Source organism: Delphinus delphis, chromosome 3, assembly GCF_949987515.2.
Source record: "Delphinus delphis chromosome 3, mDelDel1.2, whole genome shotgun sequence".
Taxonomy (NCBI): domain Eukaryota; kingdom Metazoa; phylum Chordata; class Mammalia; order Artiodactyla; family Delphinidae; genus Delphinus; species Delphinus delphis.
In genome coordinates, this window is record NC_082685.1 from 103,573,924 (window position 1) to 103,635,061 (window position 61,138).

Below are 61,138 nucleotides of genomic sequence, written 5' to 3' on the forward strand. Positions count from 1 at the left end.
TTTAAATAGAACTGCTAGATTATTTGACATATGTGTGCTTTTGAAAAAATCCTGATAACTGTTTGAAAGATCTGTTGGAAAAAGTGGTTAGAAAATGATAGCTAGAAATAAGAAACAAACCAAAAGTGAAATGAAGTAATTATTACTGCCCCCTCCCACAAAAAAGAAGAAATATTCTACTAGAAATGAAACTTAATCATAGTAAACAAATTGGTGCAGTAATAAATAATATTTGCATACTCATGATGGAAACATTGACTATTGCTGGTAAAAATTATGACAAAAATTACATTGGGATAGGAGGTAGTGTGGAAGTCATGTAAAAACTAAATCCTCAACTATCATAATAGAAAGTTAATAACATCTAAAATTGGTAAATTTAAAAATATTGTAATTATATCACTTAGAAATATAGACCAGTTAAAAGGACTCAACGTGGTTCTTCCTGAGGAGGTGGGTTGAGAAGCAGAGTGGTACATGGCAAGAGAATACATTTTTGTTACAAGGCTGTCAACTTGATTTTTTAGCAATTTGTACATATTGATGAAACGTACTAATTTTAAAAAGGAAAACTGGAATCATTTAGGGTATTTGAATAACAAAAAGAACAAGCATGTCAAATATATACCTTTTTTTCAAGTGAAAGATTTTTTATTAAGATTTATAACAGTGGTTTATAACATTATATAAGTTTCATGTGTACAACATTATATTTTGAATTGTGTGCCCCACCCCATGCTCACTACCAAAAAGTTTAGTTTCCATCCATCACCATAAAGTTGACCCCTTTTACCCATTTTGCTCCCTTACCACCCTCCCTTCCAGCAACCACTACTCTGTTCTCTATATCTCTGCATTTGTTTTGGTTTCTTTATTTTGTTTCTTTGTTTGCTTGGTTGTTTTTTTAAATATTCCATATATGAGTGAAATCGTATGGTATTTGTTTTTCTCTGCCTGATTTATTTCACTTAGCATTATTAAGGCCCATTCATGTTGTAAGTCTAACATGGATCACATTTGACATCTTGGAAATCTGATGCATCTGATGCATTTTACAATCAATGACATGTCATTTTTATTGAAAATGAGTTTTCTTTCTTAGTAGAACATAAAATAATGATTTGTACAATCAGCGGCATCTTAGATTTGATGAAATAAATATTTTGAGTATTACTATTAAAATATACTTTTTAATAACACAGATAATTTATAAAAATTTACCAGATACTAAACCACAGATTCTGTCAGAGTTGTGGCTAAGGTGGACAATTAGAAGTGTCTGGTATTACAGGAGAAGTAGGTACAACAGGCTTAGTGATACAAAGGTATCACGGAATGAAGAAAGAAAAGAGCAACAATCAAGATGGAGTTGCAAGTGAGATGCTTATTTTCAGATGCATATAAATATATGATTGGAAATTGAGAGCCATCTGCAGATGCACTGAACAGAAAGAAAAAAATTGAAGGATGAGAAAACAACCTAGAAATAATTTTGGAAAATGACAAATACTTAAGACCAAATAAAATTAATCTAAAATCATTTATAACATTCTGGACATACAGGCAAATAATCTTTTTTCAGCAAGCTGATACTGGAGGGGTAAGTCTCTCTGATATACAAAGGGAAGAATCTAAATAGGCATCCCACTAAATTTGCCACAGGAAGACAAGATGGTGATTTCATAGAACTCATCAGGGCTTGTAAGATAGTGCAATGGCAGAAGCATTCTTCAATACAACCTATTCAACTTAGGTCTCATAATTTTTCCATATTCTACTGTATAAAGTACTCAACTCCCCTAATGGAGGCTGCAGCCTGACAAAGAGCCTTTGGATGATGCAATTGCAGAATTGGAAATAATGAGTAAAGGAAGTATAATGACTCTACAATCATCATGCAGTTGTTACATGAGTAACTCATATTATGGACTTCAGCCACCCAGGGTGATAATGAAGAACAGAATAAGTATTACAGGATGTGAAAGATGGAAACCAGTGAGTCATCAAAGCCAAAGGAACATTCACCTCTGACTAGCCCAATCCTGCTCATTCCCACCCCTCCAAAATCTCCATAGTCACTAAAAATAACCAACTCTTATTTTTATATTTGGGTGCAGCATATAGGTTCTGCCTTGAAGGCTTTTATCCTTTCATTTCTTTTTAAAAAATTTCCAGGTGTTTTGAAGGCAAGGAATAAACCTTGGTGAATTTCACTAGTCCTCATTTTAAGGTTATTCAAGACACTGAAGCACAGGCTTTCTCAAGGTTTCTATACTATCACTTCACCAATGGAAAATATTAGAAATAGACATTCTATTAAAAAAATTAAACCTCCTAGTAATATGAGTCTAGGAGAAAATTTTATTTCTGTAAGAAATACAAGGTAGCATATTTCCTTTTTTATATAATTTCTTACTGAGTTATATATTGGTATTTACAATTAACTGGTTGTTTAACTTGAAGGTGCAGGTAGATATGGCTTATTGTATTTATTGTAATAACTATGCTGTCAAAATTTTCTGAAGTGTGCTGAAATGTTGCAAAGAATATAGCACAGATTTTTGCCTCTTTTACCTTATTTCAAATCAGACTGGTATAGGAGCCTATACTGAAAAACCTGCATCAATCTTCAGTCCCTTATTGTTATTTTATTGTTTGTGTGTTTGTTTTTTCCCTTTCCCTCAGTAGCATAGCAGGCTACTGGTGGGAGTAAGTAGATCTCTAAAGTGTAGGAAATAAAGGGTATAGTGTCTGTAGAGAATTCAAAACAGTAATAAAACCTACTCAGAATGGGTTTGCTTTTAATTATTACCATGCTCCAGCAATTCTAAACAATATTAGTGATAAACAATGTTACTTCCCCCCCAGATATCTTGTATATGTTCTAAATAACAATTTCAGTTATGACTTTTTATATTTAAACTTCAAGTAAGCACAATTGTATTATCCTCTAAACAAATATGGTATTCTCCTTAGAAATTAATTCAGAGAACCTCAGTTCTAGTTGCTTCCCATATAGATGTGGATTCAGCTACATGCATTTGTTTGGAGAGTAATTTCCTAAGGCTACAGATCTTTGACTTGCTTCCAGCACTGTTGGTGTCTTCATCCCCTGAGATAACACATATTCCTGCCTTCAAAGAGTAGACTCAAAATAAACAATGATAGTGCAGTGATTGTAAAGACAAAGAAACGAACTTGAGTTAGCTCAATTCTGTCATTCTGTGACCACATGGAGTTTTTATTTGTGCTTAAAATGTTTAAAACCGAAACAGTGTGCAAATGAAGAGGTATAATATTTTTTTCGTAAAGGCAAATTTTATAGATGTGAAAAATATACATAAATATGCATGAAATATATTTAATTCATTTTATGGTTACTACTGAAAATAATTTTCTTAAATATAGGGGGAAAAGATATTTTTAAATGATATGCTCTGAGGTCAGTTAACTAGGTACACCAGTGCCCGCTGCTACCCTCCTTCTTTGCCAAGCCTCTTTCAATTGGTATGTGTAACATAATGCTGATTTTGATTAGTAGATATGCTGAGGAGACACATATTCAGAATCTGATTATTGTTACTGAAACAAAGCATCAAATTAACATTTAACTTAAGTAATACAAAACCAACTTTAGAATGCCCCCCCAAAGAATTATAATGAAATCATAAATAAAGTAGAAATAAACAAATAAACATGTCTACACATATGTAAAATACAGAGACCTATGTATATGTTTATGTGCATATTATTTTATATATCTTCTTGGAAAAAAATTTAAACAGCCTTCTAAATAGCTGTTAGATGAAAGAGGAAATTAAAACTGAAAATACATAACATTCAGAAGTGAGTAGCAATGAGAAGGGGTTACATACCAAATCTGTGAAATGTAGACAAGATGGAATGGAAAGGAAAATTCAGAAGTTTTAACGTCTTTATTAGAAAAAAAGCATAATAATAACAAATTAATTAAACTTTTAATTCTGGGAGCTAGTGGGAATAATAGTTGTAATGAATATAATAAACATACTAAGAATTAATAATAATTTTTACCTCCTATAAATTAATAAGGGAATGACAAATGAAATAATTATTTAAATTGGCTAAAAAAATGAAAAGGCAAGGAACATAGAAATATGGTTAAATTCATTTGCAAGCAAGGAATTGCAAACTAAAATAAGAAAATAAAACAATTTTCCCAACAGATAGGCAAAATTTATTACTGATAACATCAAGTGATAGAAAAGCTGTGAAAAAAAAATCAGATTTCTGATACGCTGTTGGTGGAGTTTAAAGTAGAGCAGCCTTTTTGAGAAGAAAATTTGTCAGTACTTATCAATATTATAAGTGATCGTACCCTTTTGATTTGACAATTCATTCTAGAGAAATTTATTTTACAGAAAGATTTGTTCACATGTTCACAAAGATATTTGTATAAGAATATTCATTACATCATTACGTATAATATCAAAAAAATAGGAAACAACCTAAAAGTCAATTAACATGGTATTTTTATCTTATGGACTGTTATGCTGTCATTAAATGTAATGATGCAGATCAGTATGTACTGAAATGAAAAACTCAATCTACCTAATTCCCAAGCACTTCATTAAGTGAAGAAAGCTAACTCATGGGAAAATATATACTATGATCCCCTTTTTGGAAATTATTTTTTAAATTTAAGAAGTGAATGTGTATACCCATCCTTATAAGTAAATGCATGGAAAGCAGTCTGGAAGAACACATGACAAACTGTTTCTTCTTGGGGTGGCATTGGAATTGGGATAGGGAGATAATAGAGAACTTTTCTTTTTCATTCCATATTTTTCTGTATTATCTGCAATTCTTACAAGAATGCATTCATGGAAAATTTTTAATTGTGATATATACAGATAGATAGATGATAGATAGATAGATATCCTTTAAAATATGTACAAAGGATAGCACAAAAGTAGTAAATGGAAAACAGCCCAGAAACTAAAAACAAAGACAGGATAGTTGTAGAGTAGTCTCTAGATCAAGCTTGAGTTTAAATCCTGCCATTGTGTGATCTTGGGAAGGTAATTAACCTCTTTGTCTCAGTTTCTTCATGTGTGAAATAAGGGTAGTTAATGGAACATTATCCAAGTGAATATGTATAAAATCCTTAGACTAGTGTCTAGCATATATAAAGCACTCCATGGATATATAAAAATAGTGTTACCTATTCTTATTAAAGTCAACAGAGGAGCATTTCCCAAGAAGAAATGTTTGATATTCTCAAATTGGGAATGGATAAGAAATGAAGGGAAACAACTGAGATGTTACTTTCACATTTGAAAGGACTAAATGAAGAGAATAGTTAAGTGTTGAGTCCCCAGGCTAATAAGCAGCAAAAAGCGGAGGCACCAAAAATGCTGATACCTTTATCTAATATACAAGAAAAGGAAGGAGGGAGGATCATGTAGATTAATTTGTGGGGACAGACTTAAAGGAAATGCTTTTAGAATAAAAGTGTTCACAGTATGTTTGTAGCCTTGCAGGACATTTGGTCCTGTCCATAAGACGTTTGGTTGATGAGACATTTTGGTTCAGGCCAAAAGATCCTTGAAATTTTGTCCTATCCAAAATGTCCATGAGCATATTGGGTCCATGCCGCGTGGTTTTGGATAGGACCAAATATCAAGCACCTTTTGGCATGACCAAGTGTCTTATGGACATTTTAGACAGGACCAAATGTCTGCTAACTGTTGATAGCAATGGAAAAATGGAATCAGTGGACAAAAGACTAAAGGGGTGTTGAGAGGGTGATTAGTGGAAAATGATCCCAAAGGGGACAGAAGGAGATAGAATCAATAGCACAGAATGAGGTGGTAGGGAATTATTTCCAAACAGGATTTGAAGCATGGATCCAACATTCTGAAAAAATAAAACTAACACTGAACTATATAACTCCAGAGTTTGGAATCTGCTTTGTACTGAGAATACTTACGTATTTGACATAGAGGAAAGGAGCAGTTGTCATGGTGGCTTAGGAGATGAGTATGGCTATCATACTGAATGACAAATTAGGGCATTAGAAGGACAGGAGGAAATCGCAGAGCCTGAGAACTAAAAGTTTAGTTTTAAAGAATTGTGGTGATATGAGGGAAGTTTGAAAGGACTAAATGAAGTTTCAAAGAATTGTGGAGATATGAGGGAAGCTTAAGAAAAAGTGTGCTAAATCAATCAGTTACAAGAAACTCTGAAGTTTTAGTGAGATTTTCAAACTTCTCCAGCACAGGAAATAATGGGATTGGTAAAATGAACTATCTACATAAATCTCTAAGGGATGTAGACATTATATTTTTGTTTCAATCATTTCTTTTAGTAGTTTGGTAGCATTTTGAATACTATGTATTTAATATATGTTAAAATGCATTCAATCGTAACACATTGCATCTGCTACTATGCTTTTTAATAAAGTAGGACATTTAACATATTTGTTGACCCCCAAATTTTAGTCTATGTTTGTTTTTAGAGTTAGAAAACAGACATGGAGAAGAACCACAAGCATAATTTTAGCAACCTCAGTTACATCTAACTCTACTCGTTTCTGTTATGTTCTAAACCCCTCACCAAAAGATGAAGTATAAGGAAAGGTGAGACCAGGGTAAAGAGTGAACATGGGGGACAAATGGAATGGGAGGGACCCATGACATTTATTCTTCCACATATTTGACATGTCTTTCCCATGCCTAAACTATTCTAATAGAACTTCTCTCTTCTTTGGCAGGTATTTTGGAAGAAAACAGTTGAAGAGTGGACAGACACATAGAGTAAGTAGAAAGAGACAATGTATGCCTTTGTGACAAGGAAACATACTTCTGGGCATAAGTACATGGATCCATGAAACTTGTAAGACTGTATCTCACTTTAAGTAAACTCATATGAAAGTAATATTTAATATGTGCAAAAAACAAATCAAGAGGTTATTATTTACTTTAGAAAAGACTATTTCCGGTCATGAATGTTTTATAATATGCGTTTGAATATCTATTTTCCTTTTCTGATCTTAGATCTCTGTAACACTTAGAGTGGAGACTTTGCCTGGCTTTATCCCTTTTTGATATCTAATTAAACCTGATTTAGTGGAGAATTTATCAGCACGCCTTTTCCGTCATATTTCATTTATGGATATGGACAGACACCCATTTTTACCATGCACTGTATGTTGAAAGATCAAATACATCAGCATAATTTAAATAAATCTGAGTCCTATAAATTCCCACTGGATACAAGACCACAAATGGAAACAAGAACAAGGGCATGTTCAGTGACATTAAAATGCAACTAATTTAAAACACAAAGGAAATATATTTCTATGGAGTGCCTAATAAATCTACAGCACTCATTTCCACAGAATTTTAGTGAGCCAAATACCTCAACAAATTTCAAGAAAGAATTACACATTCGTAGCACAGGAAAAAAAATATCTGTGGCTATGAGGTTCCATGAACTATCAATTTCCATGCTTTGTTTTTAAGTTGAAAGAGATTCTAGCCAACTCCCTAGATTAGTAAGAATTCCTTGATAATTAGGGAATGTGCTAAAGTAAAACTGTCTTTAGATTTGGAGGTCTTCCTTTACTTAATTCTTTTATTTGACTGATGCGTTTAGTTCAGATAGCACTGGGCTTACAGATATGGCCAGAATGTTTTCTTGGCTATCTTTGAATTGATTATACCAGTGGATCCTTAGCATAATTAAATCAGTCTCCTGCAAAGATTGGATGACATGCAGAAACAGTAATTTTTTATGGTAGGACAAATATATTTGTGTAAGAGTATTACTGGAAGAGAAGAACAGAGGAGCAAAATGATAAAAGAGGGAGTGAATAAGAGCTGGAAGGGAGAATGAAAGAAAAAGAAGAGATAGAGGTGATAGCATGGCTGGCGTCACAGAGTGATTCTGGACCAAAACAGAGATAACAAATCAAGTTTAGCTAATGAAATAGCAAAAGCCTTTATTTTCCCTCCTTATTACAAATATTTCTTAATGCATAGTCTTCCGTGTAATGTGAATCCCCATGTTTTCCTTTTTATTCCTCCTCCCATGCCAGCAGTTACCAAAGAGGAGAGGCACATGTAGGCTTCCCTTTATCCAGATACCTTCTTACAAGTATCTCTGAGGTTTAAGAAAGTCAAATGTCCCTTCCTAGGAGCCCAACCTTCTGAATGTCATTAGTGAACTCTCTACAATTCCAAAGCCATGATCCTTCCATTCCTTCAAATATTTTGTAATATTTTGCACTATAATAGGCTCTGGAGATATGTCAACAAAATAGACAAAATTTTCTGCTCTCATGGAGCTTATACTCCACTGGGAGAGTGGGGAAATGAGAGAGAAGGTAAATAATAAAATAAAAAATAAAATGTATAGGGACTTCCCTGGCGGTACAGTGGTTAAGAATCCACCTGCCAATGCACGGGTTCCATCCCTGGTCCGGGAAGATCCCACATGCCATGCAGCAGCTAAGCCCATGCACCACAAATACTGAGCCTGCGCTCTAGAGCCCACGAGCCACAACTACTGAGCCCACGTGCCTAACTACTGAAGCCCACACACCTAGAGCCCGTGCTCCGCAACAAGAGAAGCCACCACAATAAGTCTGCGCACCGCAACAAAGAGTAGCTCCCACTCGCCACAACCAGAGAAAGCCCGTGTGCAGCAACGAAGACCCAACACAGCCATAAATAAATAAATAAATTTAAAAATAAATAAATAAAATGTAGAGATGGTAATACATGCTAGGGAGAATAAAAGCCAGGAAATGTGAGGAGAGAGAGAGAGAGTGTGTGGGTGTGTGTGTGGAGGCTGGGGAAAAGGTATGGTTTTAAATAGAGTGGTCAGGAAAATTCTCACTGAGCAGTGTCAGTTGGACACTGTACAAAGTAAGGAGTGAGGGTGGCATAAGGATGTTTCAAAGCAGAAGGGAAAAGGGGAATGCAAATTCCCAGAGGCAGATAGTGATTCTGGATTTACTTTTGATAAAGATGGGGACTCTGGGGGATCTTGACAGAATTGTGTCATGATCTGACTTGCCTTTTAACAGGCTCATTCTTACTTTATATTGAGAGTAAATGACTCTGAAGTTCTGCATAGGTAGGGGCAGAGTGAACGATACAGAAATTAAAGTTTTTAGTAAGATGCAGAAGTTAAAACCATAAAGGTTGATGGGAACTTCCACAGAAACCATGTGAGAAGAACCGTCAAATAGGGGCAATGATGGTACCCTGATGGGTACTAATATGTAAGGGATGGAAAGAGATGAACTTACAGAATCCAAGAAAAAACCTGTCAGAGAAGTATGAAAGGAAACAATCATGAAAGGTAAAGACTATTGAGCTTCACTAAGGACAGGTAAGCTTAGACACCATGAATTTGAACTGACCTAAATGTGGACTGAAATATGGTTGTTTGATACATTTAGCAGTACTTCTATGTCAGTAATAGCATAGAAGACTAATTGCAGAATTGATTAAAAGTCGTGGTTTTACTGAGCAGGTGTGATAAACGATAAGAACAACAAATAACTGAGATTTTGATGAAAGAGAGTGGGGAAGATATTAAGCCACGTGGTTCCAGGTAGGGAAAAGTAAGTAAAACCCAAACAAGGATAAATAATGAGGAAGCAGGAATCAAGAAATGATGTGTCTAAGAACATGAGGGCAGATTTAGTGGGGATGAGGGTGAGACTGAGGACAGGAAAGAGCTGTGATAGAGTAGGATATGGGTGCTTAAGGTTTTTAATATGGAACATAATATAACAAAATACAATTATGTTGAACTTGATTAAAAGTTGATGTCTTTGCTTCATGTATCTTAGGCTATAGACAGTTTCATTTCATGATAGAGATTTAATCATTCTCATTTAGCTTCTTTTGTTGTTGTCATAAAATCCCAAGTTAAAGGATTCTCTTCCGGATGTTTTAGTTAGAGGTATCTGTTCTAGTGTATGCTAAATGACCACTGTAAGCAAGGCCGAGGGCCCCACTGTAGGAAAGCTGCCCCCCACTTACAGAATCCTCTTTCCACTAGGCTTATTGCCGAGTGACTGATAGCATTTTACTCAAACATACATAGTTTTAGGGAGTCCAAACCTCATGAAAAAGTTTTGGCTGTGATTAGACCACTAAATGCCATCTGAGTGTTTTTTCTGTTAAGTAGTTTGGAAGAAAAGCCTTCACACTCATTTAGTAAAACCAAAGAAAAACAGGCATAAAAAGGCAAAGATGTTATTATTTAAATAGAAATGTATTGTTTACTACCAAATATGATTACCAAAGATTAGATAGGTAGGTAGGTAGGTAAGCAGGTAGGTGGGTGGGTAGATAGATAGATCTTAGTTTTAATTTTAAACTTAAGTTGAATAACTCTCTTAAAGCAAGGTAACATTGTTAGCTAGTTCTGCTTATGCTTGTTCAACTTTTCTGTGTCATTTTTTCTTTTTTTTCTTTTTTTATTGAAGTATAGTTGATTTACAATGTTGTAGCAATTACTACTGTGCAGAAAAGTGGTTCATACATATACATACATTCCCCCTTTTTTTTTTTTATGTAGACCCTGCCCCACTTTCCCCAGTTCGTGCTCAGTGAATTTTTTTTTAACATCTTTATTGGAGTATAATTGCTTTACAATGGTGTGTTAGTTTCTGCTGTATAACAAAGTGAATCAGTTATACATATACATATGTTCCCATATCTCTTCCCTCTTGTGTCTCCCTCCCTCCCACCCTGCCCATCCCACCCCTCTAGGTGGTCACAAAGCACCGAGCTGATCTCCCTGTGCTATGCATTCCCTTTTTTAAAATACTCTTTTCCACTATGGTCCATCACAGGACACTGAAAATTGTTCTCTGTGTTACACAGCAGGACCCCGTCATCTACCCATTCCACATGTAAAAGCTTACATCTGCTAACTGCAACCTCCCACTCCAACCCTCCCCCAACCCCCTCCCCCTTGGCAACCACCAGTCTGTTCTCTATGTCCATGATTCTGTTTCTGTTTCATAGATAGGTTCATTTGTGTCATATTTTACATTCCACATATAAGTGGTATTTGTCTTTCTTCTTCTGACTTTCTTCACTTAGTATGATAATCTCTAGCTACACCCATGTTGCTGCAAGTGGCATTATTTCATTCCTTTTTATGGCTGAGTAGTATTCCATTGTATATATGCACATCTTCTTTATCCATTCATCTGCTGATTTAGGTTGTATCCCTGTCTTGGCTATTGTGAACAGTGCTGCTGTGAACATTGGGGTGCATGTATCTTTTTGAATTATAGTTTTGTGTGGATATATGCCCAGGAGTGGGATTGCTGTATCATATGGTAATTCTATTTTTAGTTTTCTGAGGAACCTCCATACTGTTTTCCACAGTGGTTGCACCAACTTACATTTCCACCAACAGTTTAGGAGGGTTCCCTTTTCTCCACATCCTCTCCAGCATTTGTTATTTGTAGACATTTTCATGATGGTCATTCTGACTGGTGTGAGGTGATACCTCGTTGTAGTTTTGGTTTGCATTTCTCTAATAATTAGAGATGTTGAGCATCTTTTCATGTGCCTCTTGGCCATTAGTATTTCTTCTTTGGAGAAATGTCTATTTTGGTGTACTGCCTATTTTTGGATTGCGTTGTTTTTTTGTTGTTGAGGTGTATGAGCTGGTCGTATATTTTGTAAATTAAGCCCTTGTCAGTTGCATTGTTTGCAAATATTTTCTCCCATTCCATAGGTTGTTGTTTCATTTTGTTTATGGTTTCCTTTGCTGTGCAAAAGCTTGTAAGTTTGATTAGGTCCCATTTGTTTATTTTTGTTTTTATTTCTATTGCCTTGGGAGGCTATTCTGTGTCTTTTTTTCCAAACCAGCAGAGAAAGTTCTGCCAGGTGTAGTTTTCTTTTTCAGAGTGAATGCTGAAGCAAATTGCTTCATCTTCTCTTAGGTAAAGTGTACTACTTTGTGTTTGCTGCTGGCCCCTTTGAGTTCTAGTCACTAAATGTGAACCTAAGTTTTCAGCTTCACTCCTCTTTTCCTGGTATTTAAGTCTTTCTTGCTGTGGAATAGATGCTCCCTACGTTAAAGCTATGCATTAAATCATAATAAATGACCTCAAAGGTTCCTTTTGGTCATTAATCTGTAAGTGTCCCTCTCTAATGTAAACCCACAAAGGAAGAACTTGGTAATTCCCTGCAACAGAATGAAATCAAAATTGTATGGTCCTCAAAGGTAATACTCCCGCAAGTAAATCTAGCAGCATGGATTTCTCCTTTTTCACTTAAACCAAATATCCATTTTCCTGTAGCATTAATAGAAAATTTATCAAGAGAAAGAAATTCTCATGAAAGCTTAATTAGATGTTAAGAGAAAGAAGCTAAAAGAAAGAATTAATAAAAGAGAAGATAATAGCAGGCATATTTTGATGAATAATGTCTACCAAAGTGTTAAAATTGGAAGTAAAAGAAAAGTTATGCAAAGAGGAGAAAAAAAGCAGAGAAGCGAAAAAGGAACAAAGTTCTGGAGGTGTATAAGGAGAAAGTGAAGAATGGAATGAAAGACAGCAATGAGAAGTAAATTTTGAAAAAGAAAGAATGGAAAGTTCCCACCATTTTTTAAAACATAGCATTATTATTTTACTAATAATATTAAAAATATTAAACTACAGGGTGATTAGTAAACAGAGATAAAATATTTTATTAAAATTCTGTTTACATGCCACTGTATTGTTTTTTATTTAATGTACTACCATTGTAGTAAAACCGTCTATAATCTCTTTCCTTATATCATTGGATAGATTATTTCATGTTGAGTTCATATGAAAACAGAGTAATCACACAATGTCTCAAATGCAGAGGACTCACTATGTGTGTCCATTAATCAGAATATTCAATTCTACTTGGATAAAAACACAATTATAATACTAAAATTAAAATTTTTATGTTTTCTGGATGCCTAACTATTCCATCAATGACTTAGGATTACCCACTTATTTCAAGTATAATTTGGGCATCCAAAAAAATCTAATGTTTGCTTCTTTATTATAGCCATGTGCTCAGATTTATTCAAATAGAGAACAATTTCTGCAGCATCCTTTAAAAATAAAAAAGTAAATAAAGTAAGTGACTGTGATTGCTGTTTTGTAGGTTCAGACCTTTAATGCATTCTTCCTTGGAAAAAAATAACAACAACTAGGAACAATAATCACAGGCAAAACTTTGCAACACCAATTGCCTTGAAAAGGAAACAAATATTTCCCCCACACACAAGAAAAAATACTGTCCATTCCTGTCAGCCTTTTCAACCTCTTTTGTGTTCCAAGAAATTGCGAGTAATGAAAACAGGGCAGAGCCAATCAAATGGGTGTGTATACTAGTGCACTGTGAGAGTTGAAAGCTCTGCATTTAAAATAAGGTTTATGCATAATTCATAGACTATGCATGTTTATGTAAATTACCAAAGGCGGAAGTGTATATGAAACCAGAATCTGAGGTAAAGTGACGACGTTATAATATACTGCTGGACTTGAATCTCGCCAGTTCAACATACCCCCGTTATACTGTTCTTGAAAATTACATCATGTGCCAGTTCACACTAGGAAACCTAATAAACTTTGAGGCTTACACACATTGTATATTTTTCAACATTTCTTTCAGATTCAGTATATTATTAAACACTGAAACTTAGCCATATATAATTCAGACAGCCTGGGAGTAAAGATGTACATATATATTCCTGTTAATGGGTGTTATATAAGTTGAGGGAAATAGAAACAGTGCCTAGAAATTTTATTTAAATATTGAGAGGTTTTAAGTGTATGGGGATTTCCACTTTTAAAACATGGAGGAAATGAACTCTTCCATCATTGGAAACAGAGCCAGTGAATTTTGGAAGGTAAAATATTATTTGGAAAGCAACCTCCCATCTAACGCGGGACACTGGAGTGGTTTCTGGCTGGTGATATTCAGCTCAGACTCATCTTCTGGGTTAAAGTGCTCTTTTGAATCAGTCATTGTAGGCTGCCAGCAGAGAAGAGCTCATTTGCATGAGCTCTCCACCTCCTGGTCAGCTCTGAAAATCTTGGCAGCTTAACACTGCAATTGGCAAAGGAGAGTTTAAAAAAAAAAAAAAAATTAATAAATAAGGGCTTCTAAAGCAAACACTGTCATGGAATTAAGTCCAATGCACCTGAAATTCATTGCTCTGTTATCTTTTAAATTGTTATGAATATAGCAGGCATTTTAAAGTCATTTCTGTTTATTCCTTTCCTAATGTACTGTGTGAACCATTTTTCACATGTGTTAATGTACTATATGCAAATGGCATTTAATGTGTTTTATTCACAGAATGCATTTACAAATCATTTTACGTATGGAGGAAGCAGTTGCCTTACTTTTTGCATGTGAAACTGAAAAGGAGGAGTACATATCACTACGATTCTAAAATGAGAGAAAATTTAAATGCAATGAGGAAAGCCCACAGATGCTATAATAGAAATTTCCTAGGTTTCTAATTCACCTATTAGTACCTTTTTCCTCACTTCATAGACTTTCAAAATCTGTTGCTGAATTTCCCTTCCTAAGAATTTTAAGCTCTTGTCATTAGAAACAATTATCCCTTCCATTATTTGTGCTTAGTTCCACGTGTACTATTCCTCTTAGCAATCAAAAAGAAAAGCTCAGAAACAGCAAACACTTTTAGGTGAAGCAAAAATTAATTTAAACATTTGTGCTCCATGTACTAGCACAGCAACTGAGAGTAATTTCTCACACATCTAATCATCATGTATTTTATTTATGGCATTTAAAGACTTTCAAATAATTTGCAACCGAATTTATTTTATTTTCAATAGTGCTCATACACTAAACTATGTTAAATCACTAAGTGTTTAAAAAATGCAGAGTAGATTAAATATTGAAAGTGTATTAACATTCCATTTTATATAATATTAAATATGTAACCAAAAGAACATCTCTAATTGTGATAAAAATAATGTGAAAAATGTGTACAACATAATGCTTTTATTCTGCTAATTTATAGAAATAGGTCCCTAAATAGTTATTATTTTCATTCCATGTGTAGAATGACCAGGAAAAATGCTAGCAATTACTCTGTGAATGGTATTCTACCCTGGCATGAAGCTATCACTAATTTGCATATAGCATTGTTGGAGATGAAGCCTGTGACATACAGATCATCATCAACATTGGGAATTCACACTGCCAACTGTACCTCCTCATACAAACACATACTGCCACTTATGGATCAAAGGGAGTGTTGCGACTGCAGTCCTGAGCTATTAAAACACATCACGCTCCTGGAATTTTAAACATGTTTTAGTCATGGGGTCTTTATCATTAGAAGGATGTTTTCCTTTGTTATGTAAACAAAAGGAATTCTCTTAGAAACTTATTCCATGGAAATATTAGTCTTTTACCTACATTGTCATAGTTTCCGCAAATGAAAAAAGGCATATAGTACAAAATTAAAATTTTAATTATTTGATATGTTAGTAAACAATGCTTTGTATTTTTTTTCTATAAAAGGAAGAAAGTATAAAAGTCTTCTTTAAATTTAAGAATAAGAAAGAAAAGATCAAAATGTAGATACAATCCACTAATTTTTGAGCAGTGGCTCTTAGTAGTTTCCATGGTCACATGAGTCCACAAATATAAGCTCAAATGAGGCAACTTTTACCTCATTTATCAAAGAAATAAATAGGCAAAAGAGAATTTATTTTAAATTACTGGGATAATTATCTCAGTTATTTCCTTCATATTGCATATACAGTCACTGATTGGCTTATTTCATACTATTCATCTTTATTAAAAAAAAACCTAAAAATTTTGCTCTGTGCAGTTTAGAAGACTAAGCATTTCGAATTTAACATAATGAGAGGTTATTATTATTTCTTGATTTAAGTAAAAGCTTAATTGATAACAAAATAGTGAATTGGTTGTGGAACTTGAGAATTAAGTTCTCAGCAAAAAGATATTTTTCTACCAAATTTTTGAAAGAGGACATGTGAATGTATTAGAGAATTTACGTCTGCCCTATGGGACTATCTGTAGTAGATTGTTTCTATACATTATATGTCAAGACTTGCCTATTGAGGCAAATACAGCAGGTATGCACTAGAGTATAATTTATAAAGTATGCTTACAGGGTATTTTTATCATGCCCTCACCCCTTCCCTATTACCTTTCTTGTACTCTAATTTTCATGAGGCTCCATTGTGCATCTTACTTTCTATTTAGTGAAGAAGCTGATTGATCGGTTATGGATGATAGAAGGAAAAATCAGTCAAATGTGGACAAGGCGGGCATGATAAGACTGAAATGAAGTATGCTTTTGGTTGTGTAATAATTTCCAACTGTGTTCTAGTTTAAGAAAATGTCCAACATGACACTCCTAGCTTAACTCAGTCACACTTTTCACACAGGTAGTATTTTTCAGATGACACCAAGTTAGAAGGGGTTGCTAACACTTCAAAAGAAAAGATCAGAATTCAAAGTGACCTCGATAAATTGAAGAAACAGCATGAACCAGATGAAAATACTGGCTTGCCACAGGTCTTACAAGGGGGGAAAATCTAAGCTAGAATTCATTACTGATTTATTTATTCATTCATCAAATATTTATTGAATGCCTACTATGTGCCAGCCACAAGCTGAATATTGGTTAATTTTAGTTTGGAAATCTGACCCCTCCTTCAGTGACTGGTCCTTTTAGGAAATCAATCTCTCTCAAAATTATATATTCCTGCATTATGCAAAACCAACAGACTTAAGGGAAAAAAAATACAAACAGATCAAGGAATACCATATATACTATATATATATACATTATATGTATGCATTGTGTGTGTATATATATGTATATTTATATAGTATATAGACTATACAATCTTCGTTCATTTTAAACTTTGTGGGTCACTTTGAGGAGACAATGTCATATTTAATGTTTAACTTTGGGTTACAATAGGTTATAATAAAAATAATTAAAAAGATATTTTACTGGTTAAATCTTTGTCTGCCAAAATATAGTCAATTCACTTTAAAAAATTTGATTCCAGTAGTATTCCGCCTTTGTTTCCCCGCTGGCTGCCTTGAAGAAGAGTAATCATGCATCCTAGTTTGATTGGGACAGTTTACACCTGCTTTTTCAGCATAATTATTAATCTCTTTCACTCTCAGAAGTGATCCACTTAAAAAATAAATTATGTGATCCCCCTACCTTGAGATGTCTCTTTGCCTGTACCCAAGCAGTGTGCCTTGTGATGGGGTCAAATAAGATGTCATTCCTGCCCTTGGGGAGTTGGCTGGACACGAGGAGAGACATAAATATCAACAGATCTTTTCAGGGGAAATCAAGGACCTGAAGAATGAACAGACTTTACATAAAGTATGGATAAAAAGGAGCTAGTAGTCAAGAAGCCATTAGAGCTGCCAAATTTGAGAACATAGACAGCAAAGTCTAACTAACAACTTACCAGACACAGTTCATCTTTGAGTAAAAACCGCTTTAGATATGTATCTTTAACTTGAAAACCAGGTTCCAGAGGCAAAACAGGCAGAAATGATAATAGGACATGATAGTAATACCTGTAAGTAAATAATATATACCTATCTACAATGAAAAGTATTTGCATTATTTTTCCAGACTTTTCACCATTCCTTGAAAATGGACAATGTATATATATTACTGGTAACCAAAATTTTATAACTGTTCTACCTAGGTTGTATTTCTCATAATATTTTTCTCTTCTCAATTTTGTAACCTTAGGTGTGAGGAAATAAAGAGTTAAATTTTTAAACAGCTACTGATATGCTCTCTAAAGCAATTATTCCTTCTGTCACCAAGAGATAAATGTACTACCACAAGACATTACAAATGTGCTCTTCTAGACTCTAATACAAATTACTGTCAGACCACACCACTTAAAGCCATCTTCCTCTTATTTAGTAAAGCCAATTCCTTTTGATTTTTTTTAACATATAAAGAAGAAAATATCTTGCTCTGAGGATTGTGAACACATTTTACCATTTTTTAACCCTTTTAAAATAACATTAACTCTTAACACCATTCAGTACCAAGACTCACAGACATTCTGGAACAGGAGGGTGAAGAAGAGAGCCTCTGGTATTGGGTGAGTTTCCTATCATCTCTTAGGGTTGCAGGAAGCACCTCAGTCAATGAAAGGAACACTAAAGTTAGTCTGAACCCCAAACAAGCCACATGAAGATGAATTAAAACTGCAAAAATTGTCATACAGGGTTACCTCCCTTGTACTCTCACCCCAAGCAGAAATGATCTCACAGTTATTCAGAGCATATCAATGTGCCCAGAGATTGTGAACACAATGCATACATCTAAGTTTGTGATTTTGCACTATAATTTTTTCAGTTCCTTGGGTCTGTGAAAAGATAAGTCTAATCAGCCACTCATTTTGGGGAGGCTGAAATTAAAACCAGAACTACGTGGCAGCCTATAGGCCATGTAAAGGTGCCATAAACTAGGCTATGAGCCAAGCAAGGTTGTGAGAGAGCACTGACTTTTTTTTTTTAATCCTCTTAGCAGTTTATTATGGACATTTTCAAATATAGAGGAACAATGAAAGAATTTTACAGTGAACACATGCATACCTACTACCTAGATTTTACATTTATCGCATGTATTTCATCACATATTTATTTCTTATCCTTCTATCTTTCTTTAACCTATTTTTCTTTTTTAATTTTAAAAAATTTTTATTTTATATTGGAGCATAGTTGATTAACAATGTTGTGTTAGTTTCAGGTATACAGCAAAGTGATTCAGTTATACATATACATGTATCTATTCTTTTTCAAATTTTTTCCTACTTAGGTTATTACAGAATATTGAGCAGCATTCCCTGTGCTATACAGTAGGTCCTTGTTGGTTATGTATTTTAAATATAGCAGTGTGCAAATGTCAATCCCAAACTCCCAATCTATCCCCCCACACCCTTCCCCTGGTAAACATAAGTTCCTTCTCTTAAGTTTGTGAGTCTGTTTCTGTTTTGTAAGTTCATTTGTATCATGTTTTTTAAGACTCCGCATGCAAGTGATATCATATTTGTATTTCTGTGTCTGACTGATTTCACTTAGTATGATAATCTCCAGGTCCATCCATGTTGCTGCAGATGGCATTATTTCATTCTTTTTAATGGCTGAGTAATATTCCATTGTATACATGTACCACATCTTCTTTATGCATTCATCTGTGGATGGACATTTAGGTTGCTTCCATGTCTTGCCTATTGTAAATAGCACTGCAATGAACACTGGGGTGTATGTTTCCTTTCAAACCATGTTTTTCTCCAGATATATGCCCAGGAGTAGGATTGCTGGATCATATGGTAGCTCTATTTTTAGTTTCTTAAGGAACCTCCATACTGTTCTCCATAGTGGCTATATCCATTTACATTCCCATCAACAGTGTAGGAGGGTTCCCTTTTCTCCATACCCTCTCCAGCATTAATTGTTTGTATATTTTTTGATGATGGCTATTCTGACTGGTGTGAGGTGATATCTAATTGTAGTTTTGATTTGCATTTCTCTAATAATTAGCGATGTTGAGCATCTTTTCACATGCATCTTGGCCATCTGTATGTCTTCTTTGGAAAAATGTCTATTTAGGTCTTCTGCCCATTTTTTGATTGGGTGGTTTGCTTTTTCTCGATATTGAGCCACATGAGCTGTTTGTAGATTTTGGACACTAATCCCTTGTTGGTTGCATCGTTTGTAAATATGTTCTCCCATTCTGTGGGTTGTCTTTTTGTTTTGTTTATGGTTTCCTTTGCTGTTTAAGGACTCCAGTCTGTAGAGTGGAGAATGATGTAGAAATGCAGAGCAAAGAAAAGATATGATGTAAGCCTGAAAGACTGACCGGTCCTCAGGTGTGTTTCCAGACCAGCCTTGCAGGCCCAGCACTGGTTCAGACCCAGACATCCACTCTAACCACCAGTCCCCCTTTAATTAACCTTACAGCAGTCTAGTTTTGTTTTTTTCAACTAATGGTCAGTGACAAGTTCCTGGCCCTACGGCTTTGCAGAAAAGAATTCCAACAAAGATGTTTTATTTTTTAATGTTTTCAGAACCCTCCGTAATGTTTTCAATAGTGGCTGTACTGATTTATATCCTTAGCAACAGTGCAGGCCACACCGCACAGCATGGGGGACCCTAGTTCCCTGACCAGGGATTGAACCCCCACCCCCTGCAGTGGAACTGCAAATTCCCAACCACTGGACTGCCAAGGAATTCTATGTCCTTTATTATAAAAAGGAAATCAGATTATCAATGCCTGAAAGAGACTGACCAGAGGCCCAAGAACACTGGAAGTATCAAGGTAATTACACAAACATCAGCCCCACAGAACTCCTAAAGCCCAGATACTGAAGAAGCAAAAGAGGAGACAGACTGCCACAAAAGGGATATTTAGTCATGTATACTCCCTGCAAGAGTACATCAAAGGGCTTGTTTCCACTGATGATGTCAAGAGATACTACAAAGGCACTTTAAGTTTTCAATATAATGGGAAAAAAAAAAAAAAAAACCCTAAAACTAAAACTAAAAAAATATATATTTTCTGGAAAAAAGTGAAGAATTAAATAGATGAATAAGTAAAGTGTGGGACAGAGAAACTGTCTTGACTACAGAATAGAGGTCATGTGTTGAAATGAACAGGAAATAGATGAAATACTAGGCCAAGAAACTTGGAATATCTGGCTTTGAGACTATTTATCATGAAAAAATATCTCTACACTTAATTTGAAAAACTTGCACTAAGCTTAGAATAGGAGACTACAGGGCCTTGACCTTTCCTCCCAAAGACAATTTACACAAACTATGACAGTGAGAGGAAACAGGCATGGACTATTCTGCAAGTCCTGGCTTCTGTTTGGGGAAATTATGTCTACTTCCTACTTTATAACATTTCTATTAGAGTTTATAGAAAACCACTTCTTGGTGCCCTAAATAAGAACAGTTATATTTGGGTGGTATCACTCTTAATCATATTCATAAAAGAGAGAATCCCACCAGCTCACCTTCTTTTAAAGTAGTCAACAAATCATTTCCTCTGAGTTTGGGCTGTGGACAAAAGATTCTTTTTGGTAGACCCACATAACACTGATGATGAATCTTAACTTACAGAAAATTTGAAACAACCAAACAAAAAAGAGGCAAAGAGCCAAGACCCAATGTATATACTATCAAATTATTACCTAAAATTAACTCTTTAGATATTAAGACCATCAAATTGTACACTTAAAGTGGTAAATTTTATGTTACGTACTATAATTTTAAAAATTAAGTCGTTAAAAATAAAAAGCTTTGTTAAAAAAAGAAAAATCTTTTGATTGTTTATGCCTGTTAAAATTATGAGTTTTGTGAGCCAGTTGTTTGTGGAAATAACTAATTACTTAATTAGGATCTGAATGGAGCAAGAGACATCTCTGATCCAGGTTTTCTAAAACAAATGGATTGGATAAGATCAGAGTAAGGCAGGCCTTGAAAATCAGTTAGTGTTATCTTAGGAATGTATTTTAAATAAAACAAGCTTGGTCCTCAACCCATCTTATTTTTGAGGTCTTTATTACCATTATGGAGAGATTAAACAAATGACCAAGTAAAAAGAAGAGGAGACAAGTGATAATTAAGAGCGGAAAAAATTAATTTTTAAACATTCAGAAGCCTTGAGTATAAGTGATTGCTTTGCTATAACTGCAGTGATATGAGGACTATTAATTCGTTTAAAAAAAAAAAGAATAAAGAAAAGAAAAGTTGTTGACACATCAAAGAATTAAGCAAAATAATCCCTGATATGTTAAAACTATGATTAGGATGACTCTCAAATAAGCTAAGATCTCCATGCCCCTGTAGAGAATGGTGTTTTTCAAGAGACCAGATGGCATCAAAATCACATTTAATAAAATATTTTCTTTTTTTTTTTCCCTTTCAATTGACCTTCCAATGCTGAGGGAATTCAGAAATCCTTATACAGTACAAACCAACATGTTACATTTCTTTACCAACAGATCTATGCAGTAAGGGAATTAATTCAGCTAAATTCACACTTATGGACTACTTAATGGGCCTATGATAGCTCTCTATGCTGCTCTTCAATGGCCGTCTCACGCTCTTTCTTTCCATTCATTGTTCTCTGCCAGAAACAACCCTTTCGTCTTGCTTGGTCTCTGAAATATCAAGCAAGACATCATCAATTAAAAACTAAAAGTGATAAGAAACTACCAACTGCCAGATAGTTGTAAAAGCAGCAGGTCTGTTTCCTCAGGAAAAAGAAAAAGGCAGACCGAGGCTCCACTTAGAATAAAATTATTTATAACAAAATATTTTCTTCCCCATTTTGTAGAATATATCAATAAAAGACAAAGGTATGAAAAAACCATGAGGTTCTGCTCTTTGCATTTTAGTGACATGCGGACCCAAGACTGAAGACAGAGATAAAAAGCTTTGATTCAGGTTCTAGGTAGTAAAGACTTTTTCTGGATTTCCTCCCACTTACTTTCCCTTCACAGAAATAGCAGATGAGAGAGCATCCTGGCTATATGCATCAACTCTGATCAAAGTTACTCATTAGAAGAAATTTCCCACTGGGGCTTCCATCTCTCCTTTCACCACCCCTCCTTTGTTGGTAGGATATGTGTTGGTGCAACCTTTTGGAAATAGCTTTAAAATTTAAAATACACGTACACCTTGATCCTGACACTGTATGAATATTTCCAAAGGATTGATTTTGAGAAAGAGAAAAGCAGCCCCTAACACCCAGGAACTGGTCTTACACAGCAGGGTCTTGATGGTGCTAGTTGCTTACCTGGCACCCAAAGCTAGAAGGAGCTGTTCTTCTCCTGGACATTAAAAAAATCTCCTAGATGGTCTTCCCTGGTGGCGCAGTAGTTGAGAGTCCGCCTGCCAATGCAGGGGACACGGGTTCGTGCCCCGGTCCGGGAAGATCCCACATGCCGCGGAGCAGCTGGGCCCGTGAGCCATGGCCACTGAGCCTGCGCGACCGGAGGCTGTGCTCCACAATGGGAGAGGCCACAACAGTAAGAGGCCCGCGTACTGCAAAAAAAAAAAAAAAAAGAAAAAAGAAAAAAAGAATCTCCTAGAACACTAACATTGGACAAGATCACTTGGTGACTGTGATAGAGTGAGACTAAAGCAAAACAAACAAAATAAAAAAGGCAGCTCCCTGGAACCTTACCAAAAATGGCCAAACCAAAACCCCAATTGTGTGTTTTCTAACATCCTCTTACTGAGATCCCTCGTGGTTCTCCATTATGCATGGTCTCCCTTTCTGCCACAAGAAATAAGCCCTACTTACTTTCTGGGGGTCTTTGGCGGGAGGGCAGAAACAGTTCTTAGAGAAAGAATGTTGTTCACAGCAATATTTGTAATAGCACAAATTGGAGACAACCTATTCAGAAATATGAATATGATTCGATAAGTTATAGTACATTGATTTTATGAAATAGCCCTTGAAGAGTAAGTTAGATGCATAGTTATTAGACTGGGGAAAAAAATCTCTAAAATATGCTGTTATTTGGGAGGAAAAGGTCAAGCAAGTTAAAAAAAAATCACAAAAAATTTGATACTATTCTATATTTAAAGAAAAAAATCTGTGTGTGTGTATATACAGAAAAAGTTCTGGAAGAATGCACATCAAACTCTTAACAGTGCCATGGGGAAGGGGTAAAAAGAAGTTTTCATATTTCACTTTATGCATATCTATGTTGTTTTAATTTTGACAAGGTTTTATAATTTTGTAACTTTTAGAAAAGACTATAATTTTTATTATTTAACTTTATTTTTTAATTCTCTTTTTATATTGGAGTGTATTTGATTTACAGTGTTGTGTTAGTTTCAGATGTACAGCAAAGTGGTTTAGTTATACATATACATATATCTATTCTTTTTCACTTTTTTTTCCTATATGGGTTATTAGAGTATTGAATAGAATTCCCTGTGCTATACATAGGTCCTTTCTGATTATCTATTTCATATATATTAGTGTGTATATGTTAATCACAACCTCCTAATTTATTCCCCCCCCCGCCCACATTTCCTCTTTGGTAACCGTAAGTTTTTTTTCAAAGTCTGTGAGTCTGTTTCTAGTTTGTAAATAAGTTCATTTGTATCATTTTTTTAGACTCCACATATAAGTGATATCATATGATATTTGTCTTTCTCTGGCTTACTTCACTTAGTATGATAATCTGGAGGTCCATCCATGTTGCTACAAATGGCATTATTTCATTCTTTATATAGCTGAGTAATATTCCATTGTATGTATGTACCACCTCTTCTTTATTCATTCATCTGTTGATGGGCATTTAGGTTGCTTCCGTGTCTTGGCTATTGTAAATAGTGCTTCAGTGAACATTGGGGTGCATATATGTTTTTGAATTATAGTTATCTCTGGATCTATGCCCAGGAGTGGGCTTGCTGGATCACATGGTAGCTCTATTTTTAGTTTCTTAAGGAACCTCCATACTGTTCTCTGTATTGACTGTACCAAATTCCATTCCCACCAACAGTGTAAGAGGGTTCCCTTTTCTCCACACCCTCTCCAGCATTTATTGTTTGTGGACTTTTTGATGATGACCATTTTCTGACCTGTGTGAAGTGATATCTCACTGTAGTTTGATTTGTATTTCTCTAATAATTAGCAATGTTGAGCATCTTTTCATGAGCTTTTTGGCCATCTGTATGTCTTCTTTGGAGAAATGTCTGTTTAGATCTTCTGCCCCTTTTTTTATTGGGTTGTTTGTTTTTCTGATATTGAGCTGCATGAGCAGATTGTATGTTTGGGAAATTAATCCCTTGTTGGTTGCATCATCTGCAAATATGTTCTCCCATTCTGCAGGTTGTCTTTTCACTTTGTTTATGGTTTCCTTTACTGTGCGAAAGCTTTTAAGTTTAATTGTGTCCTATTTGTTTATTTTTGGTTTTATTTTCATTACTCTCAGAAGTGGATCCAAAAATATATTGCTGCGATTTATGTCAAAGAGTGTTTTGCCTGTGTTTTCCTCTAAGAGTTTTATAGTATCCAGTCTCATATTTATGTCTTTAATCCATTTTGAGTTTGTTTTTGTGTATGGTTTAGAGAATTTCTAATTTCATTCTTGTGCATGTAGCTGTCCAGTTTTCCCAGTACCACTTATTGAAGAGACTGTCTCTTCTCCATTGTATAGTCTTGCCTCCTTTTTCATAGATTAATTGACCAGAGGTGCATAGATTTATTTCTGGGCTTCCTATCCTGTTCCATTGATCTATGTGTCTGTTTATGTGCCAGTACCATACTGTTTTGATTACTGTAGCTTTATAGTATAGTCTGAAGAAGGGAGCCTGATTCCTCCAGCTTCATTTTTCTTTCTCAAGATTGCTGTGGCTATTCAGGGTCTTTTGTGCTTACATACAAATTTTAAGATTTTTTTTTGTTCTAGATCTGCAAAAAATGCCATTGGTAATTTGATAGGAATTGCATTGAATCTCTAGAGTACCTTGGCTAGTACAGTCATTTTGACGACTTTGATTCCTCTAATCCAAGAACATGGTATATCTTTCCATCTGTTTGTGTCATCTTTGATTTCTTTCATCAGCATCTTATAGTTTTCTGAGTACAGATCTTTTGCCTCCTTAGGTAGGTTTATTCCTAGGCATTTTATTCTTTTTGATGTAATGGTAAATGGGATTGTTTCCTTAATTTCTCTTTATGATCCTTTGTTGTTAGTGTATAGAAATGCAACAGACTTCTGTGTATTAATTTTGTATCCTGCCACTTTACTGAATTCATTGATAAGCTCTAATAGTTTTCTGGTAGCATCTTTAGGATTTTCTACATATAGTATCATTTCATCTGCAAACGGTGACAGTTTTACTTCTTTTCTAGTTTGGATTCCTTTTATTTCTTTCTTTCTTTTTTTTTTTTTTTTTTTTTTTGCGGTACGCAGGCCTCTCACTGCTGTGGCCTCTCCTGTTGCGGAGCACAGGCTCCAGATGCGCAGGCTCAGCGGCCATGGCTCATGGGCCCAGCCGCTCCACGGCATATGGGATCCTCCCGGACCGGGACACAAACCCATGTCCCCTGAATCAGCAGGCGGACTCTCAACCACTGTGCCACCAGGGAAGCCCCTTTTATTTCTTTTTCTTCTTTGATTGACATGATTAGGACTTCCAAAACTATGTTGAATAAAAGTGGCAAGAGAAAGGACTATAATTTTAAAAATCGCCTTCTCAATAAACAAATGCCATATAATCATATATATGATGCGTTATGTGCATTATATATGTTAAGGAGGTAATAGACACATTTTTCTGTGCATCTGCTTTTTTTTCTTTTTTAAAAAATTTATTTATTTATTTTTGTCTACTTTGGGTCTTCGTTGTTGCATGTGGGCTTTCTCTAGATGTGGCGAGTGGGGACTACTCTTCATTGCAGTGCACGGGCTTCTCATTGCAGTGGCTTCTCTTGTTGCAGAGCATGGGCTCTAGGGTTTCAGTACTTGTGCCACGCAGGCACAGTAGTTGTAGCTCGCAGGCTCAGTAGTTGTGGCTCGTAGACTCTAGAGTGCAGGCTCAGTAGTTGTGGCTTAGTTGCTCCGCAGCATGTGGGATCTTCCTGGACCAGGGATCGAGCCCATGTCCCCTGAATTGGCAGGTGGATTCTTAACCACTGCGCCACCCTGCATCTGCTTTTTTATACACATCACAGAAACCCTCCAAGTCAACTGTTATAGGCCTACCTCAGTATTTATAATAGCTACATAATATTCTATAATAAAGATGCTCAGAAATTATTCATCCATTCTCCTGTTGATAGACATTTATTTTATGTACTTTCTTGGTCACTAAATATTATGTATTTTGTATATATTTGAACCTCTATATATATTTCCTTGCATGTGTAGTGCTTTTTTTCCCTATGGCATAGGGATGGGATTTGGGGGCCAAAGGGCAAGGGCTATTTTCAATTTTAATAGCTATTGATCAAGTTTTCCTCAAAATAATTCCTATTTCTACCAGCAGGTAGAATACCCTTTCCCCTGAATCCCAGTCACCGGTAGATGTCACCTCTCTTTGTAAACTTGGCCAAACAGATATGAAATAATAACCTATTCTTACATTATTTTGCATTTCCTTTCATAAAAGTGGTTGAGTGTATGTTCATTTGTTTATTAGCAATTTTGAATTTACTTTTTGGTGAACTGCCTTCAGTAGCCTTTGTTTTTCCATTTTAAATTATTTTGTTAATAATTTATGAGCTCTTTGTATATTGTAGATAAATCTTTAATTTGAAAATATCTTTTAATATTTTCATTTTTATTTACTTTGATTTTGATATCTTGCTACTTTAAAACATTTTGTATGGTTAAGTGTTTATTACTTTTCTATAATAGTTTGTCTTGATTAAAATGTTACCAGTACCTCAGCCTGTACTCTCCTAAGTTTTCTTTTAAAATTTGTATTGTTCTCAAATTCAAGTTTTAACTGCGTCTGGAATTATGTTCTGCTTTTTACAAAAGTTAAAGGATGATTCTATTTTCTTCCAAATAGATAGCCTATGCTGCCACTTATTTAAAATGTACCCCTCCCCCAAAGAATTGATAAACTTATCTTTGAGATATTCAAGTGCCATATATACTGATCCCATATATACTAGGATGTCTATTCTGACTCACTTTTCTGATTTACTCCATTCTCTACAACCCCCAAAACAAGTTATATTATAATGATGATATATATTATCACTAATTTTAATTTTTAGCTTTTCACCCTTTAGAGTGATATTTGCTGTTAATTTTGCACAAATAATCTTTACCATATTTAAGTATGGTTCCTTCATTTTTATTATTGAAAAATGTCCTTTGAGCCTTTTGTACAGCTTTAATTTGTAGGAAACTGCAAATCACAGTGTGATATGGGCCAGGTGTCTTGCACAATAAAAAAAATCTAATAATCCTTTTGTTTATTCAGAAGCTTTGCTATAAGCAGCCTTTCTCTATCCTGAAAAGAAAAATAGAAAATAGTTACAAGTCTATGAACTTGGAAATAAAGCATTATCTGAGTAAACCCATGGTCCCAAATAAGATGAAATTTGATTATGCTCTGTTCACAATCATAAATTATAGACCCTTTGTATTGTGTTTCCTGACACCAGGATCAGCTACATAATTTGTGGGGCCAAGAGCAAAATGAAAACTTGGGGTCCCTTATGCAAAATGCAGGAAAAATGTACCATGAAAGGAAGTAAAATATTAAAAGTTTTCCTTTTTCCGACAGTCTCTTCTTTGACCTGTCATGCCCTCTGGAGATGGCAGTACTTCTGGGCAAGTGCAGACCCTCACAGGCACCCAAGGACTGGGCTGTGATTTTTCCCACAGGGACACGCACCTGCTGCCAGGCTCCCCATCCAGCCAGTCTCAGCAGTATATGTTGAAGAGACTTTCCCCACATACTTCCAAAAATATCCATTGCAAAGGATATTTTTCTCTAAAAGTATTTTTCTCCAGTTTTCAAAATTACAAACCGTAAGTTAATGTTCCAACGCTCCCTCTTGCAACCTACAATATTTTACTGATCAACCATAGCAAAATATAAAAGACATATTTCTCATAACTCATATACTTCTTGGGAGCAATAAGTTTTAAATTATCTCAAATCATGCTTGCAAATACATGTTAAACCCATAGCAGTTTCACTGTTTTGCTTACAGTAGATTCAGAAGCCACTCATTTGTCACCATTCACCTAGCACAGTTTTTCACCAGCTAAAGACAGATGAGTAAGTAACAATTTAGGAAGTTGCTATGGATAGTAGTACCTGATTTCTCTGTGCTTTGTTGATCTGTCTTAGAGTTTTTAAATACTTGTTTTTATTTTCTTAGGATGTTCATCTTTTGACAAAGAAGAGAACTAAAACTATTCTGTAATTACACTAGGAACCCCTGACAAGAAATAAGTAGGAAATTTTGCTTACATAGTTATATGATGCTCAAATTATCTGATTTTAAATTTTAAAATGAAAATACACTATCAGTTATAGCCAACTCTGTCTGTCGTCACCTACGTATATACTTAGTAGCTTTAAAAAATACTGGTTTTAAGTCCTATTGAATTCCTTGCTGATACTTATATTCTTAATATTTCTATATACATCTTTTGCTGTTATTCTTTGTTTATGACACTATGAAATAATATATTATGATTTGGAAGTGCAACTATGGCTGAAAATTCCCATGTACTGCTAGTGCCACATTTCATAATGAACATAGGATAGCCTAGTGCACAGAGTTCAGACTCCACCCACAATTTTCCTGAATCATTTATCAGCTAATCAACCCACATGTACTCATAATACCTGAACAATTTTATTTTTAATGACTTTTAACATAATAATTGTTTATTGTGGAAATTTTGGAAAACAAAGTATAAAGAATTTATAATGCTCATCTCTAAGCCTACCACAAACTTTACATTTCAATGTATATCTCTTCATAAATATATACATACAGCCCACCAAAATCAAGATCATATTATACATCTGATTTTTTGTAGACTACTTTCCATACTACATATATCTTACAAAACTTTTAAATGTACTGGTGCTTTGCATATCTTTAAATTGGATTTCTACATAGGTATAATAATAACTGTAACATATTAGCATCCCATGCCTAGAATGACTGTGTTTCTTACAGATATTGAAATTGCTCCTTGAATTTTGCTTAGTTATTTTTAATGATATATTTCTTCTTTTAAGTAATTGATAAGAATTTGTGCACTAGTGGATTAAACTCATAATAAATGTGACCTTTTAAAAGGTGAAAGGCCTCTTAGTTGTTTTTTAATTATTAGACTCTAATATTAAGAAAGTTAAGAGTCCATGAAGAAGCTGGGTTGAGCTAATGTATACAGAAGCTTGTTTTCTTTTATTTTTCAAAGACATACTTAGGAATGTAATCCTAAATGCTGATGCTAAAAATTATTTAAGACTACAGTATATGTAAAATTTTTAAAAGTACCATTCATAAGTTGACAGTAATTTTTTTTGTTTTGCATCTAATTTACTCAAATACTTCCTTTTACAAAGGATATTTAGAAATTAACTATAAACCCATTAAAGGGCTAAAGTATATGCTTCTCTTCATCTTCAGTGCCAAACACACAAAAAAAGTTTGTTTGTTGCTGCCACTGCTGCTTCTACTCTTGTTGAAAAAATTGATAAGAAAATTATCTTGATTTCTGCTTCACTGTATTGCTCCTCAGTAACTTGGGAAAGTTAATATATATTTAAGTTAACTCCAAAATAGAGTTCAACAAATATTGAGTAGTAAAACAAAACATCTAAGCCTTAGCCCTTGGTAAGATTTTTGGCAAGACTTTAGAAATTGGTCTAATTGAATTGAGGTAAGCAATCTTGTGTGCCCAGGCCACGGACAAAGATCTTACAGTGGGTAACTCACATCCCCTTATTACTCTGGCCTAGATTTCTCTCCATTCTTATACTCTAAATAATGCCCTCAGTCCTTTGCCCTTTACAGATAATGTCAATTACTGCTGGCATTTAAACATGCTGCATTTTCATTAACAACCTATATTCTTTATGATTTAGCATATCTGCTATAGAGTACCAATATATTCTTGGTCTTCACTTTATTTGTGCTGGATAATAGGCAAAACACATATGACCTGAATGGTATCACTGGACCCCAGTTACTGGAGTCCTTCAGCCTTTAAGTGTGGATTGGCTGGAATTATCAGAGGTCACCATCTGCAAGTCTTCAGCAAATGGGGCTACTAAAGACAATCACCTTCCAATTGCAAGTGAAGTTCTTACTTGCAAGCTTCTTCTTCCATTCTTGATAATGTTGAGAAGAAGGCTAAACAGTGTGGCAAAGTGAAAACTGTTTCAATGGGGAAAGAGAATATATAAAGTTTTGTGAAATTTCTGAGAGCTCAGCGTGACGTGTTCCATCATATTTACCATGATTCCATTGGACACCATGAGATCAGTAGGTTTCCTTGGATTCTGTAAATCAGATTAGTTAGTCTTTACTGGATGGTCCCTGTGACTTCATAAAGGCCAAGGTTACATGAGCAGAGGGCCCCAACACTAATAACATGGTATTTCTTCTTCTCTTATCTTAAATTTCTGCATTTTTGTATTAAGAATAAATGAGCTTATAACATTTCCTGCAGGCTAGTATGTGGTCTATCACAGCAGATTCAGGATGTGGGGTCTGGAGGAAAGTGGAGGTGATGACAGTAGGAAAATATCATAGAGGGAGGAAATGGGGAACTAAAAGGAAGATCAGGGGCTTCCCTGGTGGCGCAGTGGTTGAGAGTCCACCTGCCGATGCAGGGGACACGGGTTCGTGCCCCGGTCCAGGAAGATCCCACATGCCGTGGAGCAGCTGGGCCCGTGAACCATGGCCGCTGAGCCTGCCTGCGCGTCCGGAGCCTGTGCTCCGCAACGGGAGAGGCCACAACAGTGAGAGGCCCACATACCGCAAAAAAAAAAAAAAAAAAAAAAAAAAAAAAAAAAGAATGATCAGAACTCCATAAATATAAAATATCTCTGTATGTTCACTTCCTTGGGAAATTTAGGTTCCAAATCAATGATTTACTGTAAAATGTTTTCATTGGCTAGTTGAAATTCAGTTATTTGAGGTTTTGGCAGTGAATTGTAAGACCTGAAAATAGTTTGTCTCAATTTTCCTCATTTTTAGAAACTCTCTCAATATAGCCATTTTGCTCTCTTATCCCACTCCAGCCTCCATCAGCATCTCCTTTTATATGAAACATCTATAATATTCTATATATGCATATAATCACATACTGTTATCTTTGCCATCTCTTTTCACTTTGCGTGAATCCAGTTTAAGCTCTTTAAAGATCTCAGATATGTGCTAATTAGAGTGGCCACCCTAAAGGTATCAGTAAATCAGGCTGCTGCTAATTCAGCCCTCTCAGTATATTTGAAATGCCCTAGGATGCACAAGGGTAATGAAAAATATCAACCCTAGAGAACAGGATTTATCACCCCTGTCAAATAACACTCACACTGATGAATTCTGACATTCACCTCAATATAAGTCAGAATCCACTTATTATTTAATTAGCCAAATCTATGTAACTTTTGCCATTAAATTTGACAACATACGCAGCCTCTCTCTTTTCTTGTATTATGGTGTAATCTAACATGAATTAAAGAGGAATTTTAAATTAAGAGTTCAGTCTTCAAAGTCATATATTCTTTGACCTGGAGCTTGGCAGCCTTTGGGTGATATGAGTTTCTCTGAAGAACTAAACCCTGTTGTAGCATTATAAGGTCTTGTGGCATTTTTAAAACGCAAATTCAAATTGAGAATTATTTCTAGAAATGGGTAGCTTATGAGTACATAACAGTTCATGTGGTGTATCTGAAATATGATTGTTGTTATTTAAATAATCTTTGGCTTGAGTATTTGTTCATTGAGAACTGAACCAGATCTTCTACCTCTATGGGAATGAGTTTGGCTGTAGAATTGAAAGTGCTTCTAATTCTATATCTTGCATAGTTGAAGAAGTCAGATCTCTGAAGTCTAAAGGGAAAGTGGATAACCCTTCAAATCAACACCACTTTGCCCCTAAAGCTTCCTTTTTAAAAAAAGAGGAACCCCAAAAATCCCAGTTTCTAGAAATGCTTTATGACATACTGTACAGCAGCTGATTTGTTAAACTAATACCCTGCCCTGTATTACATTATCCTAATAGAAATATCCCCTTCTTTTGTGGAATTTCTCCTTCCCTAATCCATCCATATGTTTCTAGTGGGAACTGCCATTAGTATACCACGTCCCTAGCCAAAAGCTGGGTGGGTCCCTGACGCATACTGAGCCCAACATACTGCCCCATCCCTGGGGCTACAGTGATTGTCCCAACACAAAGTGGTGACTTAAGCTGGACCAGAGGACCTCTTAGTAGGGTCTAATTGTAAATTGTCAGGATCTCCTTTTGATTTTTGAGTTATATAGATGAAAGATTTTTGGTCTGGAGTTGTCTAGAGCCACGTTACCAGTCAGGTGTTTTATTTTTACTTTTTTGGTGTTGCTACCAGAAAAATTTAAATTATGTATGTGCCTCATATTTTGTCTTGGATGGTACTATGATCTGAATGTTTGTGTTTCCCCCAATTCATAGGTTGAAACCTATCCCCTAATGTGGTGGTATTAAGAAGTGGGGTCTTTCAAGGTGATTAGGTCATGAGGGCTCTGCCCTTATGAATGAGATTAGTGCCCTTATAAAAGTAGCTTGAGAAAGCTTCCTTGCCTGTTCTGACATGTGAAGTTACAGCTAGAATACTACTTTTTATAAACCAGATGCAGGCCCTCAACAAACACAGAACCTAAATATGCAGGCAACTTGATCTCAAACTTCCAACCTCCAGAACAGTGAGAAACAGATTTTTGCTGTTTATAAGACACCCAGTTTGTGCTATTTTTTTATAGTAGCCTTAATGGACTAAGAAACATTGTATCCCATTGGTCAGCATTGATCAATAGATTTAATGCAGTTCCAATCAGAACCCCCCAGGCTTTTGTTGAAAATTGACAGACTCATATAAAATTCATATTGAAATGCAAAGAACTAAAAATAACCAAAAGAATTTTTTAAAAAGAACAACGTTGAAGAACTTATACTATCTGGTTTCAAGACTTATTATAAAGCTGCAGTAGTCAAGACAATGTGATATTTGGCATAAGGATAGAGAAATAAATCAATGGAACAAAATGGAGTACAATAATTGACTCACATAATATAACCTCAATTAATTTTCTACACGGCATGAAGGTAATTCAATGAGGAAAGGATAGTCTTTTCAACAAATAGTATTGGAACAACTAGACAGCTATATTGAGAAAAACTGAGTCTTGATCCTCATGTGATACACAGCAATAGTTTGAAATGAACCATAGTACTAAATATGAACTCTAAATGATGAAACTTCTGGAAGAAAATGTAAGAAAAAACTTTGCAACCTTAAGGTTGTTGAAAATTTCTTAGGACAAAAAAAGTACAAACCATAAAAGACAAAAAAAATGGTATATTGGACATTATCAACATTTAAACTTCTGCTCAATGACAGACACCAATAAAAAAAAAAATACCACAAACAGAGAGAAAATATTTGTAATAAGTATCTCTAACTAAGGACTATATCCAGAATATAAAGAACTCTTAAAACTGAATAATAAGAACATATGCAATCTAGTTAAAATTAGGCAAATATTTTAACAGAAATTTCATAAAAGAAAATAGATAGCAAATAAGGAAATAAAAAATGCTCTTAATTATTAGTGAAATGCAAATTAAAACCACAGTGAGACATAGCACAAGCCCATCAGAATAGGTAAAATAATTTTAAACTAATAATACTAAGTATAAGCAAATATATGGAATAGGAATTCTCATACATTGTTGGTGGGGAGGTACAGTGGTACAATCACTGTAGGAAACACTTGGGCAGTTTCTTATAAAGTTAAACATCCATTTACCAAATGACCCAGCAATTCCATCCTTAGATATTCACCCAACAGCAATAAAAACAGGTCCACACAAAGATTTGTTTATGAAGTTTCATAGATTTATTCATAATAGTGTTGCCAAACCTGGCCTCTGTACACTGGCACCAAATCAAATCTTGGAGACGGAGTTTTGGGTGAAGCAGAAAAGGATAGCTTTTATTGCTTTGCCAGGCAAAGGGGGCCACAGCAGGCTAATGTCCTCAAGACTGTGTGTCCCCATCCTGAAGCAGGTAGTGAGGGGAGTAGTGGTTCAAGGGCTGGGCATGATCGGCTTGAAGACATTCTTCTGATTAGTTGGTGGTGAGGTAATTGGGAATCAGCATCGTCAACCTTCTGCTTCCAACCAGTCTAGGGTCTGTGTTCTTGCAGTCAGCAGTTTTCACCTGGTGGGTGTCTGCTTCCTATTAAAACAATTTAGGAATGTGTGTCAGGTCTTTATATCTCTCAGGGAAGTGTGAGTTCGGTGATTCTGCTCTGTGGCATATTTATGGTCTAAATTGTGACCAGTTCCCCAGCCCAACAGCTATTCTTTGCTTCTACATCTTCACGTTTCCAAATCATTAATTCTTGAGTCAGCTTTTTACTTTAAAAGGCAAGGACACAGGGGCTTGTACACAGTTTTAATAGCTCCAAATCAGAACAACCCACTGTCCATGCCCAGGTAAATGGACAAATAATGATATCTATACAATGGGATACTCCTTAGCAATAACAAGGACTGAACGTCTGCTACATTCAACAACTGAATAAATATCAAAAACATTACGCTGAGTGAAAGACTTTAGATACAAAAGAGCATAAACCTTTTGATTCATATATATGAAACACTAAAAGAGACAAATTTAATCTGTAGTGATAGAAAGATCACTGGTTGTCTGGGTCTAGTGAGGAGGGGAGGGACAAACTAAAGAAAAACACAAGGGAATCTTTTGGGGATGTTGGAAATGTTCTGTATCTTGATTGTGGTGGTTACATGGTTGTACTTATTTGTCAAAACTCACCAAACTGTTCACTTAAAATGAATGCATTTATTGTATGTAAATTACACTTCAATGAAGTTTAGGACATTTTTTTAAATTTAGTGAGAACAAAAAAATTTTAAGTAGGATTACAAGACTTCTTTTTTTGCATTTTATTTTAGTTTTTATTGAATTATAGTTGATTTACAGTATTATAATAGTTTTAGGTGTGCAACATAATGATTCAAAATTTTTATAAGTTATGCTTCATTGAAAGCTATTATAAAATATTGGCTATATTCCCTGTGTGGTACAATATATCCTTGTAGCTTATTTATTTTACACATAGTAGTTTGTACCTCTTAATCCCTGTCTTGCCCCTCCTCCTTCCCTTTCCCCACTGTAATCACTAATTTATATCTGTGAGTCTGTTTCTGCTTCGTTATATTCATTTGTTTTGTTTTTTATATTCCACATATAAGTGATAACATATAGTATTTGTCTTTCTCTGACTTATTTCATTTAGCATAATGCGCTCCAAATTCATCCATGTTGTTAAAAATGGCAAAATTTTCATTCTTTTTTATGGCTAAGTAATATTCTATTGTATATATGTACCACATCTTCTTTATCCATTTGTCTGTTGATGGACAATCAGCTTGCTTCCATATCTTGGCAATTGTAAATAATACTGCTATGAATATTGGAGTGCATGTATCTTTTCAAATCAGTGTTTTCTTTTTTTTTTGGATATATATCTAGGAGTGGAATTGCTGGGTTATATGGCAGCTCTATTTTTAGTTTTTTGAGAAACTTCCATAAAGTTTTCCATAGCAGAAGCACCAATTTACATTCCCATCAACAGTGTACAAGAGTTCCCTTTTCTTCACATCCTTGCAAACATTTGTTATTTGTGGGCTGTTTGGTGATGGCCATTCTGACAGATGTGACACGGTATCTCATTGTGGTTTTGATTTACATTTCTCTAATAATTAGCAATGTTGCCCATCTTTTCATGTGCCAGTTGGCCATATGTTTGTCTTCTTCAGAAAAATGTCTATTCAGTTCTTCCACCCATTTTTTTAATCAAGTTGTTTCTTTTTGATATTGAGTTGTATGGGCTGTTTATATATTTTGACTATTAACTGCTTGTTGGTCATATCATTTGCAAATATTTTCTCCCATTCAGTAGGTTGTCTTTTCATTTTGTGGATAATTTCCTATGCTGTGCAAAAGCTTTTAAGTTTCATTAGGTCCCATTTGTATATTTTTGCTTTTATATGTTTTGCCTTAGGAGACAGATCCAAAAAAAATATTGCTACAGTTCATGTCAAAGACTCTTCTGCCTATGTTGAATTCTAGGAGTTTTAAAGTTTCTGGTATTATATTTAGGTCTTTAATCCATTTTGAGTTTATTTTTGTATATGTGTAAGAAAATGTTCCAATTTCATTCTTTTACATGTAGCTGTCCAGTTTTCCCAGCACCATTTATTGAAGAGACTGTCATTTCCTTACTGTATATTCATGCCTCCTTTGTCATAGATTAATTGACCATAAGTATATGAGTTTATTTACAGGCTCTCAATTCTGTCCCATTGAGCTATATATCTGCTTTTGTGCCAATACCATACTGTTTTGATTACTGTAGCTTTGTGGTATAGTCTGAAGTCAGGGACAGGATTCATCCAGCTCTATTCTTTTTTCTCAAGATTGTTGTAGCTATTTGGGCTCTTTTGTGTTTCCATATAAAATTTTAAATTATTTGCTCTAGTTCTGTGAAAAAAGACATTGGTATTTTGATAAGGATTGCATTGAACTTGTAGATCACCTTGGGTAGTATGGTTATTTTAACAATAGTAATTCTTCTAATCCATGAATACAGTGTAATTTGCCATCTGTTTGTGTCATCTTCAATTTCTTTCATCAGTGTCTCATAGTTTTCTGAGTACAGGTTTTTTACTTCCTTAGATTTATTTCTAGGTTCTTTAATTCTTTTTGATGTGATGGTAAACTGGATTATTTTCTTAATTTCTCTTTCTTCTAGTTCATTGTTAGTGTATAGAAATGCAACAGATTTCTGTATATTAATTGTGTATCCTGCAACTACACCAAATTCATTGACAAGCTCTCATAGTTTTTTGGTGGCATCTTTAGGATTTCCTATGTATAGTATCATGTCTTCTGCAAACAGTGAGTGTTTTACTTCTTCCCTTCCAGTTTGGATTCCTTTTATTTCTTTTTCTCGTCTGATTGCTGTGACTAGAACTTCCTATACTATGTTGAATTACAGTGGTGAGAGTGGGCATCCTTGTCTTGCTCCCAATCTTAGAGAAAATGCTTTCAGCTTTTCATCTTGAGTATGATGTTAGCTATGGGCTTATCATAATGGCCTTTATTATGTTGGGCATGTTCCCTCTATACCCACTTTCTGGAGGGTTTTATCATAAATGAATGTTGAATTTTGTCAGATGTTTTTTTTCTGCATCTGTTGAGATCATACGATTTTTATTCTTCATTTTGTTAATGTGGTGTATCACATTGATTTGTGGATATTGAATCATCCTTGTATCCCTGGGATAAATCCCACTTAATCATGATGTATGATCCTTTTATTATATTGTTGAATTCAGTTTTCTAATATTTTGTTGAGTATTTTTGAGTCTATATTGATCAGTGGTATTAGCCTGTCATTTCCTTTTTTGTGGTATCTTTGTCTGATTTTGGTATCAGGTGATGCTGGCCTCATATAATGAGTTAAGAAACATTCCTTCCTCTGCTATTCTTTGAAATAGTTTGAGAAGGATAGGTGTTAACTCTTCTCAAATGTTTGGTATAATTCACCTGTGAAACTCTTCCTGGATTTATGTTTGTTGGGAGGGTTTTTTGTTTGTTTGTTTGTTTGTTTACTGACATTTTCATTACTGGTAATTAGTCTGTTTGTATTTTCTATTTCTTCCTGGTTCAGTCTTGAGAGATTATACATTTCTAGGAATTTGTTCATGTCTTCTAGGTTGTCCATTTTATTGGCATATAATTGTTCATAGTAATCTCTTATAATCCTTTGTATTTCTTGAGCATCAGTTGTAACTTCTTTTTCATTTCTAATTTTATTGATATGGGCTCTCCTTTTTCTTGTTTAGACTGACTGAATATTTATAAATTTTGCTTATCTTTCTGAAGAACCAGATCTTAGTTTCATTGATCTTTTCTAATTTTTTTAGTCTCTATTTCATTTATTTCTGCCTTGATCTTTAATTTTATTGCTGTTGTTGTTCTCCTAACTTTGGGTTTTTTGTTTTGTTTTGTTTTTAACAGAAGGAAGGTTTAATATTACCATAATGTATAACATTACATTTAGAACAGTTTTTCTTTCAAATGGTGACTAGGTATTTGAAGGATTTGCCAGGGAAATGTTGTGACTCTAACCTCAAAGCTCAATTTGTGGCCAATGGGGACAGGACATCATTTCAGATCTTTTAATCAAAGTTGTATTGCATTTTATTGGAGCACTGAAACTTCCACAAACAAGGACCCCCTTTTTTAATCCTATTTTTTAATTGAAGTATAGTTAATATACAATATTAGATAAGTTACACATGAACAATGTAGTGATTCAAAATTTTTAAAGATTTTACTCTATTTGTAGTTATAAAATATTGGCTATATTCCATGTATTGTACAATATATCATTGTAGTTTATTTTATACATAATAGTTTGTACCTCTTAATCCCTTACCCCTGTATTGCCCCTTCCCTCTTGCCTCTCGCCACTGGTAACCACTAATTTGATATCTGTATCTGTGAGCCTGTTTCTTTTTTGTTATATTCACTAGTTGGTTGTGTTTTTTTAGATTCTACATATAAGTGATATCATACAGTATTTGTCTTTCTCTCTCTGACTTATTTCACTTAGCATAATACCTTTCAAGTCCATCCATGCTGCTGCAAATGACATTTCATTCTTTTTAATGGCTGAGTAGTATTCCATTCCATATTCCACATCTTCTTTATCCATTCATCTATTAATGGACACTTAGATTTCTTCTATATCTTCTAACTTTGGGTTTTGTGTTTTCTTTTTTCTGGTTCCTTTAGTTGTGAGGTTAGGTTGTTTACTTGAGATTTCTTAGGCTTATATTTCTATACACTTCCCTCTTACAACTGCTTTTGCTGCTTCCCATGGATTTGGATCTTTGTGCTTCCATTTTCATTTGTCTCCAGGTATTTTTAAATTTCTTCTTAAATTTCTTCGGTAATCCATTGGTTGTTTAGTAGCATATTGTTTAGCTCCACGTGTTTGTGTTTTTTGCAGTTTTTTCATTGTAGTTGATTTCTAGTCTCATAGACTTGTGGTCAGAAAAGATACTTGATATAACTTCAGTTTTCTTAAATTTAGTGAGAGTTTGTTTTGTTGCCTAACATGTAATCTATCCTGGAGAATGTTCCATGTGCACTTGAAATGAATGTGTACTCTACTGCTTTTTGATAGAATGGTCTATATATGTGTATAAAATCCATTTGGTCTAATATGTTATTTGAGGCCAGTGTTTCCTTATTAATTTTCTATCTGGATGATTTGTCCATTGATTTAAGTGGGGCTGTTAAAGGCCCTTACTATTATTGTGTTGCTGTCAATTTCTCCCTTTGTGTCTGTTAATATATGCTTTATGTATTTAGGTGCTCTTATGTTGAGTGCATGTATATTTTAAATTGTTGTTTTCTTCTTGGATTGATCACTTGATTATTAGGTAATATCCTTCTTTATCTCTTGTTACAGTCTTTGTTTTAAAGTCATTTTGTCTAATATAAATATTGCTACCCTGGCTTTCTTTTCATTTTCATTTGCATGGAATACCTTTTCCATCCACTACTTTCAGCCTGTGTGTATTTTTAGATGTGAAGTGAGTCTCTTGTAGGCAGCATATATATGGATCATGTTTTTGTATCCATTCAGCCACTCTGTGAAATTTTTTTTCAATTTGAAAACACTGTTTTCTGACTTCAATTTGAAGTCACTGTTTATTAACTGGCTAGATTACAAAAATAATCATGGTAGATACCTTAGTTCATTCTTCTAATAAGCCTGTTGATCTGGTCTTTCCTGTTGCCAGCATCTCCACCTTCTACAAAACAGGTAGTCTTTTTCTTCATTCTGCCTCATGGAGAAGACAATTTGAAGGGCCACAGAAGTTGTTTACTTCTTTGAAAAGTTTTCCAACAGTATGAATCTCATGAATCAGATCCTCCATGCAGATGATGCCATGTTTGCCAAGAGATCAAGCAATCAACACATTATACATCAGGGCAATTTGCTTCTTGTTGATTTTACCAAAACCATGCTTGTAGATCAATTCATTTACTGACTTCAGTTTTGTGTACCCCCATGCAATGTATGGTTCCACAATTCTCAGCATGTTAATTGAAGCCTTGTTGAGCTTTACAAAGGTGCCATTGAAGATCTGACAGAGGTGAAAGAGCTGCAACACCTTTCAAACCTTTGGGCTTACACCATTGATACCTCTGATACTGATGACAAATGCCAATTTTGATTCTGTGGGTACCTGGAAGTTGCTGGCTTTTCTTGCCATCCTAGCCATTCAAATTTCAGTTTGCCTGTATTCCTTGTGATAGTGCTTAGCTTTTTCATAGATAAGCTTCCTCCTTGCCTTTCAAAACATCTTTTGGGCAGGTTTCTTTCTTAGGCTCTTGATCTTAAGCTCTGTGAAATTCTTTCACTTTTTCTGTTTTTTAAAAAAAATATGTATTCATGTATTTATTTATTTATTTATTTATTTATTTGGCTGGATCGGGTCTTAGTTGCAGCATGTGGGATCTCCATTGCGGCATGTGGGATCTTTCATTGTGGCGCACAGCCTTCTCTCTAGTTGTGGCACATGGGCTCCAGAGTGCCCAGGCTCAGTAGTTGCAGTGTGCAGGCTCTCTAGTTGTGGCATACGGGCTCCAGAGCACATGGGCTCAGTAGTTGCAACACATGGGCTCTCTAGTTGTGGTGCACAGGCTGTAGAGTGTGCAGGCTTAGTTGCCCTGTGGCATGTACGATCTTAGTTCCCCAACCAGGGATTGAACCTGTGTCCCCTGCATTGGAAGGCATTCTTAACCACTGGACCACCAGGGAAGTCCCATCTTTCACTTTTTCTTAAGGGTTTCTGGCACAGCAGGAACCTTCTTTTTCTTCTCTTCTGCACCCTCCATGGTTCCAGCCAGGAAAGAGCACCGTATGACTTTTGATTGGAGTGTCTAGTCCATTTACATTTAAAGTAATTATTGATAGGTATGTACTTATGGCCAATTTGTTAATTATTTGGGAGTTGTCTTGTAGTTCTTTTTGTTCCTTTCTTCTTCTTTTGTTCTCTTCCCTTCTGATTTGATGACTATCTTTAGTTTATGTTTGGATTATTTTCTCTTTTTTGTGTGTGTATCTTTTATAGATTTTTGGTTTGTAGTTACCATAAGGTTTATATATAGCAATCTCTCTGTGTATATATATATATATATATATATATATGTGTGTGTGTGTGTGTGTGTGTGTGTGTGATTATTTTAAGTTGATTATCTCTTAATTTCAAACTCATTTCAACAAACCTACATTTTTACTCCCCTCACCCATGATTGCTGTTTTTGACATCATATTTTATACATTTGTGTTTTGTGTATCCCTTAACTACTCATTGCAGCTATAGATGATTTTACTACCTTTGTCTTTTAACCTTCCTACTAACTTTATATGTGGTTGATTTACTACCTTTACTGTACATTTGCCTTTACTGATGAGCTTTTTCCTTTTGTAATTTTCACATTTGTAGTTGTGTCCTTTCCTTTTTCACTTACAAAAGTTCCTGTAATATTTCTTATAAAGCTGATTTGGTGGTGCTGAACTCTTAAATTTTGCTTGTCTGTAAAACTTTTGATCTCTCCATCAAATCTGAATGAAAGCCTTTCCAGATAGAGTATTCTTGGTTTTAGATTTTTCCCTTTCATTGCTTTAAATATATTGTGCCATCCACTTCTAGCCTTCAGAGTTTCTGCTGAAAAGTCAGATCATAGCCTTATGAGAGTTCCCTTGTATGTAATTTGTTGCTTTTCCTTGCTGTTTTTAATATCCTCTCTTTAACTTTTGCCACTTTAATTACAGTATGTCTTGGTTTGGTCCTCTTTGGGTTGATCCTGTGTGGGACTCTCTGTGCTTCCTGGACCTGGATATCTGTTTTCTTTCGTAGGTTAGGGAAGTTTTCAGCTATTATGTTCAAATATGTTCTCTGCCCCTTTCTTTCTCTCTTCTGGGATCCCTATAATGTGAATGTTAGTATGCTTGATGTCCCAGAGATTTCTTAAACTGTCCTAATTTCTTTTTGTTGTTTTTTTCTTTTTTTCTGTTCAGCTTCAGTGATTTCTACTACTCTGCCTTCCAGCTTAATGATCCATTCTTATTCCTCTGTATCTTATAATCTATATTGATTCCTTCTAGTGTAGTTTTTCATTTCAATTTTGTATTCTGCAGCTCTTTTTGCTTCTTCTTTATATTTTCTAACTTTTTGTTAAACTTCTCACTGTATTCATTCTTCTCTGAGTCTCTGATAATCTTTATAATCATTACCATCTCCATTTTATGTAGTTCTTCTGGGGGTTTGTCTTATTCCTTCCTTTGAAATATGTTCCTCTGTCATCTCTTTTTACCTAATTTGCTGACTTTATTCCTATGTATCTCGTAGGTTGGTTACATTTCCCAACTTGGAGAAGTGGCCTTTTGTAGGAGACATCCTATGCATCTTAGCAGTCATCAGAGCTATATTCTCTAGTGGTACTCCCTATTTGGAATGTGTGGGTCCCTCTGTTGTGGCTGGCTGACTACTGTTTGCAGTCTGGTAGGCATGGCTGGACCCTGGTCCAGTTGGTAGCCAGCCCTGCCTTGTGCAGAGGCTACTGGCCACTGGTTGGCAGGGCTGGGTCATGAGGTAGCTGGCTATGGAACCCTGGGGGAACCCAGGACTAGTGCTGGCCCACTGGTAGGCAGAATCAGGTTCTGGGGTGGGTGGTTGTGAGGCCAGGATTCCCAGATCTAGTGTCGGCCTGCTGGTGCATGGGGTCAATTCCTAATATGACTAGCTACAGGTTCTAGCGTGTCCCAAAGCTGGTACTGGCCCATTGGTAAATAGGGCGGGATCCTAGGCAGCTGGCTGAGGGGTCAAAGGTATCTCAGAGCTAGTGTTGGCCTGCTGTTTGGTAGGGCCAGGACCCATGGCATCCTGGGTCTGGTGCCAGCTTGCTGGTGGGTTGGCTGGGTCCTGACAAGGGAGGGTGAAGGGCTGTGGTTGTCCTGGGGTTGCTGTCTACCTGCTGATGGGTGGTGTCAGGGCCCAGGAGATCCTGGGCCTGGTACCTGCCCACCAATGGGTGAAGCCAAGTCCTGGTGTTAGTGCCAGCCCACTGGCAGGCAGAGCTGGATCCTAGGGTCTCTGGCTGCAGGCCCTGGGGGTCCTAGAGCTGGTGTTGGCCCTCTTGTGGGTGAGAACTATTCCTGACATGGCTGGATGCAGGGTGTTCCAAAGCTTGTGTCAGCCTGTTAGCGGTTGAGGCTGAATCCTGGGATGGCTGGCTGAGGGGTCCAAGGTATCTCAGAGTTGGTGTTGGCCTGATGGTGAGCAGGACTGGAGCCTAGGTGGTCCCAGGGTTGATGCCACCCTGCTGGTGGATGGGCTGAGTCCTGTCATGACAGGCTGTGGGGTTGCAGTTGTCCTGGGGCTGGTGTCCACCTGCTCATTGGTGGGGCTGGGGCCCAGGGGGTCCTAGGGCTAATTTCTATCCACTGGTGGGTGAGGCTGGTCCTGAGGCTAGTGCCAGCTCGCTGGTGGATATGGCCAGGGAGCAGGGGGTCCTAGGGGTGGTGCCTGCCCACTGGTGGGCAGAGCTGGGTCCTGAGGTCTCTGGCTGCAGGGCCCTGGGGGTTCTGGGGCTAGTGCTGTTGCACTGGTATGTGCTGCTGGGTCTTGGTCCCTATGGTGAACAGGGCTATGTCCTGGGGCAGCTGTGGGCTCAGGGGGTCTTAAGGCAGAAGGCCTGTTGGTAGACGGTGCTGTGTTTCTAGCTGCTTGGCCTGAGGCATCTGAGTACTGGTGCCAACAGGCTGGTGGGCAGAGTTGGGTCCTAGTATTAACCTAGAGGGAGGATTCCAAAATGACGCTTACCAGCAAGAGAGTCCACATGGTGGAACAAGCTCCCAAAAATAGCTGCCACCGGTGTCATGTCCCCAAGGTGAGCTCCAGTTGCCTCCTGCCCGTCTGGAAGGCTCTCCATGATGAAAAGGTAGGTCTGACCCAGGATCCTTTCAAATTACTGCTTCTACCTTGGATCCTGGAGCACGTGAGATTTCTCTATTTCCCACAGCCCTCTATGTCTCCAAAAGTAAGTCCATCTGGCCTTCAAAGCCAAACGTTCTGGGGGCTTGTCGTCCTGGTGAAGCACCCCTGGGCTGCAGAGACCCATTGCTCCTTGGGGAAAACATCTGCAGTTTTGATTGTCCTCCTGTTTGTGTATCGCCCACTCGAGGGTATGGGTCTTAACCCCTACCTGTCTCATCATTGTGTTTCCTTCTTTATATCTTTAGTTGTATAATAGAAGATCTTTTCTGCTAGATTCCAGTATCATTCATCAACAGTTGCTCTGTAAATAGTTGTAATTTTGGTGTGACTATGAGAGGAGGTGAGCTCAAGGTCTTCCTGCTCTGCCATCTTGCCAGGCACCTATGAGACTATTTTAAATTTGTATTTAAAGCTCTTATTATAATCTTTATTTAAAGATAAATTCTTACCAATAACATTCCCTTTGCTGTATTTCACTTTCCTATAAAATAATCTGGTCTCACTTTGTGGTTTTGGTCCATCTTTTGATATAGCGACAATGTTAAGATAGAGTCAAGTTTTCAGGATGCAAAAAATTAAGAAATAACTTGAACAGTACTTCATAAACCTAAGAAGTTGATGACTCACTAGCTATTTGCAGAACAATTTTGTTTTAAAGAAGAAAGGAAGAACCTCCCTCCAGAGTTCCAAGTTCCTGATGCATATCTATAAAGTAAAAGTTGCTTTTGTAGATAGTAGGCTGAGAAATAATTTCCGGGCAGTCAAGTGCTATAACCCACAACGGTACATCTTTGTCAAAGAATGAAAATTCTATCTATAAGAAAAATTATTATAGCTATTGTGTGTTTTGTCCACAAGAGAAAATAAAGTTATAGAACCTCAAGTCATAAATACATGGATCATAGCTTGTGAGCTTTGTAACGTTTTATCAGCTATAAAAGAAGTCTAGTGAAGCTAAACATGTGTTTTTTGGTTACTCTTTTATGGTATCCTCAAACTATTATCTGTCAGTAGCCAAACAAAACTATTCATGCTAACCAGCAGTGAGAATGTTCAACTTGTTTATCAAGAGAGAAATATTTTATTGCTTATGTTTTCCACACTGAAGCCAACTGATAAGCTTTAAAAGACGAAATCCACTCATGCTAAGAATATGATAGAAATTATCTTTAGGCTTAAAGTTGCTTCTTGGTAGAGGCATAAAGAATAAAATTTTCAAAATGTATCTTTTACATTATGCTAGGGCTTGTATTTCTATACATTTAGCAAATAAAGAAAAGTCAAAAAAGTTTTCAAACTGTGTTGATGGATAAAAACAAATAATGTATATCCCTGTCATTTTTATTTGGCTATAGGGCTACTACCCTCACAAGTCTGACTTAAACTATAATCACAGCTTTGCCCCTAACCCACCGTGTATCTTTTGGGTAGTCACTTCATATCTCTGTTTCTTCCATGTATATCTGACAAGATGAAGGAATTAAAGTAGACAATAAATAAAGGTCTTCTTAAAAACATATATATTTTAAAGTTAAGGTCAGATGGTTTCTGATTCCACATTCAGGCTTATGAATATCCTGTACATTATAAATGATTCCTAGTTAGGATACATCTCACTGTCTTCACCCTAACTGGACACCCATTTCCTTTTTGTTTTTTCCTTTCTTCTACCCTCTCCCTTTCAATATAGCAATGAAAGTTCTCTGCAGTGGAAATCATTCTTCCTTTTTTCATAACCTCCACTAGCTGTTCAGCTAACAAAAAGACTGAATGGCTTCTGACTGTTGATATATTTTTATGCTTATGACTGCATATATACCTCCTCCTCTTTCTAAAGTTTCAGATTTAACAGGAATACTTAGCAATAGGTACAAAAACTTAGTGGTGTCTTTATTCTAACATTGATAGAATAATTGATTATCCATGTGGAAGGAAAATGCAATTAGGTTTCTACCTTATGCCATATGCAGAAGTCCATTACTGAAGAGATAAACATAAGTGTGAAGGATAAACCATAAACATTTTAGAGAAAATATATTTGTGACATCATAGGAAAGAATTTCTTAAGACATAAAAAGAAATATCCATAAGATAAAAAGTTTAGGAGAAAACTATGACCTCAGGATTGGGAAGAATTTTTCAAGCAATGCACAAAAAATAATAATTATAAAGGAAGAGACTGCTAAGTTTAACCACATTAAAATTAAGAATCTCTGTTCATCAAAATACACATAAAGGAAATAAAAAGATACTACAAACTGAAATAAGATATTTTCAACAAGTAGGCAGAAAAGATTAGAAAATAGGTACAGAAAAACTCTTGTAAATAAAGACAAGAGAAGATTCAGAAGAAAAATGGACCAAAAAAAAAAAAAAGAAAACAGGTATTTCATAGAAGAGAAAACATGTATATCTCATAAACATAATAAAAGAGGTTCATAACAATTATTAGTTGTTAGGAAAATGTAAATTATAAATAATTTGCTATCATTTGACATCATAACATCATTGGCATAAATTTACAAGCCTGACAATGTCATGTATTGGCCACAGTACAAAACATCAAAGGGATCTTAGACACTGTTGGTGTGAACATAAACTGGCACTACTACTCTGAAAACAATTTGGTAACTCTCTTGTTCTGGTGAGTAATCACATTCCTTATAACCCAGCAATTCCACTCCTGGGTACAGAGCATCTGTCTTACACACATGAAAGAAATACGTACAACAAGAGCAGCATAATTAATAACAAAAGACCTGGAAACAAGTTAAATGCTCTCAATAGGAGAATGAATAGATATGTATATGTATAGTCGCTTAGTGGAATATTATGCCGTAGTGAAATGAATGAACCTTACCTACTTGCTTCAGTATGGATAAATCTTAGACAAATACTGTTTAGAGGGAAAAATCATATAAAACTATATACCAAATGATGCTATTTTTATAAAGCTCAAAAAAGCACAATGTATTGCTTAATTATACATTTATATGTGATAAATCTGTTAAAAAGCAAGTAGTTGGTAAACAAAACTCAGGATAGTATTTACTTCTTGAGGGGAAAGAGGAAGATAGGAGAAGAAGGAGAACGCAGGTGGTTTCAAAGGTATCTATAATGCTCTAATTGTTAAGCTGAAGTGTGATTTCATTGCTGTTTATTTATTTACATGTATCAAATACTTTGTAACTAAAATTTTAGAGATAAATATGTGTTATGGGCTGAACTGTGTCCCTACCCCCAAATTCATGTGTTGAAATCCTAACCCCAAGTACCTCAGAATGTGAATATATTTGGAGATGGGGTTGTAAAAGAGATAATTAAATCAAATGAGATCATTTGGAGCCCTAATCTAATATGCCTGGTGTCCTTATAGGAAAAGGAGATTTGGACACAGACATGTACAGAGGGAAGAACATGTGAATACACGGGGGAAAGGTGGATCTATGAGCCAAGGAGAGAGGCCTCAGAAGACACCAACAATGCCGACACCTTGGTCTTGGACTTCTGGCCCCCAAAACAGTGAGAAAATACATTTCTGTTGTTTAAGTCACACAGTCTTTGGTATTTTGTTATAGTAGCCTCAGCTAACTAGTACAGTGTGATTCCAGAAAACAGGATAAATTAAATTACATCTACTACTTAATATTTTAAGTTATTCACAAGCTTAATTCATTTCTGTTAACTGGGAACCGAGGCATCATTGTGATGTGTTTCCATTAGGCAATATATTCCAGGTTTAAAACAACTGATTTATAAATTAGCCCTTTAGTTACAATCCATTCACACAGTGGGACTCAGGCTTTCTCATCTCAGCTTTCTTCTGAGGGGCTAAGTTCTTTAGTCATTTTGTTACTCAACCTTGATTTTCTTTAAAAAGTACCTACTTTTTTATGGGAATGGTGATATTTGGTTCTTTCACAAAACTGAGCCCCAAACAAGGACTTGGGTACAGATGATTTATTTGGGAGGTGATACCCAGAAGCAGGAGTGAGGGGGCTGGAGAGTGAGACAGGGAAAAAGACAAAGCCAGTAAAGGGTGCGGTAGTGAGCTATTAATGTTGTGGACAGCTGTGGTTCTGTACAGTTAGGGACTCTCTGAGCCCCCATGACCTTAGAACTTCCCTCCACATATGATGGAGAGAAGATGATGGCTGAGGCTTGTCCATCACCTCCACTAGTCGAGGTTTGCTCCCAGAGGTGTTAATTCCCCTGCAATTCCACACTGCCCTGCTCCTGGCTGAATGGTCCTTTGCTTGCAAAAATCCTAAACTATAAAAGCAGAGAGACCTGGTAGGCACTTGAGTTAGGGCTGTGGTGCTATGCATAGAAACTATCCACCATAGCTTGTTGCTTAAGTTAGAGGCAGGCTGAGGGGATGTGACATGGGGGCACAAAAGGCATCCGTCACCAATACATATCTCAACAATCTAAAACCAGTGTCTGTCCTGAGACCATAAAACTCATAGAAGAGAACATAGGAAGAACACTCATAGATATAAATTGTAGCAATATTTTTTGGATCTGTCTCCTAAGGCAAAATAAATAAAAGCAAAAATAAACAAATGGGACCTAATTAAAATTAAAAGCTTTGCACAACAAAGGAAATCATCCACGAAATGAAAAGACAACCTACTGAATGGGAGAAAATATTTGCAAATGATATGACCAACAAGGGACTAATATCCAAAATATATAAACAGCTCATACAACTCAATAACAACAACCAAAAAGCCTAATCAAAAAATGGGCAGAAGACCTAAATAGACATTTTTCCAAAGAAGACATACAGCTGGCTAACAGCTGGAAACACATCACAATGATGGATAGGTTCCCAGTTACATGAAAATATGCTCACTGTTGCTAATTATCAGAGAAATTCAAATCAAAACAACAATGAGATGTCATCTCACACCTGTCAGAATGTCTATCATCAAAAAGTCTACAAATCACAAACATTGGAGAGGATATTGAGAAAAGGGAACCCTTGTACGGGTTGGTGGGAATGTAAATTGAGGCAGCCACTGTGGAAAACAATATGGAGGTTTCTCAAAAAACTAAAAATAGAACAACCATATGACCCAGCAGTTCTACTCCTGGGTATATATCCAGAAAAAATGAAAACATACATGATTTGAAAAGATACATGCACCCCAATGTTCATAGCAACACTACTTACAAAAGCCAGGATATGGAGGTGTTCATCAAGTGTCCATCAATAGACAAATGGATAAAAAGATGTGGTATATAAATATATATATGCACACACATATATATATACATAAATACTATGGGATATTACTCAGCCATAAAAAAGAATGAAGTTCTGCCATTTGTAGCAACATCAATGGACCTAGAGAATATTATGCTTAGTGAAATAAGTCAGACAGAGAAAGACAACTATTATATCACTTATATGTGGAATCTAAATATAATACGAACGAATGTATATAGCAAAACAGAAACAGATTCACAGATATAGAAACAAACTAGTGGTTACCAAAGGTGAGAGGGAAGGGGAGAGGGGCAAGTTAGGGTTATGGGATTAAGAGATACGAACTACTATGTATAAGATAGATAAGCAGCAAGGATATATTGTGCAGTACAGGGAATCATAGCTATTATCTTGTATTAACTTTTATGGAGTATAATCTGTAAAAATACTGAATCACTGTGCTGTACACCTGAAACTAATATAATATTGCAAATCAACTATATTTCAATAGAAAGGGAGGGAGGGAGGGAAGGAGGAAGGAAAAAAAGAGAAAAGAAAAAAAGTATGCTGTGGCAAGAAGTGTCTTAGCCTATTGCAGGGAAAATGACATTATTGCGGGAGCAAAAAAGAATCCCAAATATTAGGGCCATGACACCAGCAAGGAAGATGAATTATAAAAATAAATCAATACCTACCTGCCTGCTGTCTAGCCAAGATGCAGTAAAGATGCAAAAAGCTCACAAGTTATAACTTAGGTATAATCAAGCCATAGAATAATTAGAATAAGACCAATTGAATACTTACCAAATTTTGGGAGAGGGGTAGAGCGAGTTCAAGCTAAACTTATAAGTAATATAAGAAATCTCTAAGAAAATTATCTATAGATCTGATATAGATAACATAAAAACAAAGTATCAGCAATAAAATATAAAGCCAAAATTTACTGGATAAAAAATTGCCTGTATTTGTTACTGATAATAACATCAAATTCTAATTCATATTATTTTAACTAAGTTCCTTTCCCACTTGATATAAATAAATTATTTTCCTTTTGCTGGCTAAACCTTAATGTGGTAGAACTTTTTTCCATGCAGAACAGGATCTTTGAAAATGCATAGACATATATCACTACTTCTAGATCAATTTTTTCCTGTGTTCTCGTAAGTGTCTTGCCTTTGCTAGCATTTTCTCTACCTAAATGCCTCCTCCTTTTTTGTAAGACTAAATTCGTTCCATTCATCAAGGCCCAGCTCAAATCTACTTCCCCTGGGAAGTTGCTCTGTCTACTTACCTGACAATACCAGCTCCTACCCTTGAAGCTGATCTCCCTTCTTCAGATCTCTCAAAATTCTTGGGCCTCCATTATAGCTATTTATGGTCTTTTTCCACCCACTACATTATAAATCCTTAAATGTAGAATTCACATCCGATTTGTCTTTGAGTTCCTACTTCATCTAAGACAAGCAATTTGCTTATAGTAGGAGTTCTAAAATATATCTATTGGCTCAGTAAATTAAAAAAATGGTGGTATACCGGTAATGTACCACCAGTTATTTGTTGCTCTTGCTTCTATATCTCATAAGCCACTTTCATCCCTGTAGAAATCTAGTTCTTCTATTAGTCTGATCCATTTTATAATAGATAATTTTTCACTTGAACTCACAAATTGGTTACTGTTAATTGTTGACAATTTGGACTTGTTCAAGTTGTCTAATGAGAATAGGTTCTCAGAAATCTCATTGGGCTGTTGATAGAATTAATAAATGGTAAGAGGCAGAATCGCCAAATGAAACACTTGTCTCGAATTTTTTTGAAAATAGAAAGCTTATAAATGAGTTTGTGAGCTCACATAATAGTTCCTTATTTATTCCAAATATCTTTGTAATTATGATATCCATGGAAATTATTAAAAATTGACTTGTAATTCCTGCTAGCCAGTCTTTCTAAAAATGATTTCTAAATATTACAGCAAATTGGGAGAAAAGGACATTTTCTTCACTCAGCCCATTGGCAGAGATAAACCATTCATACCCTTTCTTTCTCTATTTCTTCTCTGTAATGTCATTCAGAAGAAGGCAAGTATATCTCTGTAATTTAGGAGACTGGAATGAAACCTCCTTTAGAAAACCTCATGGTTTCCTCAGTTTAGTCACTCAGTCCACAGTGTATATTTACATCCCCCAAATTTTGGTTATAATGAAATTCAGCAAAGAGCTGGTTTCTGTAAGATATTCTCAGTTCAATTATTCTAATACAACAAGCTGATATACTAAATCTGCAAAGAATTTTTTTCCAAGAATATCTTATGGGATTAACAGAATTAGCTAAATTTGTCAGTGCTTTCTAATCTCTGAAATCATATTATCATCAACTTAATTAATGTCTCTGGGAAGAAGCTTGGAAAAGTTCTTATGATTATTGATTATTTAAACATTTTTTCAGGAGCACCTAGTATTTGAATCCAGAAAACACTGTCAATCTATTAACTTTTCCAAACAGCTCAAGAGATAGATTTTTTTAATCTTACTTATAGGATCAGCATTTTAACTTTTAAGGAACTGAACCTCAAATGACTTGGGTGATATTTTATGTTCTAGACCTGTGCTGTCCCATATGGTAACCACTAGCCACATGTGGCTGTTGAACACTAGAAATAGGGCTGGGCCAAACTGAGATGTGCTTAAATGTAAAATACAAGTCAGATGTTGAAGACTGAGGATGAAAAATATAATGTGAAATCTCACTAGTAACTTTTATATTGGTTTTATATGGAGATTATAATATTTTAGATGTTTGCTTAAATAATATATTATTAACATTAATCTCACCTGTTCTCCCTTTTTATGAAAGCAACTATTAGAAAGTTTAAAATTTCACATGTAGCTTGTATTTGTGACTTGGGTTATATTTCTGTACAGTATAGAAATATAACCCAAGCATTGGTAGCATTGTCCTATACTTTTACCCAGTTTAGCTCAAATTAGAATTTTTTTCAGGAATATATAACTATTCAGTACTTCAGATTTTACCGGTTATTAATAATAAGTCAGGAAATTTAAGAAAGTAATGGATAACGACTGATTTTTCAAAGATGGGTCAGCGTTTGAGAGGTAGTATTTTAAAAAGTGACCATTTCTTTCAACAATAGTTAGTTGTTTTTAGATATAATGACAGTTTTTTGACTTTAGGCTGTGTGCAATACTCTGATACCAAAATTATACCTGGTTGTGTGGGATGATACTAGATAGATAGATAGATAGATAGATAGATAGATAGATAGGTAGATAGGTAAATGTAAAGTGCTGACCAGCAAATATGGAGAGCATTATTCGGCACACTCCTTCCCATTTAATTAATATTTAATCAGCAATGACTAATAATCACATCAAAATGTTAATAAACTAATGTCAAGATACCAATAAAATAAATGCAGAATTCAGAAAAGAATAATTTAAAGACTTTTTTTAAAAAAGCACTACAAAGAACTAGAATGAAGTTATTAATTTAGAGTGACTTTCTTGCCTTTCTTATCATATCATTTCATCTACAGATTGTTTTTGGCCACTGGTGTAGAAAGGATAATTTTGAAATGTTAAGAGATATAATTAGAGTTCTCTTATAATTTTTAAAAAATCTGGTATTTTTGCAAATTCTTTACCTGCTTTGTCTTTGAAAGAGAAAACTATTTCTCAGCTTCACGTCATGAAAAGCGCAAAAACAGTGACACACTAATAGAAAGGAGATACTTTGGGAGGTGCCTATTAACATAGAAAAAGTATATGGCACACTGGTCAAATATCCAAATTCTTTTTAAACTGTGCTGGTTTGCTGTAGTTCCATCCACTAGAAATGATTCAGAATCAGATACATAGCATTCAGGTCCTCTGTGTTATTTAAAGCAGAGGAAAAGAGACATGCGTAGTGGGTAAGTAGTGTGGCTCCCCTCGCATGCTTATTGTTGCCAGGGAAACCACTTTCTTCTAATCCTTGTGTTCGGCCTGTCCATCCCAGTATCTGGCATCATTGCCTCTCAAGAAGGGCAACATCACAGCATGGCATAAGAACAGGAAACAAAAAGGACAGAAACCGGTACATTATCCTGCTACACACAAATGTTTCTCAGAAAATCTGCATGGTAGTGACTTCTGGGAAATGAAAAACAGGATCAGTCCTCTGAAGCTGCTATATGTACATGTGCTAGTGGCTACAAGTTACCACATTCACACATTCAAGCATGCAAAAACACCAATTTCCAAGTCAGACTTGTGACTGAAGAAGAGAATATCATGTGTCAGGCCCGGACAGGACAGGGCTTGGCAGATCAGAGTCCCAGGGCTTTCTGGGTCAGTATGGAGCCCTGTGATCTTTTTGAGAGGCAGAGTCCCTGGCAGGCAGTGTGATCAGTGAAGGGACTTTATGGGAGTAGACTCTAAAAACCAGTAGAAGAAGTACTGAGATTCCTTGGGTCCTGGGGTCAGGCTGAGTTATGAAACAAGCCAGCTAGCCAAACGAGAGCATCGTGAGTAAATAAAAAGAAAGCTGATATGTGCTAGTGAAAGAACCATACGTCATGAAGGTAACTATTATTATAAATCCAATATTGGCTTCCTCTTGGACCCCTTAGCAACACACTCAAAGACCCAAACTGATTCTACGAAACAAACAAAAACCAAAACTCTAAAAAATGATAATACACAGTAACTACTTTGGATGAATACAGTTAAAAGCACAGTTCTGTTATCACCTGTGCATCTATAAGACGCCAAATAATCAATTCCTCTACTGCTTTTTGTTTTTGTTTTACTCTGGTTTTCTAGCATTTATTGCTGTGTTCTGCAAACATCCATTAAATTGAATTGAATGTACAAAATTAGTATGGCAGAGGGCAAGCAATGTTTACCAAATTCTGAAGTCAGTGGTGCTATAGAAAAGCTGTAGCCATAGTAAATAATTATGCAAGTAGCTCACCTACAGGATTCAAAAAAAAAAAATTTAATCTGAAAGAACCATAAAAACCAAAAGTTGCTTATGTGAACCAGATGTAGTCATGGGTACAGCTTGGTAAAAGACACTATTCAGTCAGTCAGCTTCCTTTATTCTTTTATAAACCTGGAACTTCATCTCATACTGCACTTACTGCCTTATAACATATATATATATATATATATATATATATATATATATATATATATATATATATATACTTGTGTCTTCTTGAATGATAATAGACAGTGGTCCCTGAACATTGCTACTATGCAGAGTACCTTAGAAGACCTCCCCAGATAACTATACTAACTTAAAGTTTGTTTCGCTTAGGCTCTCAAGAGTGACCTTCTATGCAAACCTACATCCCAAGATGTAATAGTAACCTATCAAATTTACAAAAACAGAAGCAAGTTGTCTCCAAATCTTTGTCAGCCCAGTCAGAACCAAAATTCATCCATCAGTTTCTTGACTGCTCTTATAGGCAGTCTCACAAAACAGAGGTGCCCTCAAAGTTTCCTCCTGTAGACATCTCCAAATTATCTTCTGGAACTCCCTTTTTACATGTTTTTCTCATCATCTTTGAGAGTTTTAGATATACTTGAGGTCTCCGAGAGATAAATCCAAATTTATTTTTAAATGATTATGAACAGGAAAGTAATAAATTTCTATTGACTGTACTAATTTTAATTCCCTTTTTTTCTAGATAAAGATTATCTTCCCAGTAACCCAGTACTAAATACAGGATTCCCTTCCTGAAAATCTGAGAAATTAGTTGCAAATGTAATAAATACCCAATTCCCATGTAATGTAGGAGCTACTTAGTCATGCATGCCAATAGAGAGAGAGAGAAAAAAAGAGGCAGGTAACATTCAAAAGTGTCTGTCTAAATCTGACCTGTTTCTGCTCCCCAAAATGTAGCTTTACTATCACAGCACCAAAGAGAGAGCCATATGCAACACAAGCTACAAAGTTGTCTGCCTTTATTTTAATCCATAATCTGATGCAAGTGTACAGCCCTTTGTGATGATGTCTTCCTCCTACCCATAATATTCCTAATATGAGTATAATCTTATCATTTTAATGTTAGGCACAAACCACAAATAAGATTTAGGAACTTTGTTCTGATAACCACCCATCATAAGGCATCAACTCTGTGCTTGACCAATCAGGGCATTGACAAGTTGCAAAGGGTTGAATTACCTTTGTGGTTTGTTTGATTGGTTCAAAAGTCAGTCACCAATGCCTAAAACAGAGCTAATCACAGAGTCAGCATATGTGATTACATAATGTTTGATAGTTTACATAACCTCCAGTGGGACAAGCATTTATGAGTGAAATGTGTACCCTTTCCTTCACCATCTCGTGCCCCACGCCAATCCCCAGTGAAAATGCATTTGGTCACATCCCATTTAGCTTCCCCTGCTCCCTGCTCTCCGAGAGAAAGAGGTCTAAATCCACTCAGTCAAGTCTTGAGGGAAACAGTAAAAGACAAACTACCTTTCACAGGAGGCTGACAGTGGTGGGAGGTAGTGAAGTGTCTGGTGGGTTCCTTGTAGGAAAGCACAGTAGGATGGACAGTAAACTCAGGGAGCATAAGAGGCTGGAGGGGAGAAGGGATGTGTAAGAAGATTGGAATCCCTGTTTAGGATGTTCTTGAAATGCTACACCAATGCAAGAGTAGACCCTTTGGGTCTCAGTTTTCCAAGTATTATGTAACAGTAAATATCCATGATATTCAGGTCATCAATTTCTTTAGATGAAGTTTCTCAAACCCAGTGTTTCCTTTGGGGGAAAAAAGGCTAAAGAAAATGATAAAACAATTCCATAACTTGGAAGACTGTAGTAGCATCATGTTCATGTGTGACAATCAAGTATGCCTTGTCTCCTGGTGAACTGGAAGCCTGTGTATTGTGTCTAAAATCATCCTCGCACACCCAACCACAGCCTGGGCAGCAGCCGCAGTTACCTGACATGAGAGTTTCCACCAGCCTCTCCTTGCCTTTTACACTTTTCTTTCTCTCCAAGTAGCCCAGAGCCACATTTTAATAAGTGACCTTCAACGATCTGAATAATTTCTTCAGTACATGGGTACATTCAAAAGCCTTGGAGCATTTAGCTGTAATAAGTAGTCCTAGCAAATATATGGTCTTATGAAGCCTTTGAAGTCTCTAAAAACTTCCCTTAAATAGCCTCAATTGAAGGTTTTGGCTAGATGATTTACAGAGCCCCTTGCAAAGCAAAAATTCCTGTGATTTGGGATTAGCAGAACCAGCTGGATATTACAGCTTACTGTCGTTAATATGGCTTTCCCATCTTTAAGAATATTTTTGGATCCAAAACAGGCTGCCTGAATTGTTCAGCTATTGACTATTAATTAATGTCCAGTGTGCACTGGGCTACCAACAAAATCAAATAAGGCAGAGATTTGTATTCTCATTCCCTTAAAGAATGATCTGATAAAAATTTTCCATTAAATGCAATTAGGAAACATTGTACAGTACTGCAAAGATGAAGATGTTTTTGTGACCCTGGATTACTTGTCATCTAGCAGACTCAGGGCGTCTGAGTCTTAAATTTTTTCTTCAGCAAACTCCTGTACTTTACTTATAACTCATACCTTCCATATCTATTTCGGCAACTTTATATTCAAGTGTGAAAATAATACAATAAAATGTTCTTAATATTTCATTTTTCAGTTAGGGATGTAAAATATCAGAGAAACCTTCTCTGGTTGGTCGATGAATCAGATTTCTAACCATATATGCTCTGAATACCAGTTCTTGAAATCTTCAAGGACTTTTTATAGTGATTACTGCCTTTTAAAATAGTGATTACATATTTAATCATGTATGGCATCTACGGCATGATTTTTGGAGAAATAAAATTTTAAAGCACAATCACAAACAATAAATACATAAATAATCATCATCAACAGATAGCATAGAAATTAATATAAAATTAAACGATAAAAATCAGTTACTGAGGGCTTCCCTGGTGGCGCAGTGGTTGAGAGTCCGCCTGCCGATGTAGGGGATGCGGGTTTATGCCCCGGTCCGGGAGGATCCCACATGCCGCGGAGCGGCTGGGCCCGTGAGCCATGGCCGCTGAGCCCGCGCGTCCGGAGCCTGTGCTCCACAGCGGGAGAGGCCACAACAGTGAGAGGCCCGCATACCATAAAATAAAATTAAAAAAAAAAAAATCAGTTACTGAATAACCAATTCCTGACTGGCAAAATTGACTGTTCAGTCGATCAATTTTACCAAAAACTTGCTTTAAGAGATATTCTTTTAGAATATATTTAATGAAAATGAATTTTTTATACATCTACTGAATCAATCTTTTTTCCCCCTAACATTTATGGAGGACTTACAATTTGTCAGGCAGTATTTTGATTACTTAATATAAATTAATTTATATACTCTTCACAACTATCCTATAAGTTATATTCTATTATCATCCCCATTTTTAGAGAAGAAAACAGAGGCACAGTCCCATTGAGTAACGTTCCCAAGGTCACACAGCCAAAGCTGCGGAGTTGGACATACTATGCCATTCTGGCTCATAAAATGACATTCACAGAATTATATTAATGATTTTATTTAAGAATGTATTCAATATATCAAAATATAAGGAGATCAAATCAGTTGTTACTCTCTGCTTTCAAAGGTTTAAATATTTCTTAATATACTGCTAGGAAGGATATATCTATTGACTAAAATTTAAAGAGAACACATCATATTTACTAAATATATTTAAGAAGAATATTCCCTAAAACAAATCATCACTTGGGCTGTATTGTATTCATTAGAAGGGAGTCACTAAATAAGAAGAGGAATTAAGCTCCACATCCTGAAGGGAGAATCATAGAATTTGTTGACACAATTTAAAACCACTACAGAAAAAATTTTAGTCAGGAGAAAATCTTAAATATAGATGGTTTCATATGAGGATTTCATGAAGTGGAGCTAAAAATACCATAGGTTATATGTCCTATGAACACTTTATTGAGAGTAGGGGGGTTTCTTTTTAAATATTTTCTTTTAAAAAAGAGATAAATATTTAGCTCACTGTTTTACTTTTTTTTAATGCTGATACTTCTGCAACCATGGTCAAAGGCAGGCAATGTTTAGGGCAAGCTGTTCTTGTTTGTGTAACTCAAAGAAACAAAATCTACTTCTTGATTAAATTATTGGTTTGGTTCACTGATAGCCCCTCAAGGCAATTCTATGGGAAGTAGGGTGGCTTATTCTTCTGACCAGGGTCCTCAGATTTTTATGAGATTATTTCAATCCTAATCCATTTTGGATTGTCTCTAGGACGTTCAGTCTATTTTTTCCCCCTCTAAATTCTGTTAAATCTCTTTCTGAATTAGTCATTAGGCCCCCACATAGAATTGTGTTAGTCATCCTGGAGGGAAATTTAAGAATCAGGGTTATGTGTTTGTTGTAAAAATTATTGTGAAGATGTTGCTCAGTTCCTTATGTGGTGTGCTCTTTATGAAGACCCATAGGTCCTTCCTCATCTTGGTATCAGAAAAAAAAAAAAGGGTTTCTCTTAAGCAATTGATTTGTTTTTGTCTCATGTACACTGTGAATCATAGCTGATTATATTTTCCTTGTTTGTTGGCAACTAGAAGTTTCAGAGCCATGTTTTCACTTCTACTCAGTGTATATAATTTTATGACGTGATTTTTGAAAGAATTTACTCATGCTGCATTGTTTTCACCTACTCTCATTATTCTTTTTGTCCTGTTTTCTTCATTAAAATTTAAATTTTATTTTATTATTATACTGAACATATTTGTAGAAACAGACTTAATTACTCTTGAACAATTTGAAAAGTACATAAGTGTATAAATGCATCAGTCAAACCTCTTATTTGTCATTATAATACTTCAGAAGATGGTTTTCACCTAACTTTTCCACTTTTCACCTAAATACAATCATTCTTCAATAAACCCTTCTTTATTTTCTCACATTCAGTTTTCTTGATAGGGCATCTTTACCACATACATGTCTCCAGCCAGCACCTATGCTAGATGTGAAATTCAGGAAGGTGCGACACTCAGGTCTCTGTTCAAGAAAGAGCCTGTCATTCAGCAGTGAGGAGGACTGTTACGTGAGCGCTTCCAGCTGCAGTCCTTTCAGAACTCACCACAGTATCTGAGCCAAGGCCATGCTTTTCTTGGGGAGCACCCAGCCTGTGATGAGGGCCTTCTGCCCTATGAGGGACTCTTCTAGTGGTCAATCTTTAATCTGGGGCTCAGCATTGAGTTGGCCAGGACTTTGTCATCCTAAGGCTCTCACTGCCCAATTCTTCCTCTATCCTGCCTGGTGTCAGGTCAACATCATGGTGTGAAAGTGTTCCATGACCATTTATTTTTTTCTTCACTCCTTTACCTTTCATAGGCATTATCAACCCTCCACGTCTCTGATCAATAAATCCTTCTTTGTAACTCCAAATCAGCATCTGATTCTCAGAGAAACCAAGATGACATACCAGTTAACTCACAAATTTACATCTCCTTGGATTTCCAAACCTATAAATATATACATCTATTAAGTAATCTCCCGGATGTCTCAAAGACACCTTAAGTGGAACCTGAACTCATAACTTTCTCCTAAATGTTTTTCTGTTCCAGTGTTCCATATCAGTGGATAGTCCTAGCATCCATTTGGTTGTGCCAGCCAGAAACCAGTTTGTCCTTGACATTTCTTCCTGCCCATCCCACATATCCAATTCATCATCAAATCATGTTGGTCTTACTTCCTAACTACACTCCTCCTTCTGTTTCTCTCTAGCTCTACCACAGTAGTCTTGGTCTAGAATACCATCATCTCTTGATTTTATTCTATTAGTCTCCAAAGACCTGTAGCCACTGTAGTTGCCAACCAATCCATCATTCTCCATACTACAGCCAGAATTATTTTCCAAACACAAATCTGATCATGTCACCATCTGGCTTAAAATCC

The 61,138-nt window shown here is 35.7% G+C and overlaps 1 pseudogene; it reads right to left on the reverse strand.

Annotated features, from left to right (window-relative positions):
* Positions 1 to 40,649: 40,649 nt before the first annotated feature.
* Positions 40,650 to 41,801, reverse strand: LOC132422170 (large ribosomal subunit protein uL30-like; annotated as a pseudogene).
* Positions 41,802 to 61,138: the final 19,337 nt, after the last annotated feature.